The 68811-nt window shown below is 53.5% G+C and overlaps 3 protein-coding genes and 1 long non-coding RNA gene across 8 annotated transcripts in view; 3 read left to right on the top strand and 1 right to left on the bottom strand.

The window, feature by feature from the left end:
- Positions 1-20150: 20150 nt before the first annotated feature.
- On the top strand, positions 20151-41766 carry ITGA5 (integrin subunit alpha 5). Its single transcript, XM_027543103.1, has 30 exons — positions 20151-21242; positions 27403-27533; positions 29098-29210; positions 29337-29457; positions 29609-29670; positions 29761-29806; positions 30073-30198; positions 30421-30465; positions 30599-30642; positions 32524-32580; positions 32752-32804; positions 33089-33297; positions 33573-33764; positions 33989-34034; positions 34207-34308; positions 34505-34560; positions 34694-34848; positions 35163-35300; positions 35431-35498; positions 35848-35998; positions 36084-36176; positions 36294-36373; positions 36465-36545; positions 36658-36763; positions 37117-37269; positions 38392-38478; positions 38589-38702; positions 39324-39425; positions 39962-40084; positions 40672-41766. Exons 1-30 carry the CDS (start codon positions 20686-20688, stop codon positions 40753-40755), a joined length of 3495 nt encoding a protein of 1164 aa, XP_027398904.1. The 5' UTR covers positions 20151-20685; the 3' UTR covers positions 40756-41766.
- LOC113893251 lies at positions 22578-24460 on the bottom strand. The gene is made up of 2 exons (XR_003511260.1): positions 24052-24460; positions 22578-22708 (listed from the first exon to the last, which is right to left on the bottom strand). It is a non-coding gene; the product is annotated as an uncharacterized LOC113893251 (long non-coding RNA).
- Positions 41767-45353: 3587 nt separating the features above from the next.
- ZNF385A (zinc finger protein 385A) lies at positions 45354-66355 on the top strand. Of its 5 annotated transcripts, none has more exons than XM_027543105.1 (8): positions 45354-45457; positions 51846-51982; positions 59567-59677; positions 61744-61906; positions 63793-64035; positions 64397-64566; positions 64744-64839; positions 64996-66355. In XM_027543105.1, the coding sequence occupies exons 1-8, from the start codon at positions 45448-45450 to the stop codon at positions 65224-65226; spliced, it is 1161 nt and encodes a 386-aa protein (XP_027398906.1). In that variant the 5' UTR covers positions 45354-45447; the 3' UTR covers positions 65227-66355. The 5 variants fall into 5 exon arrangements, with proteins under 5 accessions (XP_027398906.1, XP_027398907.1, XP_027398905.1 ...); XM_027543106.1 differs by lacking the exon at positions 45354-45457 and adding an exon at positions 50664-50752; XM_027543104.1 differs by lacking the exon at positions 45354-45457 and adding an exon at positions 51154-51443.
- Positions 66356-67854: 1499 nt separating this feature from the next.
- Positions 67855-68811, top strand: part of GPR84 (G protein-coupled receptor 84) — a 2388-nt gene continuing 1431 nt past the window's right edge. The window contains exon 1 of the mRNA XM_027543102.1: positions 67855-68385. The gene's annotated coding sequence lies outside the window, so the exon portion shown is untranslated. The remainder of the gene's footprint in view (positions 68386-68811) is intronic.

The raw sequence follows: 68811 nt of genomic DNA, 5'->3' as shown, positions 1-68811 counted from the left end.
TTCAGTTTCTTGTCTGTAAAATGAGGATGTTGGGCTAGATGATATCTAGACTATCTTCCTCTTCCAACATGTGCTATTCAATTTCAAGAAGTTATTGACTTTCCCTTGTTGAGGGTGACCAATCTAGCATCAGAGACCCCCATGTGACCAGGCACAGTTATGTCTAAGCTAAGGGAAGCAAGTACTAGAGGAGGGGGAAGTGAAAGTTCTGGGTTCCCAGTGTCCCTCCCGACCCGCTGTGTACTCCCACCACTAGGCCACAGGGATTTCCCACCACCACAGAGACGTGAAGATCAGAGGTCCAGACCTCCCAATCTCCTGCATACTGAGAAGGCTGGAGACTCTTGTCAACTTTGTAACTAAGAGAGTCCAAAACTTGTGTGTCAAAAAGAAAGTGGTGCTCATCTGGGTGACATCCATTGTATTACTGTCTACGGAGTTTGGATCTAATGCAGATCTGTGTCTGACCTCTGCCCCACTGCCCCCAGAACGGCCCATCCTCACTCAGGTCCCTTCCTGCCCATTCACTGGGCTGACTGCTGGTTCTCTGGCTACTGGTGCAGGGTTCACCTGGTCCCTAGAAAAGGACCTGTGCCTGGATTTATTCTGTGAAGAGAGGTAGCCCTTTACTTTTACTTCCCCTCCAAACACTGTCTCAATCCCTTTGCCCAAGTGAGTTTCCATAGGATATTGGAAATTCCTCATTTACCAAAGGAGATATACTTTCCAGTATGCTGCTGCTAAGCTGCTGCTGCTAAGTCACTTCAGTCGTGTCTGACTCTGTGTGACCCCATAAAAGGCAGCCCACCAGGCTCCCCCGTCCCTGGGATTCTCCAGGCAAGAACACTGGAGTAGGTTGCCATTTCCTTCTCCAATGCAGGAAAGTGGAAAGTAAAAGTGAAGTCGCTCAGTCGTGTCCGACTCTTAGCGACCCCATGGACTGCAGACCACCAGGCTCCTCCGTCCATGAGATTTTCCAGTCAAGAGTACTGGAGTGGGGTGCCATTGCCCTCTCCTCCAGTATACCCAGACTTAAGAAAATATTCCTTTGCAGAATGGAGAACAGGGAGTCTGGGGAGATTGCAAAACAAAAATAGCAGTATTTACATGAGGCCTGAGACCTACTCTCTTGATTTCCCCTCTGCCTTGTCAGTGAGTGAGTGGTAGTCAATCAATCATGTCCGACTCTGCAACCCCTTGGACTATAGCCCACCAGGCTCTTCTGTCCATGAGATTCTCCAGGCAAGAATACTGGAGTGAGTTGCTGGGCCCTCCTCCAAAGGATCTTCCTGACCCAGGAATCGAACCCAAGTCCCATTATGTCTCTTGCTTTGCAGGTGGGTTCTTTACCACTAGCGCCACCTCAGAAGCCCTTCACAGCTCATACTCCATCACATATTTGAATATGCTATAATCTTTGGGGGAGGGGACAGGGAGATGCAATAACTTGAAGGAAAATAGGTATAAAACACAAATCCCTAAGAACAAATTTACCAAAAAAAAGAGTTTCACTTTCAAGGAATTGATAGCCTATAATAGTTATTTATTAACAATGGAAACAGTGACAGACTTTATTTTCTTGGGCTCCAAAATCACTGCAGATGGTGACTGCAGCCACAAAATTAAAAGACGCTTGCTCCTTAGAAGAAGAGATATGACAAGCCTAGGCAGCGTATTAAAAAGCAGAGACATTGCTTTGCTGACAAAGGTCTGTCTGGTGAAAGCTATAGTTTTCCCCGTAGTCATGTATGGATGTGAGAGTTGGACCATAAAGAAGGTTGAATGCCAAAGAATTGATGTTTTTGAACTGTGGTATTGGAGAAGACTCTTGAGAATCCCTTAAACTGCAAGGAGATCAAACTAGTCAATCCTAAAGGAAATCAATCCTGAATATTCATTGGAAGGGCTGATGCTGAACCTGAAGCTCCAAAACTTTGGCCACCTGATGTGAAGAGCTGACTTATTAGAAAAGACCCTGATGCTGGGAAAGACTGAAAGCAGGAAGAGAAGGGGATAAAAGAGGATGAGATGGTTGGATGGCATCACTGACTCAATGGACATGAGTTTGAGCAAACTCTGGGAGATGGTGAAGGACAGGGAAGCCTGGCATGCCGCAGTCCATGAGGTTGCAAAGAGCTGGACATGACTGAGCAACTGAACGACAACAATAGTTATCTATTGATACATAACAAATTACCTCAAAAGTGACTTAAAAGCAACAAGAAACATTCTCTCACATGGTTTCTGTGGGTCAGGAACTCAGAAGCCACTTAGCTGGGTGGCTCTGGCTTGATGTCTCTCATGTCACTTTAGTTAGCACATCAGCTGGGGCTGTAGTTATTTGAAAGTTGGATGGGGTTGGCCACTGCATACTGCAAGATAACTCACTCACTTCATGGGAGTGAACTCAAATTCTGGCAAGTTGGTGCTGGCTTTTGTTGAAAGACCTCAATTCCTTTCCACATGGATCTCTCCATAGGCCTGCTTAAGTGTCCTCCTGACATGGTGGCTGGCCTTCCTCACAGGAAATAACCCAAGAGAGAGACCAAGGTGGAAACGGCCATGTCTTTTATGACTTAGCCTCAGAAGTTACACATGTCAGTCCCAGAGTATTCTGCTGATCACACAGGCCAGCCATGATTCAGTGTAGAAAGAGAACATAGAAGGGCATGGATACCAGGAGATGAGGCTCTTTGGGCCATCTTGGAGTCTGGCTATCTAAACCACCTTGGATATCAAAATTACCATAAATAATATATTATGCTAAACAAATGAGGTAGACTATATAGAAACCTGCAAGAAATTTGAATATGTCGTGATGGGGCAAATTTCATAGTTTTTCACAAAATGCTGTTAAATAAACAACTTCAGGAGATTCTGTTTTCATTGAAACTCGGTTCTGCTTTACCCTTAAACTCCTTGAGAACATTCTTCAGAGTGGGCTAAGAGATTTCATGATTCCGTTGTGATCTCAATCTTCATTCAAAGAATGTAGGCCATGCTGCTATGTCACAGAGACCTGCAAAGAGAAGGGTTCAGATGAAGTAACAGGCCAGAAGCAGATGGGGTAGGTAGTCCTTGACTGGCGAAGAAGGCTTGCATCACTGATCCAAGGTGGCTGCTTAGTCTGTCCCCACATCCCAGCAAGCAGAGGAAGAAGTTGATGATCACCTTTCCTTTTTAAGAACATGACTGACAAGTGACACACATTGGTTTACTCACATTCCACTGAGCAGAGTTAGCTGTGTGTGCAACCCCTAACTGTTAAAAGGACGCTACCCAGCAACCATGAACCCTGTTAAGACTCATTGTGTGGGTGGCAGAGTGGAGGGGTCATATTATTAAAAGGAAAAGGAGTTTAGATTCTTGGAGACAGTGCTGCTACATCTACAAAATATAGTTCTCTGGGGACAGGTCAGGTGACTGAGGTTAACAAGTAATTGGATCACATCTTCAGATACATTTCAAGAACTGGATGTACATTAAAAGCAGGATCACAAGGAGTACTATCTTGCTACAAGACTATCTTGTTTTATTGTGTTTTGTTTTGCCGTACCTCATGTGGCATGGGGTCTCTTAGTTCTCTGACCAGGGATCAAACCTGTTCCCCCTACAGTGGAAGTGCAGAGTCTTAACCAGGGAAGTCCCTGGAAAAGTATCTTGTCCAAAAAAAAAAAAAAATTATGGGACTCCCTTGCTGCTCCAGTGGCTAAGGCTCCACGTTCCCAGTGCAGAGGGCCTGGGTTTGATCCCTGGTCAGGGAACTAGATCCCACATGCCACGACTAAAGATCCCTAATGCAGCAACTTAGACCCAATGCACCCAAATAAATAAATAGATTTTCTTTTTAATTTAAATTATTTGTCATAGAGTTCAGACACTGGTTTTATAATACCACTGTGTTGTTTACCATTCCTTTTTTTTTTTTAAGATTTAGTTTATTCACATAATGTTTACTGATCTAGGCAAAGTGTTAGGCAATGGGAAAACAAAAGTAAACAAGATCCCACAGAATTAAGTCCAGTGGGAGAGGCAATTAAACAATGGTATACCATACAGTAAGGTAAGGGCTATGACACAGAAATCTGGGGTACTGGGTTGGGGATTAAGGAAGGCTTCTTGGAGGAAGAAATATCTGTGTTGAGAACTGACCTGTAGAATACATTCCATTCCATTCAGAGAGCACATCAGACTTTGAATACATTTCAGATTCCTCAGACAAACTGAATCAGGCTTTAATATATGCAGTCAAGCACTATGGGAGGTAATTTTACGTATAGTATATTAGTTTAATTCTCCAATAAATCTATGAGGAAGTTGTTTTGTCCATTTACAGATGAAGATACTGAGACCCAGGAAAGTTAACTTCCTAAGGTCACACATCTATTAAGTGAGAGAGGAGGCATTCAAACCCAGGTCTTTCCAGTATAGAATGCACTTTGCCTTTGCAAATTTAAAGTACATTAACAAAAAGCAAGAGGCACGTGGAGAAGGAAGTGACAGAGGATGAGATGGTTGGATGGCATCACCAATTCAACAAAAAGCAAACATTAGCATTAGAAATTCTATATGGAATATGCATTCATAAAATATTTTTAATTGTTTCTACCATATGTGATGGGGAAATAGTGGAAACAGTGGCTGACTTTATTTTTCTGGGCTCCAAAATCACTGCAGGTGGTGATTGCAGCCATGAAATTAAAAAACACTTACTCCTTGGAAGGAAAGTTATGATCAACCTAGACAGCATGTTAAAAAGCAGAGACATTACTTTGTCAACAAAGGTCCGTCTAGTCAAGGCTATGGTTTTTCCAGTGGTCATGTATGGATGTGAGAGTTGGACTATAAAGAAAGCTGAGTGCCAAAGAATTGATGCTTTTGAACTGTGGTGTTGGAGAAGACTCTTGAGAGTCCCTTGGACTGCAAGGAGATCCAACCAGTCCATCCTAAAGGAGATCAGTTCTGGGTGTTCACTGGAAGGACTGATGTTGAGGCTGAAACTCCAATACTTTGGCCATCTCATGCGAAGAGCTGACTCATTGGAAAAGTCCCTGATGCTGGGAAAGATTGAGGGCAGGAGGAGAAGGGGACAACAGAGGATAAGATGGTTGGATGGCATCACCAACTCAATGGACATGGATTTGGGTGGACTCTGGGAGTTGGTGATGGACAGGGAGACCTGGTGTGCTGCAATTCATGGGGTCACGAAGAGTCGGACACGATTGAGCAACTGAACTGAACTGAACTGAACTGAACCATATGTGAAACAGGAGGAAAGGGAGCAGGGCACAACTTTTGAAAGAATGACATAACCCAAGGACACAACATAAACTGATTAGAATCAAATGGGTCCAAGGTGGCAGACAAGTCAACTTCCAATAACCTTTGATTGACCATGCAAATAAACCTTGCTCCTCAGTGTATGCTCATTGTAATACATCAGCAAGCTAAATGACACACCCAGAGGTTTCACAACAGTGAAAGAGGTTCACCAAGGATGACCATCAAAGATCAAAAAGTGGGCAGTGGCCCAGTTCCAGGAAATCTCCACCCCTTCCCCCAAATAATTGGAATAATCTTCCCATTCATTAGCCTATGAAATTACCCAGCCCATAAAAGCTAACCATGCCACATTTCGAGGCAGCAGTTGCCCTCTGCGATGGCCCACATTCTGTCTGTGAAGTGTCCACTTTTTACCTATCCCTTTGTCTCTCACTGAATTCTTTCTGTGATGAGACATCAAGAACCTGAGTTTCATTAGGTTCTGAAACCAGGTCTGTGATCTCAGTTGGAAGACTGTGGGCTTTGGCCAGGTTCGAGTCCTGGCCACATGGATTCAAGTCCCAATCTGAGATAAATGGTTTCACATGTACATCCAAATGTATTTTGTTTCTAAATTGCACAAAGATTTTGTAAATACCTTGTATAATTAAGTGCAAGACTATAGTCCAGACTGTGAGTGCAGGAATTCAGAACAGTGGGACATTACTGAGAATTAGTATGAACTGGGGACCTGTATTCAGGGCTTGGGTGGGCCCTGATGAATGACACAGAGCATTCCAGACATGGGAAGGAGCAAAGATAAAGACAAACTGGAGATAATAGTGAGACAATACAGAAAAACTGAGATTCAAGTGACAAACAGAGGTTGTGTTGGAAAGAGGCTTCTTCTGGGCCTCACAGGTACGGGAGGAGGGAGGCCTCGTGCCAGTTTACCCCCATTTAAGTGGCCTGGTAGCTCTGGCCCTAACCCCACCCCTTTTCTAGGAAAAAAACATATTCCAGCATTCCCGAGATCCCTCCTGCGCCACTATTACCATATTGCCACTTTGCCTACCAAGTATAGTATATTATTTTCTTAATGCTGGTCTGGGGCCTGTACCAACTGACAGACACACAGTCTTTGTTCCACTGAAGTTTCCAGACTAATGGGACTGCAACAGACAATTCAGAGAACGGAATGGGGCAAACTTATTCCAAAATAAGAGCATCGTGATTCCCCTTAAACGTCAAAGTGCTTACAGCTACCCCACGGAGGGGCCGTGACAAGCTTTACATGGGAGAGGAGACCAGGCAGGGCTGGGATGGCTTCAGGCTGGACAAGGTTACTTATTCCCCCAGATCCCGATCCCTGTCCTTAGTCCAGAACAGTCACTCGGAAAAGGGCTGACAGAAGGGCTACTTTTCTTCCAAAGGAAACCTGCCTCTCCTGTCTCTCCCCGCAAATAAGCACTGAGTAGGAAGCTGACCAAAGGAAAAGGTAGGAGGTGCTGTTAGGGTCAGACAGGACCCAGCAACCTGGACCCAAGCCAGCGGAAACCACCATTGTCTGAGTTGCCTTCTCAATTTCCTGCCCCCTCCCAACATGCATACCCCATCAGGCCTCCTGCTCCATCACTGTGATTCCCAAGTGCCACCCAAGTCTCTCCTAAAGTGAGAGGGAACACCCTCCAGACCTGTCCCCAGTGCGGAGGGACAACAGACACGACTCAGAAAGGCAGAGCACAAGGGAGGATGCTTCCAGATCTTAAAGGAGATCCCAGATACTCTTATCTCTTTCAACCCCCGCTCCTTTCTTCTAGTGCAGCTCACAGGAAGATCTGGGGTTTTCTGGCAAAAGTGAGCAACAGCTAGAAAGGGGAAGAGCTGGATGGGGACCATCGTCTACAGAGGTATGTGTGCCTCTAGGCACGTCAGAGTGGTTTTATTTGTGGGGGAGAATTCGGCAGACTAGGTGTGCAGTGGGTGTGTCCTGAGTGGAATGACGATCTACAACCCTCATAAGCATTTCTAATTATTATTACTCAGTTAAGATCTCTGGCCTGCAGGTCCTACCAGCCCTGACCCTGAGCGCATTTCATGACCCTGAGGAGACCAGATTCGAGGTCCCAACTGATTCCCATTCCCAACCACTGGCTCCCAGCTCCTTGGCTCCTCCCCCATCACCACACTCACTCCTCTGGCAGGAGAGCTGGGCTTTTGGCTGGGAACTTAGCTCAGAGAGGAAATGGGCAGTTGGGAGGCGTGATTTATGTCTCTGACTTCACCCCCGACTGGAGCCCAAACATACTGACCCTCCCCTCAAGTGCCCTTTTGGCAAATTTCCTCCTCCTCTTTAGAAATCGCAGGCTTTCTAGCTGGTCAGAGGTCAAGCAGGCCAACCATCCCGCGTCCACTACCATCTCCCTCTCCACCATCCCCCACTCTCTACCGCTGCAACCACTGTCCCTGCACCTCTGGCAGACTGGTCATGGAGGAATGCGTTGACTTTACAGTCACCACAGGAGGCAAGATTCCCCTATCAGCCCCAAACAATAGTGAAGTCCTTCTATATATCTCATGGCCTTCTCTCCTGCTGTCGGACCAGTAGTTGGTGGAAACAAAGAGCCATTATAGCTCACTGAGAATTCTCCCTCTGGCCTCCTCTCAAGCTCCTTTTACAGATTTAAGGTAATCCCCATAGTCGTTTCTATCTCTAAAGACTTCTAAGAAGCATTCTCCAAGATATCAGTGTCATTTTCTCCCTAATCAGTAACATGTCACATGACCTTGGCGCATATCTTCCTCTCCCTATTGTCGAGGGCTGGAAGGCACACCCCGCCCTCCCTCCTGCTAAACCCATCTAGAAACCCAAGCCAAAATCTTCCCGGGAAGTCAGAGTCCCCTAACTCCAGAGTCTCTCACCTTTACCCGTTAGAAAATCCCACTAGAAATCTAATTTCCCCCTTTTCAGCTTTTTCAGATTTCTCATCAACCAAATGGCCTTGTTAACTTTAGAGGGTTGTTAAGATGAAATAGGAACATCAATTTGAAAGATACGCTGCCTCAGGGTTGTTGGTTTTTTTTTAGGTTACATGAGGTAATACATGTAAAATGCTTAGATCTGTACCTGGTACTTGGTAACAGCTAATTTTTCCTGTAATACCTCAAAAATAGAGGAGAGACCCAAGAGTTTGCCCTTCCTAGCCATCTATAACTCCTACTCTCGTATAGCCTCCTCACATGGGAAGCTCAGCTTTCTAGGTTTTCAAAGGGACACAGTTGAATGAATGAATGAGTCCATCCTCCATTCACTGTTCTGGGGTCTGGCCTTTCCTGGCCTGGCTGCTTTCTCATCACCCCCTGCAGAGCCTTTCCCCTAGAGCCCTGAGCTCATCCTAGTTACCAGTGTTTGTTTAGTCCTGGCCCCACACAAGGACTCCAGCCCCCACACTGGTTTTCCCCACTGAGTTCCCATAGAGGAATCTGCATGGGTTGGAGATGGAACCTCAAGGATAATCTAGTTCAATCCTTTTGGCTTAGGAAAGACAAGATGGAGAGCCAGAAAAGAGGGCAGTCTTGCTTAAGCTGGTACTTCCAAGTCAAAGACCTGGATTTCTCCCAGGGGGTTCCTGTCTGCCCTCAAGGCTAGAATTCTCATCCCTTTCTTTCTCTCTCCCTCTCAATGGGGAGAGTAAGTCACTATTTTTAACTGCCTCGAACATAAGCAAAGGCTGGAGAAGGGCTCGAGGAAGTCCTTCCACACACATCCTATGGCTTCTTCATTCCCTAGCTCTTTCCTAACTCCTATTTCTCACTCCTTCTTTCATCCCCTGCCCTCCATTTCTTCCCTGCCCCTAGTCACATTTATTTAGTTTCTGTGCTAACCTATCACTCAACAATAGATTTTGGGTTCAGTTTGGTTTTGTTTTTTATTTTTAATGAATCAGTGGCTCTCTGGGAGTGAATAATCCGAATCCATGCAAACACTCCAGGGCCCATAGTCAGGCACACATGACCAGCAACTTCTGTGAGCATCACCACCCCATAAACCATTTGAGCATTCTTTATGCCTCCACCAGTGAGTCTCAACTATTCCATAGACAGCAAAAGTGGGCTGGTTTCTCCTAAGAGAAGCCTGATTGCTTGGGTTTGAATTCCAGCTCTTCTACTTACCCTAAGCAAGTTACTTAAACTGTCTGTGCCCGGGTTTCCTCATCTTACCAGAGAGGTCAATGGTACCTCCCTCATAGAGTGGCAGTGCCAATTAAATGAGTTAATACACATTAAGCTTTTAGAATACATAGTACGTGCTATGTTAATAATATTTATGTGTATGTGTGTGTGTGTTCAGTCGCTTCAGTCACGTCTGACTCTTTGCAACTCCATGGACTGTAACCTGCCAGTCTCCTCTATCCATGAGATTCTCCAAGCAAGGATACTGGAGTGGGTTGCCATTCCCTTCTCCAGGGGATCTTCCTGACCCAAGGTTTGAACCCACATCTCCTGCATCTCCTGAGTTGCAGGCAGATTCTTTACCTGCTGAGCCACCTGGGAAGCCCAATAATATATATATATATATATATATGTATATGTATATGTATATGTATATAGTATGTATAATAATAGCTTATGCTATTATTATCCATGTAGGAAAGACAATAACTCCAGGAAGCTGTGTCTCCACCCCCACCCCCATACATACCTGGATCATGCAGCCCAATTCCTCTCTCTCTCCCTGGGATCCCATTACCCTTCTTCAAACCTGCCCATCTGGCCCCTGTGCAGTCTTACCCTTAACCAGCCCCCTTCTCTCCCCTGAGGCCCAGACCGGGGTGTCGGGAAGGGAAGGAGGGAAAACGTGGCCATTTTAGGGCAGAGGAGCTGTTGGAGGGGAGAGGGAGAGGGGGCAGCAGGGGAGTGGACCCAGAGTCTGAGGCTCCTTATTGGGAAAGGCCCCTGTCTGATTCTGTGAGACAGAGGCCAGGCCTGGGCACACAGCCAAGTCCAAAGAGTGGGCCCCAGGCCCTGGTCCTGGCCCCAAAGGCAGCACCGGTGAGGGGACGAGATGCTCAGTTGCTCTGGGCCCTTCTCCACACAGTCACAGCACAGTCCCCTACCCCAACCCCACCCCTCTGCCTAAACCTCCATGGCCATTAAAGTGGCTGGATTCAGGAGTACCACCTCCCTAAGTATCAGTGTGAGGGGGAGGGAGGGGCTCCTGCTTGGGCTGTCTCTAGGACACTGCCCACCCCCCACAACCCTACCCCCGTATTGCTACCTCCCCGCCACGTCCAACCCTGTGAGCTCCTCCTACAGGAATTCAGCCAGTTCTGGGGAGACGACTGCCGTTAAGGGGGGGCCCAAGGGTGAGTAACGGTTCCCGTGGGGATCGGGGTGCCCATGACTAATCAATGAGAGAGTGAGAGAGGAAACTTACATTCCTTGACTTGTAGGGCAGTGAATGGAGGTGGGAGGTGGGGCAGGGGCAGACCGAAGCAAGGACAGCCAAGTAGGGACGCAGAGAGGGAAGCCAGGCTGGGGTGGGGGTGGGGTGTCTTTCCAGCCCGGCTCTCTCCACATCCCAGGCTGAAGGAGAGTCAGCCCCCAGGTAACCACACACCTGGGTCCCTGCTTTGTCTGAGCGCTTCCCATTCGCTGGCCAATGAGCCCCTCCCATGATCACTCTAGTCAGGTTACAGACCTGACTGGCATTGAATGAGCTGAGGGAGGGGCAGATGGGCATCTCATTTCCATTCCTCAGCCCCTATTCCCACTCATTGAGGGGTCCCCAGGCCCAGAAACCCAGCTTGGAAAAGCTCCACTGTGCCAAGTCGAGAGAGCTTGCGCTAGGGCATAAGGGAGGAAATGAGCTGGGAGCCAAGGTGCCGTGGGGAGGAAGGAAGCCCGTCTGCAGCCACAAAGGAGTCAGGAAAGAGAGAGAACAAACAGCCAAGGGCTTCCTGCCCACCCCAACCCCTGCCTCCCCACCTCACACTCCCCACCAACCTCCTTCAGCCTGTCCCAGCATCTTGGGGCTGGGGAGAAGAAGGAAAAGGGTACAGAGACCCACCCCAGACACCCTGCCTTCCAGCTCAGCAGCCTTCAGGGCAGGTGGCCAAGGGCCGCTCTCCCAGCACCTCTGCATCCACTGCCCAGTGATCACCCCCTCCTCGGCCAGCTCGGAAGCCCCTTGCCCCTGTTTCTTCCACTGGGGAAGAAGGGACCCATTCCTCTCCGTGTTCTCTGGCTTGCTTTCTCTCAGCCTCCCGTTATCTGTGGTTGAAAGAGAAGGCTATGGGTTAGGGAAAGGATGGAATGACAGCGAGGCAGGTAGCTGTCTAACCTCCCACTGCACTGTGGAGGGAGCAAGGCGATCACACACACTGTCACACACACACACACACACCAGTTTTGGCCTATTGACCACCCAGGACAGACACCCCCACCCTGCATAGAAACACACCAACCCAGACCCAGCACGTTCAGGTGTTCAGACCTCACACACACACACACACACACACGTTTTCACCTCACACAAGCATTCAATCACACTGCATCTTCCTTGTCTAACCAGTGCAAATGGTGAACATTCACATGTATGGATAAAGAAACCTGGGCCAACTTGGGCCCAAAATCTATCCCAGCTTTGGCTCTTCTCCAGGCCTCTCTCTCCTCTGCCCTTGCTTCTCCCCCAGGGCCTTCCCTGCTGAGCCCAGCAGAGGCAGGGTGAGAGGCACCTGAGGGTGGCCCGTCCGCAAGCCTGCTGTGAGACTCAGTCAGTGATGTCTGGGTTTCTGGAAGCCAGCACCCCTCCCTGAGGTGATCACATGGAAAACGTCCAGCTGTGGTTGCTTGGAGAGATGAGCTCAGCCAGTATGAGTGGGGCTGGGGGCCTGGACTCAGCGTCAGACTTTCCACCTCGGACCTTTCCCCTCCCCCCACCCCCAAATACCACCCCAGAGACTCAGGAGCAGGCAAGGGGCCAGAGGGACTCCTGACACACGCTCTCGGCCCTGCACAGGTTTGGAGAAGGAGGCGGGCCACTGACTGCTGAGCAGACCAGTCCTGGAAGCACCTCCACTCTGTTTCATCTCTGCCCACCCACTTCAAAAACAGAAACCCAGAGAAGAGGGCCACGCAGTGTGATGAGTGGGAAGGAAGCTGACTGCAGAAATCTGTGCCCAGGAGATGAGAGTGGGAGGGATGGGAACCAGAGAAGGAAGAGTCAATTCAAGGACCCCCAAAATGACAAAGGATATAGAAAGTCCTCAATGGGAAGGGAGTGGGGAGCAGACAAGCCTGTGGGTTCTCTGCCCATCCAAACTGCCGACCAGAGGCCAGCAGGAAGTGTTCCCCTTTTCTGCCCATCACTCACGCCCCACCCCGTGCTCTACACCCTGCCTCCCTCTCTCATGGTCCTCTCCCTCCATCCCCCCTCTCACTTCTTTCCTCTCCCCTTCCCTCCTTCCTACCCTCTTTCAGGGACCCTCTTCCCTACTTCCTCCACTCTCCACTCAGCACTCCTGGCTCACCCTCTGCCTGTCCTCTCTTGGGAAGCCTCTCCCTATCTCTTTGCTCTTATTTATGTCCTGCTGCTGCTGCTGCTAAGTCACTTAGACAGCAGCCCACAAGGCTCCCCTGTCCCTGGGATTCTCCAGGCAAGAACACTGGAGTGGGTTGCCATTTCCTTCTCCAGTGCATGAAAGTGAAAAGTGAAAGTGAAGTCGCTCAGTCGTGTCCGACTCTTTGCAACCCCGTGGACTGCAGCCCACCAGGGTCCTGCGTCCATGGGATTTCCCAGGCAAGAGTACTGGAGTGGGCTGCCATCGCCTTCTTCATATTTATGTCCTATCCCAGCCCAATCCCCCACCTCTTCTCCCTCTTCATTCCCCCCAGCACAACCACTGAGCTTTGTACATAGTTAGCGCCCAATCCCTTGGAGAAGGAAATGGCACCCCATTCCAGTATTCTTGCCTGGAGAATCCCATGAACAGAGGAGCCTGGTGGGCTACAGTCCATGGGGTCACAAAGAGACAGACACGACTGAGCGACTAACACACACACCGCACCCAAACATGTACACTGAACTGGATTACTGCACTTACTGTGTGCTTTGCACAGTTCTAGACACTTTGTGTGTTAGTTGCTCAGTCATGTCGAACTCTTTGTGACCCCTTGGAGCCTGCCAGGCTCCTCTGTCCAAGGCATTCTCCAGGCAAGAATACTGGAGTAGGTTGCCATTTCCTTCTCCAGAGGATCTTCCCAACCCAGAGATCAAACCCAGGTCTCCTGCATTGCAGGCAGATCCTTTACCAACTGAGTTACCAGAGAAGCCATTAAATAATATACCTAGAAATGTGTGTGTGTGTGTTAGTCGCTCAGTCATGTCACTTTAGAGTAGACAGATTTTTCTTAATTGAAAGGTTGAAGCCAGGCAAGGTTTTAAGTTGAGAAGGAACATCCTCTGAGCCTTGGTTTTAGAAGATGAATTTGCCTGCAGTGAGGAGGGTGAGGTGCACAGAGATGAGGGCCTTTCTCTCCAGCTGTTTCCCCCTGACTCCTCCTCATCTTCACAGGCTTCCCCACCTGACCACAGCCTCTCTCTCTCTCTCCTTCCATGAATTACCCCCTCCTGCCTTCAGTTTTCCTTCTCTGCACCCCCATTCTGCCCTCCCTTCTCTCAACCCCCCCTTTCCTAGAACATCTGTAAGCAATCGTCTTATGGAGGTGGGGGGAGAGCTCTTCCCAGCCAGCTGTGGGGGTGTGGCCAGCCTCGCAGGCTGGGTGTGAGGGTGTGGCCTGGAGGGAGGGCTGGTCTCCAGGAGGTAAAAGCTTAGAGCACCATTCCACCTTCCCTTCCCCCAGCCACTCGGCTCTTCACCCAAACCCCAAACTTTTCCTTCTTCCCCTGTCAATCTACCACACGTTCCTCCTCCAGCTTTGATCCTAAAGTCCCTAGCCATACCCCCGACCCCACAATTCTGTCATCTGGGACCAGATCTAGTCAAACCTAGACCAGAGAGGAGTCCAGGGCCCAGCCTCTGAGCAGCTGGACAGCTATTGAAAGGGATCTAAGGCAAAAGGTCAGGGAGCTCCTCCCTTTGGCTTCTGCTTTGAAGTCCAATCTAAGGTTGAAGCCAGAGATGAGAAGAGGTAGAGGCTGAAAGTGGGTAGTCCATTAGACCTTTGCTGCAGGTAATTTAGGAAGCCCCCTCCCCAAATATGACTGTTAGTTGCTCACTCATGTCCAATACTTTGTGACCCCATGGACTGTAGCCCACCAGGCTCCTCTGTTCATGGGATTCTCCAGGCAAGAATACTGGAGTGGGTAGTCATTCCCTTCTTCAGGGGATCTTTCAGACCCAAGGATGGAACCCAGGTCTCCTGCATTGCAGGCAGATTCTTTACCATATGAGCCACCAGGGAAGTCCCAAAATACATATTAAAAATATATAAATACATTTATATATACATATATAGTTTGGCTACGCCACACAGCAGGAACATGGGCTCTTAGTTCCCCAATCAGGGATCGACCTCGAATTCCCTGCACTGGAAGCACAGAGCCTCAACCACCGGACCACCAGGGAAGTCCATGAGAAGTCCGATATTTTTTTATATGTCAGACTAATAAATTGTATCCACCACCACCTCCTATTATATTGATATCTCAACTCAATAAGCCACAACCTTGAAGTCCAGAGGTTGTTTAAAAAAAAAAATCAGTGTTTTCTTTTTTTAATCTTCTAAGGCTTGGTTCCCCCTCCAGCTGTGGCTGTGACTGAGGGACTGTGCAGAGGAGCTCTTCCTATCACTGAGCTCCTGGATCTCAGCCCCAGAGACTTCTCACTGTCCCCTTGGGGCTGGCTTCTGGGAACACCTGGATGCCTTGCAGGGATCTCTGTATATCCCCACTTACCCCCTAATTCAGCACCCCAACATGTTACATGTCCCTGAAGAGAAAGGCCAGGGGATGACCTATTCTTAGCCCTGTACACGATCCCTGGCAAACAAATGTGCTCATTACAAGGTGACGATGGACAGGGAGGAATTTGCAGCCAAGGAAGGAGTGTGTTTGTGTTTGTTTGCGGGTGGAGGAGTGAGACATGCCAGAAGTCCAGAGAACTCATGGGAAGGACTTGGGCCTTTTCATGAAAAGCAAGGAGGAGGACATGCTGGCCCTCGTCCCCAGCCTGACACCAGTCAATGTACTGTGTGTTTAAGGACAGATGGCATACCTATGCTGTACACACACACTGATTCCAAATTGATCAGAGACGCCATCATTGCTATTATCCTTTTTTTTTTTTTTTGGCCTTGCTACAAGGCTTGTGGGTTCTTAGGTCCCCAGCCTGGCCTCTTGGCAGTGAAAGCACAGAGTCCAGCCACTGGACCACCAGGGAATTCCCACTGTCACTTTTATAGAGCCAAAAAGAACCAAAGCAGGTGAAATAGTATTTCTGCATCCTGGGTGCAATCTCTGGCCCTCTTGCCTTCCTCCCAGCCCTTCCATGCCCGAACTTCCTGTCTGAGATTGGTCATCCTTCCCAAGAGAGGGCTAGAAATGACAGGCAAATCGTGGGGGTGGGAGGGAACGCTGGCTCATCCTCAGCGCCTCACAGCCTCAGTCGGGTGTGCAGTGGGAATCCTGGTGTTCCAGGTCCCTCCCTGATGGGCTCCAGATGTGCTTACATCTGGGAAGGCCATCCCAGGAAGCTGACGCTCCCGCCCACTGCTCCCACCCCGGATGGCTCTCTCCTCCAGCTTCCAGGCCCTTGAGCCCAGAAGCTCCAGACACTCCTCTCTTCTTTAAAGGTAGGCAACACAGGGGAGAAAAAGGATGGAAAATAATGGGGGTGGGGTGGGTGAGCAAATAAAATGAGGCCACTCTTTAGGACACCCCAGAGAATCTTATTTCCCTTTTAACTTCCTATGTGAAGTTGCTACATTTTGCTGTTGCCTTTAAAAAAAAAAAAAGCCAAAAAGTAGAATAGAAAAACTGAAGGTTTGGAAAAGAAGACACTAGCTCGAATGATGGAAATTCCTTCCTGTTAATCTGCTTGTTCTGGACCCCTGGGTCTTGTACTTTTTTTACCCCAGTGTTCCCTTAGCCCTGCCCCTCTCCCATCAATGCCCTTCCCCTAATCCCTGTCCCGCTGTCCCTCCCAAACCTAGTCCAGCCTGGAAAAATCCCCAGTTTGGTCCCTAATGGAAATACCTGAGCGCAATCTCAAGCCCTAGGTTCAGAGCCCTAGGGCAAGAGAACTCGAGCATCCCAGGACTGGTCTTGTCCCCAGGATGTCTAGCAAACATCCTTCATCCACCCTTCCACCCTTTGCTCTCAGCAAAGTGGGGGTAGTAAGAGGAGGGGAGTCTGGGTTTATGTTAGGTCGGGACATGGGGGAGGTGTTGCTCTCTGGATCAGACAGGGAGTGGGGATGGTGGGCGGTGACTCACAGATGATGGAGCCATCAGTTCCCCTAAGCAGAGACCTGAGTCAGGGTGGTGACAGAGCCTGAGGGTTCATATAGTCAGATCCTGTACTTTCCGATTTCTCTCTTGGACACACATACAGTGCAATTTTTTTTTTGGTCTTGATGCAGGATCTTAGTTCCCCAACCAGGGATTGAACCCATGCCCCTCGAAGTGGAAGCCCAGAGTCCTAACCACTGGACCACCTGGGAATTCCCTCAGCACTCCATCATTAGCAGCATCCAGACCCAGACTCATGGGATAACCAGGATCCTACTCTGTTTCCCAAAATACCCTCCTCCCACTACAAGTCCATACGCTGTATATCTGTCCTTCCTTCCTTCTCTGAGAGAACAAACTCCCTCTCATCCCCCAACCATGGGACAGGAGGCAAGGGCCCCAGGAGACACAAACCCAATAAGCAACTCTGATCCTTTGGTCCTTTGAACTCTTCCCACTCTTTTTTTGCATCCTATCACACTGAGAACATTATTAGATTTGTAACATCCCCAGAGTAAGTGACAGAAGTTGCCCTGGCCAGAAGCCACCAGCCTGGGGTCTCTGGTGGTCCCAGGTCTTTCCAGGCTGCAAGGGCTAAGAAGGTTGATACCTGCCTCACACACACCGACAGCCTATCTGTGCTCAGTACCGGAAATATCTCATTCCATCCGTGCCACCCAACCAGGCTTCTTACAGGCTCCACGAGGCTCAAGATTATTCCCTGAAACCAGGATATCCAGCCTCCATGCACTCAGAATTTCCAGGCAATTTGAGAACCTAGAAGAAGCAACCCAAGTCTTGCCCCCAGAGAAATCACACACACACATACACACACACACACTCTTCCATCCAGTTTCAGAGGATTAATGAATTGTGTTATCTAATCTTCCCCAACCCTATCCTAGGAACAATGGTCCTATGTTAAAGGTCCCTGCTCCAAAATCTTCCCCCTATAGAAAATCAGCTCAGTTTAATTTTCCAGTCTTTTTTAAAAATTATTTCTTTATTTTTGGCTGGCTGGGTCTTCATTGCTGCATGCAGGCTTTTTCTAGTAGCAGCAAGTGGGGGAGCTACTCTCTAGTTGCAGGCTTCTCACTGTGGCGTCTCCCTTGTTGCAGAGCAGGGTCTAGGTGTTCAGGGCCTTCAGTAACTGAGGTGCCAGGGCTCAGTAGTTGTGGCTCCAGGGCTTAGTTGCCCTGAAGCATGTGGAATCGTCCCAGATCAGGGATCGAACCTGTGTCCCCTACATTAGCAGGCAGATTCTTAACCCCTGGACCACCAGGGAAGTCCCAGCCCAGTTTAGAGGACTACACTGACAGTGCTGTGGGGAAAGCAAGGACTTTGGGGTCAGTTGGGGTGAAATTTGGGCTCGGCCCCTTTCTTTCCGTTGCTCTTGTCTTAGTCGCTTCACTCTCTGAGCCTCAGTTTTGTAATAGTAAGGCGAGGATCCTAATACCTCCAGTGCTGGGTAGTTCAGAAGATGAAATGGGATAAAGGCAGTTTAAAGGTCAAACCCGAGGCCAGGCATATAGCATATGCTAAATAAACTGTTAATAGTCCTCACCCCTCTCCCACCCTATTGAAATTTAGCATGGCTCCTGGCTCTAAAACTTTCGCCTCTTTCCTAAACCCCTCTGTAGAAATGCAGTCTCCTGGGTCTAAGCTTCAGCCTTCAGGGCAGGCAGGCTGGTGACAGCGGGAGTCTGGTGAGCGTCCTGTCCTTGCCCTTCACCCTCTCTGCCCCTCTGTCAAGCAAACCGTGATTAATAATAATCAGTCATCACAGCAAATCATTCTTGTGGAGCAATGAAGGGACAGAGGGTACCAGGGAGGTCAGATTTGAGAGAGGAAACAGAGACATCTGGAGACTCACCGTCTGGTCAGACACAAGCTGAGAGACACGCAGAGAAAAAGTTGACATGAGCCAGAGCATTTAGCCGGCAGTGGGCTAAGAGAAGACAGCATTGGATTTAGAGTCGAAACACTTAGGTTCTAGACTCACAACTAACTCACTGGCTAGCCACATGACCTTGGACAAGTCTCTTCATTTCTCTACACCCATTTCCTCTTCTGAAGGAGAGGGTTGGGCTGATGACCCCTAGGAAACCCCTCTTGGCTGAACTTTCTAAGCAAGCTACCAGACCTGGAGGGCTACGCTGAAGCAGCTCCAACTAGGAGGGGACCCCAAGTGCAGGCCTGACCTGGGGCAGAGGAAGGGAGGGCCAGGCAGAGACAGGCATGGTTCGAGGAAAGGCAGGAGGTGTTGGGGCCACTGGGAGAGGACTTATAAGGGCAGAGAGAGCCAAGAGAGGAGGGATATTGGGGAGAGGAGAAAAGCCAGCCAGAGAATGACTAAGGGGCTCCCGGCATAAACAGGAGCAGTGAATGGACAGGGAGGGGGCCTGTTTGACTTGGCCAAGCTGGGGGTGTGGAGTGGGGAGGAGGACTGGGGCAGGACGCTATGTCCCCTGTCCCTCACCAAGACTCCTGGGAGGAGCTGAGTCACACACCTCCCTCCCTGTACCCCTCCCCACCCCCATCCCAAGCTCCCAGACCCTGGGAAAATCTAGAGAGCTTGTGCCTGGGCTGAAAAAGGAATGAGTTGTGTTCACACACGTGCTCTGCTGGGTTATACAGGAGTCGGGCTTCATCGTGTCTCCTCCCAGAAAGGGTCTCAGCCCTCGGCTTGAGTAATTTTCACCTAGAGGTTACCTTCGCGGTAGTGCTGTGCTTTAAGATCCTGACCCAGAGATTCTTTGGGTTCCTCGCCTAAGAGAGGGTCAGGACCTGCAGATGTGAGAGTGGGACCAGAGCCAGCATCACCCCACGGTCTGACCAGCTGGCCTCTCCCTTGGGCTGCAGCTGACTCTGGAGAGGGGCTTTTAAAAAAACAGCTGGGTGCTCTGGGATAGGAAGTAGTTTGAGGAGGAGACTCCTAGCAAAGGAAAAAGTATTGAGTCTCGGCACTTGTATTCTGAGTTCCCCAAGCCAGAGTGGGGCAAGGGACTGGAGAAAAGAAGGGTCAGAGTTCAGAGGGAGGGGTGCATATTATTCTGGAAGGGGTGGAGTCCTGCAGGAAAAAGACAGGAAGAGGGCTGGAAAGGAGAGGAGGTTAGGAGAGAATCTAGGCCCCTTGGTCCCCCTCCCCCAGACTGAGATAAAGCCTAGAATTCTGAAAGGTGATCTCATCACACAGAGCCAGGACTGGGGGAAGGGGTGGGCAGGGGGGTCACTGCCTTCTCCTGCTACAGTCGCTTCCTCTACATTCATAGGGAATCTTGGGAGAATGGGGTCCTGGGTTCCAGCTCCCAGGGCATAAGGGCAATAGAAGCCAAATGTTGGGCCCCTTTGCAAAACACTACCCCCACTGCCACCCCGACCCCGACCCCATCCCTTCCTACAATTCTCCAGGTTTGTAGCAATCAGGCCAGTTTAATCAAGAAGACACAAAAGAGCCAAAGCAACCCCTCTCCACCACCACCAGGCTCTTGGTCAACCTCCAGATTCTAGGAAGGGACATTTACAACCAAAAAGGGGTAGGCTTGGACCAGAAATCTGGTGAATAACCGCAAACTCCTGGACCCCTGGGTTTTCAATTCTAGCAACTTGGGGGTGGGGCGCCGGGAGCGGAGAGCAGTGTAGGTCCTCCATCAGATCAGGCTGACTGGGAGCACTCTGTACCTCAACTCCTGAGTCCCAAATCCAGCTGGCTGGGACCCAGGCACCCCGTGGCCCCGGAAGGCAAGGGGGAATCCCAGTTGGCCAGCTGCCAGAGGTGTCTCCTCTCTCTTTAGACCCCGGAGTCTCCTCCCTGAATTAGTGGGGGAGACCCCACACACATATTTCACACTCCCTCCGCCCTCCAGAGGTGATTCCTTTCCTCATTAGGAAATTCTCCACTCCCTTTTTCCGACTCCTTTTCCGAGCGTTTACGTTGTACATCTGGAAAGGATGCGAGAGGAAGGAGGGGGAAGCAGAGAGAAGGAGGGGGAGAGCCCAAACCCGCCCAGTCTGACCCAGTCCAGACAACCGGCCTCCAGCTGGGGCTGGGGCGAGGGAAGTGGAGAGGTGCGGCCCCCCCACGCCCCTTCGGGGTGGGGGGCGCGGGCTCAGCGTTCCAGGGACCCAGGAATGCCCCCCCGCCCGCCCCCCTGGCAGGCGGGGGGAGGGCTCAGCCGGGAGTTTGGCAAACTCCTCCCCGCGTTGAGTCATTCGCCTCTGGGAGGTTTAGGAAGCGGCTCCGGGTCGGTGGCCCCAGGACAGGGAAGAGCGGGCGCTATGGGGAGCCGGACGCCAGGGTCCCCTCTCCACGCCGTGCAGCTGCGCCGGGGCGCCCGGCGCAGACCCCGGCTGCTGCCGTTGTTGCCGCCGCTGCTGCTGCTGCTGCTGCCGCCGCCGCCCCGGGTCGGGGGCTTCAATTTAGACGCGGAGGCCCCGGCAGTGCTCTCCGGGCCCCCGGGCTCCTTCTTCGGCTTCTCGGTGGAGTTTTACCGGCCGGGGACGGACGGGTGAGTTGAGGAGGGTTGGCGGCAGGCTGGCGGAGGGCGGGGGTGCGCGCCTGGAGACTGGGGGCGCGGCTGGAGTCTGGAGGGGACCGAGGCTTGAGTTTGGGAGGCGGAGTTTGGAGGAACTGGGGCTGGAGTTGGGGGCCCGCGCTAAAGTTGGGGGCCCGCGCTGGAGTAGGGAGGGGACAGTGGCCGGCGTGGTGGGGGGGCAAGAGTTTGAGAGCGATCAGCGGAGAGACATGTGTGGGGTGGAGAGAGGACACGAAGCTGCAAGCTGGAGAAGTCTGGGCAGGGGTCTTGCGGCCAAGAGAGAAGAGGGCGCGGGAAAGGAGAGCAGAGGGTCTCTGGTTGAGACTGGAGAACTGCGGGGACCGGAGGCGGATGGGGACGGAGAGGGCGCGGAGGCCAGGAGGCTTTTGGGAGCACTGGGGAACCCCGGGACCCCTGAGGGCCATTGTACTCAGAGAGGACGAGACGAAGCAGAATGAGCTGTATGGTGTGTGTGTGTAGTAAGAAGGAAGTGGGAGGCTGAAGGGGTCCCGGAGGTTAAATGGGGGCCAGCCTCACCCTCCCCTCCCCCCTCAGCTCAGACTGGGAAAGACCCGGGAGGGGGATGGCGGCTCCCTCCCCTTCCTCCTCGGTCTCCTACTCCGCCCGCCACCCCCCACCCCATCTCTGTTCAGACGCGGGGATCCGGGAAGTTGGGAGAGACCCGGGACTCTGGTCCTGGGGGGCGCTGGGGCTGGGGGCTGGCTCAGCCAAGGGCGGGTACTGGGATGTGTCGGGAGGGGTGTGTGTGCGCGCGTGAAGTGGGGTGGGCGGTTTCCCTCTTCCTCTAGCTCTTGGGAGGAAGAGAAAAGCTGATTTCCTGTAGCTAGTCGGCTGGAGCTGAACTGAGACCGGGACTTCTGGGGCTGGGGTCGGAAGCTGGGGAGACGCGGGCTCCGAGGGCCCTAGAGCGTCAGAACACAGGACCTCAGAGACCGGGAAGTCTCCAAGGAAGATCCCAGTTCCCAACTCAGCAGGGTAACAAGCAGCCTGGATCCTGTGTGCCAGGAAAACGGGGAGCCCACAGGCTTGGGGAGACAAGCTAGGCAACATAAAAACAAGGGTGTTTGCTTAAATGTGGAGAGTGAGGGGTAGTAAGAGCGGAAGGAAGCTGCTCCGGGGCTGGGACAGGGACTCCCTCCCGGGTGCCAGGTGACTGATCCTCGACCTCTGGAGGAGTCCTCTGTCTACATCTCTGGGCCCTGAGCCCGCCACTGCTCCTCACCATCGCCCCTCACCACTGCCCTTCACCACCACAACCACCCCTGTATCCAGGTTTGATAGGCTCTCTGTCAGAGGTGAGCGGTTTTTACACATACAGTTAGCTGGTATCTACTCATTCCTTTCCTTTTGGAGAAAAGGGGTTAATCTAGGTAATTCCACTTGGGTACAGGGACAAATTTCTCCTTTGTCTGGAGGACCTGAGGATGGGGAAAAAAGAAAGATGGTTAGGCTCCAGCTGTTGGTTCTGGACTATTCAAGGTCCCCACCCAACCCCCACCCCACCCCCCTGGCCTCTTGCCCAAACCCCATTGCATCACCCTGGCCTGGAGTCTCTGCCAGGCCTGGCCTCCCCCAGGCCCCCTCAAACTGCTTACCACAACCCTAATGGAGTAGAGAAGAGGGAGGGAGGGGATGGGATCCTTCCCCACATCAGGGCACCAGGGCTGGGGTCAGTTATCTGGCTCTTTACCTTCCTCTTACCCAACCCCCACCTAACAAGAGTGTCATCTCTCTTTTAAAACACGCCTCTGAAACATCTGGACTGTCACACATTCCAGGTTCCCTAGGTGTCTGTTTGGCCCCTGGCCTGATCCTGCAGTCCCCAAAGCCCTTTTCTAGAGCAGGACCCAGCATTCTCAACCCCTCCCCCTCCCCTTCTGCTCATCTCTCCTCCCAAGAGAACCCAGGTGTCCAGTTTGCACACCTCCCCCTCTCGTTTTCTCTGTATGTACAAAGCAGTCTTAGAATAGGACTTGGAACATTCCACCTCCCCAGTGACCTCCCTCCCCACCACAGCTGGGCCTCCAAGCCCTCCTCCCTGCAGGGGACAAACATAGCCCCTCACCTGGGGCCATCGCTCTCCCTCACCTCTCATGGTGGAAACTGAAACAACATCAGAAGAGAAGTTCCATGGTAGGAAAGGGCCAGGCTTTAAGTCAGGTCGAGCTGCGTGTGCGTCCAGGCCCCACCTCTTACTTGTTTTTTGTGTGACCTGGGGTGAGCTACTTAAGACTTAAATCTTGGAACCTGATCTGCTCCTGAAAATCAGACACCTACCTTATGAGGCTGTTCTAAGGACTAATTGAGACAATATATATAAAGGGACCTGGTCCACAGAGGGTGATCAGTATACATGGGAGGCCTGACTTTTATGAGGTACCTAATTTCTGTTTCTGGTTCCCTCCTCCCTGGCCACCACCTAGTTCTTTGTCTAAGTTTTTCACCATTTCTTCCTGGCTTTTAGTATTTGCTTATAGTTATAAGCACATTTCTTTGCATTTTCATACCAATTTTTCTGTTGGATCGTTACAAAAATCCTTGCCTTAGACAGATGAAGCTTATTGTCCCCATTGTGTGTATATATGTGTGTGTGTGTATACTGAAGCTTCAGGAGTCATAGAAGGTTAGAACTAGAAGTTTGTTTAGAGACCATCCAAGGGCAACCCATCATCTTACAGGTAGAGAATTCAAGTCTTGGAAAGAGGAAATCAGTAACTTGGCCCAAGAGGTGCGCTTAAAAGGTGCACCAGCCTTAGCCTACCTCCTTAGCCCTTTGTAGTACTGCCACAAGTAGAGGCAACTCTTCCTCCTCAGCCAGCCAGGCATCTCCCTGGAGAGTACACTGGGGGATCCAGAACCAGGTGTTTCCTCTGGCCTGGCCAGGGCTGCTGTAGGACCTGCAGGAGCTGAGTCCGGTGTCAGTTTGCTACTCTCCACCCCCGACCTTGTTAGGCCATCAGAGTCAAACAGTAACCATGTATTGAACAGGAACTTGGTTAATCAGAAGCCTGACTGGCGAGATAGTGGAGAGGAGGGGACAAATTGGCAACAGGGTAGACAAGGTAACAGGACTCCCGGCTTCTGGCTCTTCCATTGGAAAAGATTCTGAGTGATCCTGGACATGTGACTTAACTTCTCTGGGACTTAGTTTCCCCCTCTGTACAGTGAGGACAGGGGACTGGATAAGCTGTATTTTTTGTTAAAGTTTTCTTTCTTCTTTTCCATCTTCCTTCCTTCTTTTCTTTTTTCTTTTCTTCCTTCCTTCCTTTCTTTTTCTTTCTAATTCAAATGACATCTTACCAGGGCATTCTACAGAAAACAGAGACAAGAGATTGCTCTGAAAGAAGAAGGGAAGTAGTGTCAGGACCAAACTGGCTTCCGCTTACTCCATGTGGCAGCCCTGAGGCTTCTCCAAGAAAGTCTTCAATCCCAGAGATGCCCTCCTCAGCGCCTTCCAGCTGGGCAGCCTGTGTCTCCAAGAACCAACTCTAGTATACCAGGGTTCTGAGGCTTCAGAATAAATTATGTCAATTACTTTTTCCCTTGGTCTCTATAGTTTGGAAGAATTTATCTGCCAAGCTGCACTGAGGAAGGAATAATTAATTCCTTTTTCCTGTTTTTTATCAACTAGAAGTTAGAACAAGAAGACATCCATAGCTGCCAATCAGAGCTTCTGACCAATATGAGATAACCAGGTTCCCCACAGGAGTTGATATAATTACAGCCCAAAGCAAATACACTTGAGGTTTTAATTAGCCTGGGCTGCCTTATCAGGTAAATGCATGATTTCCGTTAGGCTTTCTGAAATAATGAAAATAGCCCAAGGACCCTGCGTTGTTACCTTCTTGGACCCCTAGTAGGATCCATCTGCTGTAGGATTTAGGAAGCAAGAACTAGGAGTGGGAGAATAAGGATAAGCTACGTGAGGTGCCACGCCGGACACCGGGTGCCTTACTCGGCAGTGGGGGAGGGCACTATTGACTGGACTTGGAGGAGATGCGAAGGAAGGGCCACGCATCCTCAGTTGTAAGCCACAGGCAGGTCTGGGTTGGGATCTGTGTCCATCGCCTGCGTGCCAGACCTCTTGAGCCTTCACTGAGCCACAGCCTAGGCCCCTGTCCCACAAGCCTGTGGGATTTATAAACCGTGTAAGGCCCCTCTCACACCTTCCCGCCCGGCCACAAACTCCAGGCTTCTTCCTCAGGCTTTGCTTCCCCCACCCAGGGAAGTGGTGGGAGACTCGAGGGTGGGAGTAGGGTCCTTGGCCAAGGCCTGGAAGAGTATCAGAGCTCCGGAAGACTTTGAGGTAACCATTGCAACCTCTTCACCCAGAGGAAGCAGGAAAGGGTATTCCCAAGTCTCCACTGAGCTAGTGCCCGACCCAGAACTCCTGTACCACTGCTGTTTTCTGGAGCTGCCTCTGCTATGGGGGGTTGCACCCCTCTCTCCCCCAGCCCTGGGGCAAGGCAATCTCTCCCCAACACCAACCTCACCTACTAGGCCTGGCAGCCAACCAGGTCACTGTGCCTCTGAGTAGCCAGCTCCCACCCACCCCCAGCTGGCTGTACCGCCTGAGTGAGAGGGGTGGGGCCCAGCAGGCGGGTGGGAGACAAACGGCGAAGTGAGAGGTTGGAAACAGACAGGAAGCCACAGGCAGTAAACATTTCCTGTCCCCAGGGTAACCGAGGCTGGCACCCCACCCCCCATCACTCCAGGAACTCTCACTCGGGGCCTCCCCTCCTGTTGCTCTGGACCCTTTCTTCTCCGTCCTCCGTCCCCATCCTCTGGTCCAGCCACCCTCACTTCAGTCCCTTGGAGCCGCTCCCTCTGGTGTTCCTCTTGGACACCATCGCCCCTCCCCTCCTCAGTGTGTCTGCCTTTGTCACCCATCCTGTCTCCCATCCCATCCCCGTGTCTCACACACCCCTGATTTTGTGATCTCTATCATAATCTCAGACTTGGGGACTCCTGGTAAGAAAGGCTGATGAAGGGAAGCAAATATCAAGAAAAGGGTGGGTGTTGGGGGTGCTGAGAGCTGAAAGGGGCCAGGATGCAACAGAGATAGAGAAGCCCAAGACAGAAAAACAAAGGGGGGCAGACCTAAAACCAGAACCAAGAGAACAAGCAGTCACAGGGCAGAGGAGCAGATTGAGAAGCAGTGCCAGAGGCAGATACGGAAGGAGAGCAGAGGCCAAGGCTGGCGGGGACACCGGGTCAGTTGCCCCGGCTGCCAGATGCAGTCCTCATGGGAGACTCTGGAGGAGAAAGCCCAGAGGGCTGCCAGCTGCACTGAGGCCTTGGAGGCAAAGGACCCAGAAGTGATAGAGGCAGAGCCAGAGGCAGGAAGATTACCCAGGACCTGCGCTGACACCACCCCATTACAGAGGACCCCCAGCAAAGGCAACCTTCTCCTCGTCATCTCAGGGGGAATGAGGCACCGTGTCCAGAACTAAGAGCCAGCAGAGCAAGATCTGAATTCAGATTTGAGGGATGGTGTATGGGAAAGGTGTTAAGAGGCTGAGACAAAGATCCAGCCAGGATGGGGAGGTCCCACCAGAGCCCAGGGTGAGGGCAGGCCCAGGCCCCGGGGAACAATCTGTTCTCACCATCCTCCAGGGCCTCTCTCCACTTCTATTGCCTGATTTCCAAGCCTCACATTTTCCTCCTACACACCCCAGGGCTGGGCAGCCGGACGCCTGGGTCTTGCCCAGAGAAGGGCCTTGGCTTGGGAGCAGAGGGTAGGTAAAAGGACTCTGGGGTTCCAGGGGCTGCACCTCCAGTCTTCACAGGTCCATAGGGGAGATGGGGAAGTTGGGGTCCAGACCATCTGGCCCCAACCCCTTCCCAGAATTGCCTCTGTCTCCTCCTTCTAATGACAAGGGAAGGTAGGAAAGGAGAGGGTGGGGGGAGGGGGAGGAGGGGCTGTGTTAGTGACAGCGGCACATGGGGACCGCCTGACTCCAGCCTGTGCCTCTGGCATCCGTGGCATCTTCTGAGATATAAATACAACTCGGGGGGCATCTATCCCACCCCCAGCCAGCCCCTCCCCGCCTGGGGAGACTGTAGAAGAGTTAGGAGCCCCCCTGAAATGCCTCTCCTTTCCCCTCCGCAGGGTCAGCGTGCTGGTGGGGGCGCCCAAGGCTAACACCAGCCAGCCGGGAGTGCTGCAGGGCGGTGCCGTCTACCTCTGCCCCTGGGGCACCAGCCCGGCACAGTGCACCCCCATTGAATTTGACAGCAAAGGTAACCCGCTTCGCAGGTCGGGAAGGGACTAAAGGGCGGGACTGAGGCTGGGGGGCGGGGCCCAGGCGGGATCGGGAGCGCCGGGCGGAGCCTAACCAGCTCCAGGGCCACGTGCTCCCGGGCTCTGGGACTCCAGCTCAGCGCAGCAGCGGTGCAGCGGCTCCCCGTGGCACTCACACCACGTTCCCAGTCCAGCCCAGCCCAAGGAGGGCGGGCATGATTCAGAAACATGTGGCTCTCATTTTCCCTGAATCACCCACACTCTGGGAGGCCAGGGCAGTAACACAGACAAAGACAGGGAGAGTCACAGAACCTATTCCAATTCTTTTAACTAAGCACTGACTAAGTGATAATGCATACCAGGCTCTGTGCTGTGTGCTGCAGGGGATTGAAACATGATTAAGCCACCGACCTCAAGGAGCTTAAGGTCCCAAGTAGATGCAGAGATGGACTAAGGGAGACAGGCTGAGAAATAGTAATAACGGCTAACACTTGAAGAACACTTGCTATGCACTGGGCACTGTTGTTGGCACTTTACACGTATTAACACGCTTCATCCTTTGAATGAGGGCATGAGGGATTATTATCCCCATTTTATAGGAAATGGGTTAAGTAACTTGTCTAAGGTCACACAGCTAGTAAAAGGTGGAGCATGGACATGAACTTGAGCAGTCTGGCTCCATAGATCAACTGGAGTGAGGGGACAAAAGAGGAGAGCATCAAAAGACAGAGACAGTAGGGGAGGGGTGGTGTAAGAGCACAAAACCAATTGATCTTTTTTTAAGTATATATTTATTTATGTGGCTGCATCCAGTCTTCATTGTGGCATTCGGGTAGATCTTTCATCGAGGCACACGGACACTCTAGTTGTGGTGCACAGGCTTAGTTGCTCTGAAGTGTGTGAGATCATAGTTCCCTGACCAGGGATGGAACCCATGTCCCCTGCATTGTAAAGTGGATTCTTCACCACTGGACCACCAGGGAAGTCCCTGATTATTATTATTATTTTAATCTGAAAGACAGATGAGAAGCAAAGGAATAAGAAAGGCTGTCTTAAGAAAGGCAGAGAGGGCTTGGAAGGATATAGACAGACAGACAGATGTATGAACACGTACACACACATAGACATAGGGCAGAGATCCAGAGCTGTAAGAAAGGTCAAGGTCATAGAACAGATGCTAAGACATAAGCCCAGGTGTAGACAGAAGTGTACCCAGAGGGTTGCCCTCTCAGGAAATAGGCATTCTTCCCCACCTTATCACAAGCATCCTTGTCCCAGCTGGGTGAGGAGGCAAGCACATCAGGGGACTGCAACTCTAGAAACCCCAGGTTCTGTGTGTGTGCACGTGTGCATATGTGCACACATGGGTGTATGTGCACACGTGCAGCACAAGATGAGTCAGGACACAACAAGCAGATTGTAAAGACCCTTCCTCACTTTCCCTCCCGTGAGTCATGGGCTCAGGGCTTGCAAATGCCGAGGTACCCCCAGGCTGAGGGCAGGGGCTGCTCTAAGGCTCGGCTGCCCACAGCTGGCATGACCCCACTTTCTCACTTCCCCAAGGCTCTCGGATCTTCGAGTCCTCAACGTCCAGCTCAGAGGGAGAGGAGCCTGTGGAGTACAAGTCCCTGCAGTGGTTTGGAGCAACAGTGCGAGCCCATGGCTCCTCCATCCTGGTGAGCGCCCAGCGGGCTGAGTGCTGTGATGGGCAGGAGGGGTAGTGGTTGGGGATAACAGCACAGTGAGGAGGGAGGGAAGAGAGGCCCTGGTGGACTAAACCTGGCGCCGCCTCCTCCTCCCAGGCCTGTGCTCCCCTCTACAGCTGGCGCACCGAGAAGGAGCCGCAGAGTGATCCTGTGGGCACCTGCTACCTCTCCACAGGCAACTTCACCCAGATTCTGGAGTATGCACCCTGCCGCTCAGGTAGTGCAGGGGTGGCGTGAGTCCCCACAGTCCCGCACCCCAACAGCCTTGATAGCCCACTGTCTGGCCCAGGGAGGTCCCTCTCCCCCTGCCTTCCCCAAACTCTCTGCTCTTTGCTGCCTGACCCTTCCCACACCTTCTCCTCTTGCAGATTTCAGCCAAGAAGCAGGACAGGGTTACTGCCAAGGGGGCTTCAGTGCTGAGTTCACCAAGGTGAGAGGGGATCTGGGAGGAACCTGGCTGTGGGTGGTGGATGCAGGGGAATCAGGACCAAATGCAGACTCACCTTCTTCCTCTGCACAGACGGGGCGTGTGGTCCTGGGTGGACCAGGGAGCTATTTCTGGCAAGGTAAGTCCTTCCTCCATTGTCCCTGTGTCCGTCTCCCGCACCCGGCCTCTCATCCCTCTCTCAGCCCAAGATCACCATCCTTCCTTCCTCTGCCCCTGTCCCAGTACTCCTCTTCCTGTCCTCTGAGACTTACCCGTCCTCTCCCACCACCCTCCAAAAGCTTCCCCCGGGGGAACCAGACTCCTGAATATCTCCCCGTCAGCCCCCAGTGCCCCACTCCCTGCCACCTCCTCCTCTAGCCATCCCCTCCTTATCCCCTTCTCCAGGCCAGATCCTGTCCGCCACCCAGGAGCAGATTGCAGAATCCTATTATCCCGGGTACCTGATCAACCCAGTTCGGGGGCAGCTGCAGACTCGCCAGGCCAGTTCCATCTACGATGACAGCTACCTGGGTGAGTGAGCAAGTGGATGGGAGCTGCAGGGGGAGAACCTCGGGGGGCCCCTGTCCTCACTCACCCCTCGCCTCCCTTCTCCCACCCAGGCATCCCCAGCCCCCCGCCCCATGTGTCATGGGTCATGGCTGACTATGAAGGCTCAGTAGGGGTGGGGAAGGAAGGCCAGGACAGAGTGGTCCCCAAAGCAAGAAACCTAATATCCATCCACCTGTCCCCCAGGATACTCTGTGGCTGTGGGTGAATTCAGTGGTGATGATAGAGAAGGTGAGTGTGTCCCGGCTGGGGCCAAGGGAGGGGGCAGATGGAGACCCCAGATCTGGAGCCCCAAGGACTGAGACATTTTTGTCTGACTCCCCTTCCCCTACCCTTAGCCTGCAACCTTCTCTTCCCTTTCCAGACTTCGTTGCTGGTGTGCCCAAAGGGAACCTCACCTACGGCTATGTAAGGCCCAGCCTGACCCTCCCTCCCCTCACCCCCCTCCCCTGCCTAATCACAAAGAACCATGCATGATGATTTGGGAGGGCTCAAAAGGTGGACCAGAACACAGGCTCTTGGGTAAGACCAGGGTTCAAGTTCTGGCACTTACTCTGGATGAATCTGTGATTTATTCCTCTCCCACTTCATTCCGTAAAAATCTGAGTCTGCTTAACCTCTCTGAGCCTCACTCTTCTCTGAATAATGGGATAATAATAGTTCTGACCTCACAAGGCTCTTGTAAGGATGAAGTGAGATAAGGCACGTGAAAGTACTTAGTGAACTCTTAGGCAGGGTACAACTGTAGTTGTTATTATTAGACCATGGCGAGTGCTTTAAAAAGGATATAGATAAGAATGCCATAGGAGTCCATTCAATTACCAACATTTATTAGGGCAAGGTATGAGACAAGAAGATGAATAAGACATCACACCCCATCTTGTACGGCTTCTAATCAAGTATGTAAGATAAGACATACATATGATGGTAATCTAGCGTGCAGCTCCTATGCATAAGCCCCTCAGTGCATCGGGCACTGTCCACTCATGATTTCTATTCTTCCCAACAAGCTTATCGGGGGAGATATTACCAGTCACATTTTACACATGAGAAAGCTGAGACTCGAAGAGACCAAGTAAGTTGTTTAAGATCACCCAGTTAGTAAGTGGCTAGAGATTTAAAACCAGACCTGTCTTATTCCAAAGTCAGCATTCTTTCTGCACTAACATAAATTTCAGGAAAGTGGTTAAGATGATACAGCAGTTTAGGGGGAGTAAGATCCTCCTTTCTAGGGTGGGGATGAGTCAGAAAAGGTTCTATGAAAGACCAGAGGAGATGAGGAAAGACAGCATCCTAGACAGGAGCATGAGAAAGGTGTGGAAGGAAAGGGAAACAGTTCAGGCCAGTTCAGCATGGGCTGACTGACAGTAGAGAGACTAAAGAGAGATTAGGGGATTCCTTGGTGCTCCAGTCATTATGAATCCATGCTTTCAGTGCAAGGGGTCTGGGTTCAGTCCCTGAACGTAAGGGAACTAGATCCCTTAGGTCACAACTAAAGATCCTGCATGCCACAACTAAGACCCAGAACAGCCAAATAAACAAAAAGAGAGGCTGGGCAAAAACAGATAGGTTGGGTCCAGATTCTCCAGGGCCTCAGAGGACCAGCCAGTAAGCCGAGATTGGGCCGTGGCTGCGGGGAACCACCACAATTTTCCAAGCCAGCAGTGTCCCTCCTAGACCAGCTCTAGGGTGATCCGTCTCGGTGCCGTGGGGAAGGGCACTGGGGGGAAGGGAATGTCCAAGGGAGGGGGAGACCAGGGCTTTCTCCAGCATTCCTTGGGGAGGGCGCACAGCAGAGGAACAACAGCAAGACTGGGGAAGAGAATGAGGAGTCAAGAGACCCGTAGAGCCCATCACTAAGGGGTGACATGGGGGAGACGTGAGTGTATGTGGTTTGGGAGGGCTGGGGCATGAGGTTTCAATCATTCAGCTAATAATTAGTGAGTGTCTGCTCTCACCAAGCATGACTTTAAGCTCTGGGGAGAAAGCAAAGAACAAAACAGCTCCTGCCTTCACTGATCTCACATTCTAGTAGCTAGATCAGATGCACAACAGACAGATAAGTATGGAATGTCAGGAGTGGTTGATAGGTGACATGGAGGAAAATAATGAAGTCCACCTGAGATGGCGCTACCAGTATAGAGATAAGACTATGGCGAAGGCAAAGCAAAGAAGGGAATTACCAGACATGTGGTCTGTGTCTCCAAGGAATGACTGCCCCTGGGTATCCTGCACTCATTTGTCCTTCATCCGAGTCTGGGACCAATGGGTGTATCTCCTCATCCCCAGGTCACCATCCTTAATGGCTCAGACATCCGGTCCCTCTACAACTTTTCAGGGGAACAGGTGAGGACACCCCCTCTACAACCCAGCTTGGCCCTCTGCCAACCAAGCCCTGGCCCTGAGTCATAAGCTCAGCCCAACTTCTCAGGCTCCCTGGAGTCCATGACTTCCCCCCACAGCCCTTGTTGATTGACTCCCCTGTACTGACCTGCTGCTGCTCTGTTCCCCCGCCAGATGGCCTCCTACTTTGGCTACGCAGTGGCCGCCACAGACATCAACGGGGATGGGTGAGTAGTGAAGAAGGCACAGTGGTGCCCTCCCCAGGGGCGAGGAGTGGGGGTGGGACAGAAAAATGCAAGGAGAGTTCCTCCCTGGATTCTCCTCCTGCCTGCATACCCTCGGCCCAGGGGCGAGGAGAGAGCTGAGTGCCAAAGGCCAGAAGATCTCAGGTCTCTCCTTTGGGTGGGAAAGAGCCGGGAATCCAGGGTGCTTGGGCTTTTCTGGCACTGGGACTGAGGAGGGGACGGGGAAGGGCAGGGTCTCAGGATGCCAGTGTTTCCCCCATCCTCAGGCTGGACGACTTGCTGGTAGGGGCGCCCCTGCTCATGGAGCGGACAGCCGACGGGCGGCCGCAGGAGGTGGGCAGGGTCTATATCTACCTGCAGCGCCTGGCTGGCATGGAGCCCACGCCCACCCTGACCCTCACTGGCCAGGATGAGTTTGGCCGGTTCGGCAGCTCCCTGACCCCCCTGGGGGACCTAGACCAGGATGGCTACAATGGTAAGCACTGTATGGGCTCGAGTGGCTGAGGAGGAGCCAGGGGCCTGAGTCAGAAGGGATCTGGGGAGAGGTGACTGTCAGATAAGATAACCAAGACCTCCCAGCGTCTCCTGGAGGATTTTAATCCCAATGTCTAGACCTTGGGGCTTGAAGAGTTTAGCATACTGGGAATGACAGATGGGAAAAATAGGATCCTGGGTCCTGGGGTCTGGTGGTAGAGATTTGAACTCCTGGACTCCTGGCCTGCTGACTGGTATGTGTTGTGTGTTTTGCAGATGTAGCCATTGGGGCTGCCTTTGGTGGGGAGAACCGGCAGGGAGTGGTGTTTATATTCCCTGGGGGCCCAGGGGGTCTGGCGTCTAAGCCTTCCCAGGTTCTGCTGCCCCTGTGGGCAGCTGGCCACACACCGGACTTCTTTGGCTCTGCCCTTCGAGGAGGCCGAGACCTAGATGGCAATGGATACCCTGGTGAGTGGTGCCCGAGGCCCCTTTAACCTGAGAATTCCCTGGTCACAAACCCCGTAGCCTCTCTAACGTATTTGCCTAAGCTCCTGGGTGCAGTTCTAGGATGATGCCACCAGATGGCAATGCCCCCTCACTTCAGCCTCCTTGAACAATGCAGCTAGAAGGGGTTGGGAAGAATTCTGTTTGGGGGCCTGCTGTAAGGGGTAGTTTCTTTTGATTTCTTGCAGATCTGATTGTGGGGTCCTTTGGTGTAGACAAGGCTGTGGTATACAGGTATGAACTCGGGCAGGGGGCAGCCTGGGAGACATGGGAACTGGAGGACTTCTCAACAGGGCTGAGTTTGGGGAAGTGTACAAACTGGGATCCTGGGGCTTGGACATCGGCTTCCTGTGCCCAGGTTCCTGAGGAGCCTTAGTTCTCTGACCCCCACGTTTACTCTTGGCAGGGGTCGCCCCATCGTGTCTGCCAGTGCCTCCCTCACCATCTTTCCTGCCATGTTCAACCCAGAGGAGCACAGCTGCAGCTTGGAGGGAAACCCTGTGACTTGGTGAGTAGGGGCTGGGGGCGGGAGATTGCAGGATTGGGTCTGGGGGTCCTTCATCTGTGCCTGGAAGTGGGGAGGGAGAGCAGGCCTTTGGAAGGGGACACATGGGACTGTCCCAGTCCGGGTCTGTCTGGGAGGCAGGCAGAGAACGCGCTGCCTCTTTCAGGTGAACACACCAGCTTTCCTTTTCGTCCTCTAGCATCAACCTTAGCTTCTGCCTCAATGCTTCCGGAAAACATGTTCCTGACTCCATTGGTGAGGGAGACTGCCTGAGCCTTTCAGGCACTGGGGCAGGGGTGGACGGGCTGGGGACTTGGGGACCTCTTTTCTCTCTGGATAAATTAGGAGGGAGGGGAAGATGCTCTTTAATGTACATGCACGGCCACAGGCTTCACAGTGGAGCTCCAGTTGGACTGGCAGAAGCAGAAGGGCGGGGTGCGGCGGGCGCTGTTCCTGGCCTCCCGACAGGCCACCCTGACCCAGACCCTGCTCATCCAGAACGGGGCTCGGGAGGACTGCAGAGAGATGAAGATCTACCTCAGGGTAGGGGCAGGAGGGCGGGGCATGGACTGGCTTGGGGAGGGTGGCCACATAGAACTGGGGACCCCTCCCAAAGGGAAGAGGCCTGGGAGATTCCAGTGAAGGTCGTGGGGCTTTGGGGGGCTGGGGAAGGGTGCCTTTCTGTCCTAGGAGCTGGGAACCAGGCTGCCTCAGAAGCAATGAGCACGGTTGTTTGGACACCTAAATTCTTGAGGGTCTTGCGTGGACAAAGGGAGATGTGAGAGGATGAGGAGCAGGGCCGCCAAGTCCCCTGTGTCCCCTGACTCTGTGAACCCTCCCCCCCACCGCCGCCCCAGAACGAGTCAGAGTTTCGAGATAAACTCTCCCCGATTCACATCGCCCTCAATTTCTCCCTGGACCCTCAAGCCCCAGTGGACAGCCACGGCCTCCGGCCAGTCCTACACTACCAGAGCAAGAGCCGCATAGAGGACAAGGTGAGGCAGGGTGGGGAGACAGGCCAGGAGGAGAGGGACCTGGGCCCCTGGGGACGGGGCCCTGGAGCGGGGAGCCGACAGCTTGGGAGGCAGTCAAAACTCCGCCTCTCAAGGCTGCCCCACTCCCCAGGCTCAGATCTTGCTGGACTGTGGAGAAGACAATATCTGTGTGCCAGACCTACAGCTGGAAGTGTTTGGGTGAGTGAAGGCTGATGTCAGGCTGGGGGGTTCCAGATGCTGAAGTTGCCTAGCAGGACACATGGAACTTGGAACCACCTGGGAAAAGAAGAGGAACATATCAGCTGGCTGTGTGACCTTGGGAAATGACGCAACTTCTTTGTATAATGGGAATAATAGCATCTATTTCTCTAGCTTTTTGGAAGGATTAAATGAAATAATCTACATAAAGCATCTAGCCTAGTGCCTCCCATAAAGCTAGAAGTCAGTGAGCGGTGTCTATTATTATTAATATTATTATCGTTATGGCCCATTGTCTGGCTCAGGGATTAATTCTCCAGTGTCCCTGACCCCCGTGTGTCCCCTCCAGGGAGCAGAACCACGTATACCTGGGCGACAAGAATTCTCTGAACCTCACCTTCCACGCCCAGAATGTGGGTGAGGGTGGCGCCTACGAGGCAGAGCTTCGGGTCACAGCCCCTCCGGAGGCTGAGTACTCGGGACTCGTCAGACACCCAGGGGTGAGTGAGGACCTGCAGGAGGGGCTTGGGAGGAGACCCTGCCAGAGGGACACCGAAGTCTTACCTGCACCCACCCCACCTCCAGAACTTCTCCAGCCTGAGCTGCGACTACTTTGCTGTGAACCAGAGTCGTCTGCTGGTGTGTGACCTGGGCAACCCCATGAAGGCTGGGGCCAGTGTAAGTCTGGGACCATCTCACGCCAAGCTGAGCTGGGGGAAGGGAAGGAGGGCTGCAGTCGGTGTGTGGCAGACGCCCGGTCTAACAGCCCGCTTGTCCATCCTCCCTGTCCCGCAGCTCTGGGGTGGCCTTCGGTTCACAGTCCCTCACCTCAGGGACACGAAGAAAACCATCCAGTTTGACTTCCAGATCCTCAGGTAGGGAGGGGGCGGGGCAGGGGCGGCGTCTGGCGCAGGTGGCCTTCTGGCTGGGCTCTAGCACCATCAGAGTCTCTCCTCCGTCCCACAGCAAGAATCTCAACAACTCGCAAAGCGACGTGGTTTCCTTCCGGCTCTCGGTGGAGGCTCAGGCCCAGGTCTCTCTTAACGGGTCAGTGCCCGGGCAAAACGGGGCGTCTCTGGGAGGGGAGACGGACTTCTAGCAAAGGAGGCATATGAAATGGGGTCCCTTCCACTGTCCTCTAAACCACCCTGCTCTGCAGTGTCTCCAAGCCCGAGGCAGTGCTATTTCCGATGAGCGACTGGCATCCCCAAGACCAGCCGCAGGAGGAGGGTGACGTGGGCCCTGCTGTCCACCATGTCTATGAGGTGAGCGGGCTGCTGGAAATGGAGGGCGGGGCTAGAATGAATGACAGGGAAAGAGGAGTCAGTATGAGTGACAGATGGCTGGGGCCAGCCTGAGGGGCCGAGGGGAAGAGGGGCAAGGGAGAGCTAAAGGCCTGGACGGGATCAGTGAGAGACCAGCCAGCTGAGTGACTTAGAAGGGGAGGATGGAGCCACCTCCAGGAGAGTTGGCTGGAAAGGATTTCTTCTCTGCCCATCGATTTCCTGCCTCACTCCTGAGACTCAGAGCAGGGAAGAGTGGGCCACTGGGACTCGGGTCTCAACAGGGCAGAATTGTTCCCTCCCTTCCCATGATGACTGTGCCTTCCTCTCCTCAGCTCATCAACCTGGGCCCCAGCTCTATTAGCCAGGGCGTGTTGGAGCTCAGCTGTCCCCATGCTCTGGATGGCCAGCAGCTCCTCTACGTGACCAGGGTCACAGGACTCAGCAACTGCACCACCAGTCACCCCCCCAACCCAGAGGGCCTGGAGGTGAGGGGCCTAGGGACTGGCCGGGAGGTGGGGGGCACCAGGTCAATGGTAGTTGGGGAAGGTCGCAGGGACCTGGAAGAGCTAATGAGGATGTGCCTGGAGCTAGGACTTAGGCCACTGGAAGGCAGTCAGAAGTCCCACAGACACCTTGAGGCCCTGAGAGGGGAAAAGATTGTTTTAAGCACTGCACTTCTGTCTTTCTGCCTAAAGTATCCCTCCCTGACTCCATGTCCTGGCATACTCCTAGGGCCCAGCTCAGCACCACCCCCTCTGGAAAGCCTTCTTCAGACCCACTCCCCAAAGTTCATTTTATTCATAGACAACATTTAAATTAAATGAATGACTGTACAGAACCATGTTACCGGCTCAGGAAATATCACAGTAACGAAAATTCACAAGGTCCCTACTCTCGTGGAGTTAGAGGAAGGTAATAAACAATAAGGCTTCCCGGGTGGTACAGTGGTAAAGAATCTTCCTGTCAATGCAGGAGATGCAAGAGATGAGAGTTCTATCCGTGGATCGGGAAGATCCCCTGGAGTAGGAAATGGCAACCCCCTCCAGTTTTCTTGCCTGGGAAATCCCATAGTTAGAGGAGCCTGGTGGGCCACAGTCCATGGGGTCACAAAAAGTCAGACATGACTGAGCAACTGAACGTGTGCACACAATGAACAATAAAAATTGAAAAGAGGAACAGATATTGAAAAGTGATGAAAGTACAGTGCTCACATGCTGGGGTGGGGTGGAGCTGGGAGCCTGTTTGAGCTGAATCATCAGGGAAAACCTTGAGGAGGGAACAGGTGGATTGAGTATGAAAGATAAGGATGAAACTGCTTGTGAAGACTCAAGAAAGAGTATTCCAAGCAGAGGGAACAGCCAGTGCAAAGGCCTCAAGGCAGAGACAGTGCCCTAATTATTTATTGACACATCACCTCCTCCTAAACTCCAGGGACCAAATCTTACTCGTTTCCATATTTCAACAATGAGTTTGCTGCCTTGCCATAGGAGGTGGTCAGTTGCATGGATGGAAGACCAGGTCAAAGCTGCTGCAGACCCCAGATGCAGGCTGACTCAGATGCTGTAATGAGGTGGGAGAGGCAGCTAACGGTCTCTTTCCTCTTCCAGTTGGATCCTGAGGGTTCCCAGCACCACCGGCTGCAAAGACGGGATGTTCCAGGTCGGAGCCCTGCCTCCTCAGGGCCTCAGATTCTGGTAAGTTGTCCTGGGAATGAGGTCTGGGCCCAAGTGTTGAGTACCTCTGTGGGTCCTCAGAGCCACCAGAAGGGCAGAACTCACAGTTCAAGCCTCCTATTTCTTCCCAGAAATGCCCAGAGGCAGAGTGTTTCAAGCTGCGCTGTGAGCTGGGGCCACTGCACCGGCAAGAGAGCCGAAGTCTGCAACTGCATTTCCGCGTCTGGGCCAAGACCTTCCTACAGGTGAGTGAGCCTCACCTCAGTCCTGACCCCTGACCCCTGACCTGCAGGTCTGCTGGACTGACCCCCACTTTCCCCACTGCCCTAGCCACCCCTTTGGTGACTGGGACCCAGGCAGCCCCGCTCCCCTCCCTCACCGTTGTTTGGACAGGGCTGTGTGTACTTGGCGACACCTAGTGGCCGCACTGGGAGCGACAGCTTCCCTTTTCTGGCCCATTCAGAGGAGGGGAGGGCTGGAGGGAGACCAGCCGGCAAATAAGGACAGAAAAACAGAGACAGAGACGGAGGATGAATCCATCGTGGAGAGGCAAGCAGATGTATACACAGGAAATAGTAGTCATTTGTTGAGTGCACACTATGGGCTAAACATTGTCCTAGGTGCTGAGCCCATTATTAATGACTCAAGGAATTTTTTTTCTATTGAACATGCCATTATCTAATTATCCACTATTCAGTTATAACTATTTAGATACATATTTATTTTCTCTTATAAGGAATGTAGAGAGAGATTCAGAGAATGAGTTCAAAATAGTGAAAGATTATAACCAGAGCCAGAATCTGGGGAGCCCTATGTCCTCCAGATGCCAAGAGGGGCCACCCTGAACACCTTTCCCCCACCCACAGCGGGAGCACCAGCCATTTAGCCTGCAGTGTGAAGCCGTGTATGAAGCCCTGAAGATGCCCTATAAAATCCTGCCTCGGCAGCTTCCCCAGAAGGCGCTGCAGGTAAGTCTAAGGCTGGCAGGCTGGGCCATGGAAGACAGAGTTCTGGGCCTGGCACAAGGACTACATGACGGGGGCTGGCCCGATTATGGTGAGAAACATTGACTGAGCGCCTACTATGTGCCAGGCACTCTGCTAAGTCCTGGGAATACAATGATAAGCAAGATGGACAGGGCAGTGAGAAGACTGTGACAAGGGTCAGCATGTTTATGGGACCACATCATAGACACACTTGGACACGGACTTGCAGAATTGGGAAAGGCTGTCTGGAAGAAGTGATGTTTAAGCAAGACCTGAAGAATCCATGGGATCTACCAGGCTAACCGGTCAGGAAAGGAGTCTTTTCTGGGGAGAGGAAATGAGCAGATGTGAAGGCCCGAAAGAAACAATAACGCACATTTTAGAAATTTGAAGTTCAGAATTCTGTTAGCCTAAAATGGGAGAGGAGAGAGGGTCTAAGTCCAGTGGCAAGTAGGAGCCAAGTTTAGGGTGGGAAGAACCAATGGCTTTTCAGTGGCCTCTCCCGGCTTGCTCCCCAGGTGGCCACAGCTGTGCAGTGGATCAAGGCAGAAGGCAGCCACGGAGTCCCTCTCTGGATCATTATCTTAGCCATCCTCATTGGCCTCCTGCTCCTCGGTCTGCTCATCTATATCCTCTACAAGGTCAGCCACATCCTACTCAATTTGGGCTTCTCTCACCAGGTTCTGCCCTTGACCCAGCACACTCCCTAGTATCTGCCTCCAGACCAGTTCTCCAGCCACATGCATCCCCTCTGGACACTGCCTATACCATCCCTTCTTTCATTCTACAGCCCCTAGCTTAGAAAGAGTTCTCTTGACTCAAGCTGATACATTTACCAATACTTTGAAAATCAAGGTGATTCACAAGTGGCCAGTGTGCGGCATATGTGTGTGTCACCTCCAACCAGAAACCCATGGTAGCCGTCACTAACTGATCATACTCTAGCAATAGCCTCCGAATCCTTCTCAAGAGGCAGCCACTTCTAGGCAGCGAGACTTCACATCTGTTTGCCATCCCTGGCTTAACTGGGGGCATTTTTACAACACCAAAGCAGCCCAGCCTAAGCCCTCCTGGCCCATTAGACCTCTTGGAGAGGTAGTCTTCATAGCCTGAATTTGGGCCACTTTTGCAAGATGGGGAGATTGGAAGCACTGAAGTCATCTTCGTCCCCTCCTGGGATAAGATCTGCAGAGAACTAACTCAGTTCTCCCTCCTTTCTTCTCATTAGCTCGGATTCTTCAAACGCTCCCTCCCGTACGGCACCGCCATGGAAAAAGCTCAGCTCAAGCCTCCAGCCACCTCCGATGCCTGATTCCTCCCAGTCTTGAAGGCCCAGTCCCCCCACCCTCAGTCTACTGACAGGGAGGGGGCTGGGCGCTTCCTGAAGGTGCTGAGGGCCAGGGAGAAGCTCCTCTCCCCAGCCCAGAGACATACTTGAAGGGCCAGAGCCGGGAGGTGAGGAGCTGGAGATCCCCTCCCCCCATGCACTGTGAAGGACCCTCGTTTACACATGCCCTCCTCATGGATGAGGGAACTCAGATCCAGGGACAGAGGCCCCAGCCTCCCTGCCACCTTTGCATTTTGGAGAATTTCCTGAAAACACCTTGGAACCAGAACTAGGGGATCCAATCCCAGTTCTCCAGCTCAGATGTGGCACCAGGACTTCCTGTCCAGCTCCAATCCCGCAGAGATCTGTCGCCGGCCTTGCCAGAGATCCACAGGAAGCCCCCAGCTAAGAGCCTGGAACCTGGGGAGCGAGACATGGCAGCTCTGGACAGCCCCTACCCCGGTGGGCCAACAAAGAACACTAACCATGGACGGCACCCCAGGCCCAGCTCAGGACAGATCCCACACCAGGATCCATGCTGGCCCAGAAGCAGCTCCAAGGGGAACCAGAACTTTCACAGGGCCAGATCGAACCTGGGGCCTCTGGGGCCTGAAGTTCATCTGGGACCCAGACTCAGACATTGGTAACCTAACTAGGCAGATCCAGGACATTTGAGCCTGCTCCAGACCTGGGCCTGGAGACCAAATCCACCTCTGACTCAGGAGAAGTCAGGAATTGCCCAGGACCCTGAAGGGGCCATGATGGTAACAGATCTGGAACCTTAACCCTGGCTCGACATAGGCCCTCTCAGTCCTCCACAGAAAAGGGAGCCTGCTGTCCCGGGCCTGCGGGTTTGGGTTCTGCCCACCAGCTGCACTGACGCTGCCCCTCCTCTCCCTACCCAACCCTCCCCTCACCTCGGCTCCGGACACCCGGGACTTATTTAAACTCTGTTGCAAGTGCAATAAACCCGGCCCGGTGGCCCCACTGATCAGAGCTGGAATCTGTCCTCTCCCTACTCTTTCCAGATCTTTCCTGGAACCAGACCTCTTGGTGGATAGGAAATGTTTCTTGGAGTTTCTTTTCACTGGGAGCCAGGAGTATGACCCCCAGGAACTGTGGAACTAGTTTTGGGGTTACCTTTTCTTACATGGAAGGGGTGGGCTTGACTCCTGCCCATCCTCCAGCCCCACCAGATCTGATCCCAACACCTCTAAGAGAACAGGGAAAGGAATTCCTTCTCTTTGGATTTGAGAGTTAGGGAAGAATACAAAAGGAGAGGTCAGAGCCGAAGGTGGAGGAAGATGGCCCAGAAGATTCACTTGGGCTTCCAGAAATTAGAATAAGGAAAAGGGTTGAGAAAAAAGGCCACAGAACTAAATCAGAAGAAAGCCAGTTGGGTTTGTGTTTTTTTTTCATTACCCATTGTATTCCAATGGGTAGAGGGAATGTTAAATAGTTTACATACATTATCTCATTTAATTTCTATCAAATTAAATGTGCAAGGCAGGCACAATTAACCCCATTTACACAAGGGGAAATTGAGGTCCAGAGAAGTTATGTAACTTGCCCAAGGTCAGAGTCTAATTCAGCCTTGCCTGACTGTGAAAGCCCATATTCTTAACCGACATGACAGACGGTTCAGGTCTTTGAAGATAAATTAAAGTGAGGGAACCCCTCAGCATCCTCTGTCTCCTCGAGGCCTATCTTAAACTAATGTCCAGCAAGAGCATGGGGAAGGGTGCTGAAATTCAAATGGACTGTTAGAGACAAAGTTGTCTATGTCCTGCTAGACTGAGGTCAGCCACCAGAGGGCAGCACACTCACAAATTTATGGGAATTTGGGGAAGGGAGGCTATGTATGAGGTCCTCCTCACCCTCTTCCCCCATCAAGACAATAGTTATTAACTTAGGCTCCTGCCTCTCAGTTCCAGCATGATCTCAAAATATCTCTCCTTGGAGTTCAAAGCTGCTCTACACTCCAGTCTTCCAACTTCTTTATAATTCTGTAACTCAGAAACTTCTTCCCAGAACCCATAAATGAAGGACTATTAGGGAGGGCAAGACCTGATGAGGCAAAGAGCTACCCAGTATTTCCAAGGATGACAGCTGTGGCATAGCAAGGCACTGAGACTTCTCCAAGAATGAAATCCCATACTTGCCTTCTTGGGAGATGGGTGGGAATGGCAACAGCCACACTCCAGGGGCCAAATCTGAGATTTCTTACACTATGATGAGGAGGAAATGAGGAGGGGAAGTGGGCTGTATTGGGCTGGTATCATGGGTGTGTCTGTGTAGTTAGTGCCTGTACCTTTGAGTCTCTGAGAGTGACAAGGTCTCTCTCAAGGAGGCACAATACAATGTTGGAATTCCTTGGGTTCGGAAGTGCTGCAGATGTAACCCAGCACCAGTCTCTGTCGCTGAACTGTAATTCTCAGGCTCCGGTCTGTTTCCCCTTCCGAATCTCCCAGCCCCTCCAAAGCATGTCTGCCTCTCATCTTGAGACTTGAGTGATGCAGAGAGACAAGAGAGCAGGGGGAAGGCCAGAGTCCTAGCCCTGTCTGTGTCAGTGGAGATGGAAAGGAGGCCTGGGACGGGAACAGCAGCTGGGGGTGCATAAGGGGGAGGGGGCTTAGGAGAGGCAGCTGGCAGGCGGGAAGCTGATCTGGGGGTCTCAAGTTTCTTGACATCAATTAGAGCAGCCGGCCTGGGCTCATTAGTAGCCCGGGGTGCAGGGCTCATCAATAATGAATTCACCCCTCACACTGCCCCCTCCAGCTGCCTGCAAGGTCACCCCGCCCTCCAGCCAGCTGCCTCCCCTTGGCGAGCTAAGCAACCCCTCTTCTGAGACCCCTCTAACTCAGGGTCCTGGGGGATAGAGTGGGAGGGTGGACAAAGCTGAGGGCAAAGGGGTCTTTATCACTAATCAACTATGTCTGATGCTGACTCTGGTTTGTTCTCGGGAGTCCGCCCAGGAGGAGAAAGAATAACAAGAGGCAAGGAGGGAGTATATGTGTGTGGTGGGGGGTGGATAACAAGAACTGGGAAGAGCAAGCTTGGTGATACAAGGCTAGAACAGCATGGTGGTAGGTCGGATCTGGACCACAAGGACAAACTCTGATGGGCAAGGAGACCCTACCTTCTCCCCCAAGGTCAGATTTAGGCACAAAGCCACAGTCTGCCTAGATCTCTGGGCCTCTGGATCAGAACAAGACCAAGGCATTAGGACCCTGAGAATTAACTTGCCTTTAAGCTGGAGCATCTCGGCAGGTACAGAAACAGATATTTTTTTCAAACCAGATCAGTGGGGTGAGGACAAGAAACTGCTGAGGCCCAGAAACAGGAACTTAAACTTCCTGTACCTTAATTAGCCATATAGTCCTAAATTTCCTGCAGAACCCAGGAATGCCACGCTCCAGTCCCCTTCCTCTTTTCTAGACTATTCCAAGACGCCAGTCCCCCCACCTTCCTCCCGACTTCTGCCTCCCTGCCTCCACTCTCCCTAAATCCCAAGTGTTCTAGCTCCTAGTCACACCTACTTTCCCTCTGGCTGGGGCTGGCCTGAAGCTGGCTGCTTGGCATTCTGGGAAATCCTCCTGCCCTCCCTCCTGGGGCAGGTACAGACAGGTCCAGGCTGCAGCAGCTGCATCTTCTCCAGACACCTCGCAGACTCCCAGACTCCAGGCTCGTGCTGCGGTCCCAGTTGCCTGCCTTAGAATACATCCTGTTGGTGCTTAGAATACATCCAGTGTCCTGTCCTCTGCCCTGCCACCCCATTCTCCCCAGCACATACAGTCTGTTCTATCCTCCATCCTCTCCTCCACCTTATCAAAGACCCCCCACCAGGCCTCTCTAGCCCAGGCTCACCGTAGTGGGGAATGCCCTGGATAGACGCTCCCATCCCCACACCAATCCAGGCCATATCTACAAGGTTGAGCCTCAGTTCTGGATCTCCTGTCAACTCTGGTTGCCCTAATGATTTCAGGTGCAAGCATCTATTTCCACCTCTTTGGGTTCATTGATTGCAGTCTCTTCCCTCAGACCTTCTCTAGGACCTAGGCATTCAGATCCCAGCCAGAGATCAACCAGGATCCGTCTTCAACCCCATATTCCACTTCTGAGACCCAGCCCCCAGGCGTCCTGCTGCAGAGCCAGAGAAACAAACATTCTCTGCCCCCACCCTCCACTTCTGCCCAGTCCATCACTCTGGAGAGGACTCAGGTGTCCCATCCACCCTGGCCCCATCCCTCCCCACAGTATTTAGGCACCCCACCCCCACCGCGTATCAACCCATGGCCAGACTTCCCGCCCTCAGACTCAGCCCTTCCCGGGATCCCAGGCATCTTAGTTTCCAGCTTCCTGTGTCAGCACACACCGTCCTCTAGATGTCTTGTTCCCCAAGCCCTGGCTGCAGTGTCACCGTAAATCCAGGAGACTCAGGGGCGGCAAGTAGAAGAGAACGCGGGAGAGGGCGAGGAGCCGCCGGGACGCCCCTTCCTGGAGCCCTGGGTACCCGGGTCCCCCCTCCTCCCGTCTTCACCTGCTGCGGGCTCCGCCCCCGCTCCGCCTCGGCCGGCCTCTGCTCCTCCCCCGACTCCACCCCCCGTACCCCCAGCCCGGCCAGAACGGCCCCCGGGACAGAGCGACGCGGAACCCCCAGGCGCCTGGGTCCCCAGCATGATCCTCGGTGAGTGGGCTCTGCGGCTCCAGGCTCCTGGGTCCCTCTCAGTAGGTCACCCCCCAACCTCCCGCACCGCGGTGACTGCGGCCGCCCGTCAGCGACCGGTTCCCCCCTCCCCCTTCATCTGGCTCCACATCTGGGGCCCCCTCCTTCCCCAAACTACCGCTTCTTCTCCCGGTAATCCCGGGAATGGTAAAGGGGGAGGCAGAGCCGAGTGAGACCCCAGCCCCACAATGAGCACATTGCTTATTCATGAGCCTCATGAATATTATATGACTGTCTACGAGCGGCTGGGGGAGGGGGCTGGCCTTGGCCTGGTGGAGTTGAGCGAAAGGTTCTGACCCGCCCCCCCTCCGCACTCCCACCCTTAGCTCAAACACTCCGACCCGCTTCTGGGCCCAGGATAAGAGGGAAAGGAGGAAGTGGGGGGCGGGCGGGGGTAGAAGATGGTGGGTGTAGCTTCGAGGTGTGTGTGGTGGGAGGTGGGAACCTGAGGGCTGAAGATAAGGAGTCTGGGGAGAAGCACGGGTGGAAACTGTCCATCCCAGGGCCCCTGCGGCTTGGATCCTGCCTCCGCAGGATCCTGCCCCAACACGCCGGGACCTGCCCCTCTCTCTCCCAGCTCTGGCGGCCCGGGCCCTTCCTTCCCGGCTTCCTTCTTCTTCCTTCCTCCCCCACCCTACCTCCACCCCTGCCTTGGGCCGAGGGGCACCTTCAGAGGAAGGGGCGACGGAGAGCATCAGGATGGGGGAGGGAGACTCCCGCGGGGCTCCGCCATCCCTTCAACCACAGCCACCCCAGCCTCATGACCTACATGGGAAGGGAGCCCCGAGTGGGGGAGGAGAGGACTCTCAAGATCCGGGCTCCAGGCCCCTGCCTCCACGATAGTCTACCGGTGGACTGCTGTGCTTTGTCCTCTAACCTCTGATCTCTGCCCTGGCTAGGCCGGTTCCTGGGCCCTGTTTGTGATGGGAGACTGCCCACCAGGTCAGGCACCTGTGGGCTCCCCGCCCCCACCGGGACACCTGGCTCCATGCTGGCGCTCCAGGGCTTGCCTGGCTCCCGCCTCAGCCCTCTGCTGGTGCCTCCTTGGCTCTTTTGCTTTTCTGCTTTGGCTTGACCCCTATTGACTCCCACTAGGGGTCTCTCTCCTCTCCTGCCCTCCTCCTTCCATCTCTTTCTCTCCCTCTCCTGTATCTCCTCACTCACCACTCCACATCTGCCTCCCTCCACCTGGCACTCCATCAAATCCATTAAATGAATGAGCGAACGGAGGCACAAATGACTGGTTGCTTGCCTTCCTTCCCAAGAGGATCTCTAGCAGGGAAGAGACTCCCCTCCCATCTAGACAATCCCTACCCTTGTGTGACCCCCACCAACATACTTGGACTCAGGTCCCCAGAGCACAGACTCCACATTCCTCCAACCTGTGCAATCCCCCACACCCTGGCCCCACCCTGGGCACGAACCCCAGAGGCAGCGTCGCGCTTGTCTGGGACAGACCAGTTGGAGCTGTGCTTCTCCTAGTCAATAGGCCCTGGAGAGGACCTCTGCTAGCACCAGACCAAGACCCCACCACAGGAGGAATGCCCGGGGCCACCAATTGGACCCCCAGCACATCTCCCTGAGGACAGACACTGTAATTAACTCCCTCCTTGTGCCAAGCCCATAGAGCGGTGTGAAGCCTGGTGGGCCACACACCTAGCTCTCTTAGACAAGGAAAGAAAGAGAGAGGAAGCTGCCAGCTGGACCTCAGGCCCATTCTAAGGTTTTCAGGTTCTAAATGCTGAGGTCCACTGAAGCTGCGTGTGGGTGTCCTGCCCAGCAGGCGAGGCCCAGCCTGCTTGCTCAAGAACTAGACTGTGGGCCCAGGTTTAAGGTGGTGATTCTGGGCTCAGGTTCCCTATTCTGAGCTTTTCTTACGCTCCTCTGCAACTGGGCCCTTAGTGTGGTGTTGTGGGGGTTGGGGGCATTGGAGGAGGCCTCTCCAGTCAGGCTGGGGAAAATTTTCCAGGGGTCTTCCTTCTTCCTTTCCTGGCCACCTCCTCCCTTTAGGCCCTGCCCCCACCCACATCCACCCCAGGGTTATTAGGGATGATGTTTTGAGTAGTTGTTCATAATCATCCCCTTGTTGCTTTCATCTCTGACTTCAAAGCCTTCCCAGCACTCAGCCTGCCTCCTGCCAAGATGGGGGAAACCGAAGCAGGAGATAGATACCTGAGAGCTGGTCAAGAAAGCAAGATCCAGGGGTTCCAGGCTCTCCCCCCAAAACCCCCAGTTTTAAAAATGTCTGGGGTTTAGAAGAGACCAAAAGGCCTAAAGAGAAAAAAATGGGTTAGAGATGAGATTCAAGTCCAGATGCCAATCTCATTTCTCCTTTGGCCCCGGAGCATAATTCCCACTTTAACACAGTGCTGACCCCTTGTTTTTCACAGCCATGGGCCCTAACACATTTGCCACCCTCACCCCAAATCCTCTCTCTGATTTGAATCTCATCCCAGTCTAATCTCCAGACCAACACTAACCTGCAGCCCTACCCTAGCACCCTTCCTGGATCCTGTTCCTAGCAGACGCCGCCACTCCCAGAGCCAGCTCACGGCAGACACTCCCATTCTTTGCCACAGGAGCTTCAGGCCCCAGGCCCACCTAAGAGAGTCCAGGGCTGGGACTCCCACCTGGTCAGAGTTTCTGGGGAAGAGAGGAAGGAAAGGACCAGCCCTGAGTGGGATGGAAGGAGTCTGACCTGGCTTGGTTGTGGCTTGGTGCTGGAGGGGAAACCTGAACAAGATCAAAGTGCCTAGGGCCAGGTAGGGCGCAGAAGTGGACAGATGGACATGCATCCAAGGGACTGAGACCTCACCCCCCTAAAATGGTTGGGAACAGTCTTTAATAAAGCATTCGGCTTCTCCCAGCAGAGTTGGGTGGGGCTCTATCTGCTGGAGGTAATTACTCTAATGAGTTTCCCTCTGGAGTGGCCTGTCCCAGCCAGGCCCCAGCTCCTCCCTGCCCTGCTTGACAGGGTGTGCACGCCCACAGGCCTGTGCACTAGCGCACACATACACACTCCAATTTGCTGTCTACCTCCTCTTCCTCCAAACCCCCCTGAAGCCCTCACCTAACCAGCCATCAGGAGCCCCAGATTTCCTGCTTCATTTCCTCCTGCGAAGCCCTCTATATTCTTGCCTTTCCCTCTTCCATCCCTAGTAAAGTGTGGTGCCTGAAAGCCCTGTCTGGAGCCAGCCAGCTAGATTCAAATGCCTTACTAGCTGTGTGACCTTGGTCAAGTAACTCCCCCTCTCTGATCTGATGGCCGTCATCTAAAAGATGAGGATTTGTTTATTTAGCAAACATTTCTTGAGCTTTCTTTGTGGCAGGCCAGCACTGTACATAGATTTGTTCCATCTTTTCAACAACTCCACTACGCAAGATACCATTGCTCTCTTTTGATAAAGGAGAAGTGAGACAGAGAGAGTTCAGGAAACAAGCTAGTCACCCAGCTAGTGAGCAGCGGAGCCATCCACAAGGAGGCGTGTGTGTACAGTGCCTGGCATACAGCGGACCCTCAGAAAGTGGCAAGTTATTAATAAAGTTATTAATTATTCCTCTCCAAGAAGGAGAGGAAAGGACTGAGGCTTGGGCTACCAGACCAAGGGCCCTGTTTCTGCTCACTGGGTCCATAAAAGCTGCCGTCTGCCGCCCTTCCACCCCAGATCTCAGTGGAGTGGACCCAGGACTCTGGGAAAGAGACACACGAATCTCTAGCTGCCCATTTGGGTTCCTCACTTCACTGCATCCTTAGCTCCTTCCTCCCACTTCCCCTTCCCTCCCCCCACCCTTGGGCTCATGTTGCTGGCCAGAGGGAACCAAGTGGTGGCTACCCCTTTTCCTCCAGCCCCAGGAGGTGCATGGAACTTGTTCTCCGTTTCCTGTCCTTGGACAAGATGGAAGCCTTGCTCATATCTTTGCTGAATTCAGAGTTAGACTGGAGCACTTCGGGGTTATTAGCAAAGGAAGAATTTGCTACAGAGGGTGACAGATCTTCATTGAAATCTCAGCCCTGATACTTACAGGCTGTGTAATATCAACCAAGTCTTTGTAACTCTTCCGAGCCTCAGTTTCTTCATATGTCAAATGGTTAAAACCTAGTATTAGCTACCGCATAGAATGGTTCCCTCAGAGATGAAATGTGCGAATACTCAGAATGCCTGGATATATTTGTTTTTCTGTCGCCTTTTGCGGAACTCACCTCTCTCCTCTAAGATGGGTGTTTGAGGGGCGAGGACCTGGAGAGTCCTGAGCCAGGGAAAGGGTCAGGGAGCTGAGCTGCTGCCCTCCCTGGGGCCGGGGCAAGTGCCAGCCCCGAACCAGCTGCTCGGGGTGGGTGCTGGGTGCCGGGGACTCTGGGAGTGCTCAGGTTTCTCTCACCATTCCTGATGCCGCCCGGGGCTCGTTAAGGCTGCCCTGGCCTTGTGTGCCAGGCAGGAGGGGGTGGGCACAGAAGGGAGAAGCCACGGGGGGAACAGAGGGGAAGGGGAGATGGTCACCCTACCCCATCAGTCTGTCCATCCCTCTTTCTCCTCTCTCGTTCTCTGTTTTCTGGTCTTTCTGCCCTTATCCCTAGCTCTGTGTCCAGCTTCTCTGCGGTGTTCTGTTTCTCCCTCATTTTACTCTCTTCACCTCTCCATTGTCCCCTATCCTCTTCTCTCTCAGCGTTTATGTCCCTTTTCTCAGTCACCTATTCCTGCTTCTGTCAGTCTTTCTCCTTCTCTCTCACTCACTTTTGTCTGCTTGTCTGTCTGTCTCTCTCCTGCCCCACTATCCCCTCTCAACCTCAAGGTGAGGAGGGAATGGACATGACTTACAGACCCCCAGCTGCCCAAGGGCCAAGGCTAAGCATCCCACCCTTCTCCTTCAGCCCTTAGATGTCTGCCGCCCAAGCTCCCAGCAGCCTTGACCCCTCTCAGCCTCAGGCCCCTTGGCCACGCAGTCATAGCAGTGGGTGAAAAAGGCAGACCCCTCCAACCTTCCTGGACCAGCTCCCTGCCCCCAGCTGTGCCTGAGCCCTCCCCACCCCCTCCCTCTTGCCTCTGATTCCCCTAATCCCTGCTCCCCCGCCCTCCCCTCTGCCCCACTTTTCCAGGACTCTGATTGGCTGGTTCTACTGACTGGACTGGGGTGGGGGGGGCTGGCAAGGGAGGGGGCAGGGGGCAGAACCAAGGGAAGGGGACGCTGTCAGGCCCAGGCCCCTGGGGGGCCAGGGCCAGGCCACTGCCTGGGGGCAGAGGGCACCAGACACTGAAGGTATGAAAGGGGGCCGTCTCTGAAGGGAGCAGGAAAAGGATCTGGGTGAGGGGGGACCCTCTGCCCCAGTGAGGTCAAGGGAGGACGGGGCTAAGCTTGCAGCCTCCTGGGTTTGCCTTTGTTCCTGGGAACCCCTGGTGCTGGCAGGGGTTGCTGGAGCCGTGAAGGGCAGCCAGAGTTCCCTGACCGGTGGACAGTGAGATCGCAGAAGGGAGCTGGGCCAGCGGAAGCCCAGAGGGGTCCTTAGGGCCTTGGGGACCATTCCGTGGAGCCTGGCCGGGCTCCTCCCATGGCTCTGGGGGAGGAGAAGGTTTCAGGGAGGGTAGTGGCGTGGCTGGCCTGGACTTTCATTTCCCCTTGGGGTCAGACCCAGGCATTCCCCTCCCAGAGGCCAGTCACAGTTCCTCCTGCAGAGCCGGAGCGAACATTCCGGCAGCGACCAACAGAGGTGCCTGGGGAAGACAGACCAGTTGGGAGAAAGGGCTCTGAGAATGGTCCCAGGCAGCCCGCCTCCCAGAGCAGATGCCACTCGCTGACCCCAGACGTCGACAGTTCGTTAAGAATTACAGTTGGGACAAAATCATAACTCTATGGGGAGCCTGAAAGATTCAGCAGCCCTCCTTCAAATCCAGGTCTCAATAGTCCCCTCTAAGCAGTGGGATGAATCACTCACCTGACTGCTCTCCCTGGGGTAAGCCTTTGGGATTCCCTGGGGGACAGCAAAACCGGAAGAAGGGAGTGGCCAGGGGTCTGGGACTCCCAGTCCTGCTGGTCTGTCAGGCAGCCTGCAGATAAGGCCTGTGATCTTCCTGGGTTTGTAAAATGCCTGAAGGTCTTGGCTGAGGGAGGCTGGAGAAGGGGGAAGTGAAAATCACCCCGAAGGGAAGAACCACAGATCTGCACCCTCCCCCAGGCCCACAGGGCACCTTGCTCCATTGCTCCGGAGTCAGTCAGCAGGAGGAAGTGTGTGTAATGGGGGTCGGTGGCACTTCTGAGTTTGGGGGCCCCAGCTGGGGATTGGGACTGCCAGTCTTGGGTGGGGCTCCCAAGTGTCAATCTTCCTGCCCGACATAATGTTTTCTCTGCCCTTTAGGCAGCTTGAGCCGGGCAGGGCCCCTCCCTCTGCTACGGCAGCCCCCGATCATGCAGCCCCCACTGGACCTCAAGCAGATCCTGCCCTTCCCACTGGAGCCAGCACCCACCCTGGGCCTCTTCAGCAATTACAGCGCTGTAAGTAGCGACCTGCCTGTCTGCCTTTGCCACCCTCTCGCCACCTGAGTCCTTCTCTCCCTCGGATCCATCCCTGCCTTCTTCTCCTATTCTGTCTAATTCCTTATCTCAGGGCCCCATCCCTCACTTCTAGTCAGTTACAAGCATCGTTGACTTTCTGGTATACTATTGACAACAATATCCATAATAGCTAATAATCGCTGAAGTTCGGCTACGGGCCAGACACGGTGGTGGGTGTTTGATGTGAATCATCTCATTCAGTCCAGCTTCGAGAGAAGTCATGAGACCTAGATTGGGGGCAGTGACAAGGAGATGGAAAGAGAGACTCCACAAGGGCATAGGCAGCCTGTTTGTAAGCTCCATCTCTCTGGAGCCCACTGTTGGGGAGGGGAGGGTTAGTGCGGTAGGGCTTGAAGGGCCAGCTAAGTTGTCTAGATTTAATACAATATGAAATAGGGAGACATTATCCATTCTTGAGCAAGAGAGTGAGCTGGAGAAGCAGTGTTTGAGGCAGGTGAGTGGGGCAGGAGGGAAGAGAGCAAAGGCTGGAGGATGGTGGCCAGTCAGGAGGCTGGCCCTGCAATACCAACATTTGCATTGCACTTTGAGGTTTGCAAAGCATTTTGCATATCTCAGTCTTTATAGCAACCCTATGGGGTAGCTGCCATTTTACGTCAGTTTTACAGATAAGAAAACGGGAATACTGACTATAAACAAGGTGCTGTCCAGAGCCTGCAGGGGAGCCTGGAGAGCCAGACTGGGCCCATGACAGCAGCAGAGTGAGCAGAGGAAGGGGGAGAGGTGAGGTGTTTCCAAGGAAATGTTGACAGGCTACGGTGACCAACCAGGGTTTGGGAATCTGGGGAGAAGAGAGAGGATGAGTCAAGGATGACTGCCGGTTTCAGGCCTCAGTGACTGAGACAAAGAAGTTACCTTGCCAGGGGCAGGGGATCAGAGGAGGAGGCTGGCCTGGGGTGAGGCTGCTGAACTCACTTGAAGACATGGTGAGTTGGTGGACCAGTGGGACACTGAGCCAAAAATGTCCAACAGACAGTTGGAACTTGGGGCCTGGAGAGTTGGCTGGAGCTAAAGGTTTGGGGAAAGTTCAGCTTTACTCAACTCAGATAACCCACCATCAAACCATATCCAGTTATAAGCATATTGAGCATCAACTATGCATCAGGCACTGCAGTAAATGGTTCTGTCATGGCCGTCATTGTTGTTTTGGCCACACTGGGTGACTTATGGAATCTTAGTTCCCTAACCAGGAATTGAACCTGGGCCCTCAGCAGTGAAAAAGCGAGTCCTAACCAGTAGATGTTTCTTTATATGTGATCTCATTTAATCTTCATCACTACCCAACAAAGTAGACACTATTATTCCAGTTTGATATATAGGAAGACAGAAACTAAGGCCCTGAAGGAATGTATCTAAGTTGACACAGTACGTGCCTAAGGTATGATTTGAACCCAGAGCATCTAACTCCAAAAGAGTTCTCTTTATACCTGCTGTTCCTTCCAACCTCTTCTCAGAGAATCCAAACCAACATTTGCATTGCACTTTGAAGTTTACAAAGCATTTTTCATATCTCAATCTTTATAGCAACCCTATGGGTTAGCTGCCATTTTATCCATGTTTTACAGACAAGAAAACTGAATACTGACTATAAGCAGGGTGCTGTCCTAGATATGATGGAGATGTGAGGGTAAATATAACATGCTCCAGTCCTAAAGATGCTTATATTCAGGGAAGAAGTATAGATGTGCATGAAATGATCTACAGTGCAAAACAGAGGAAGGGTTAGAAATATGGCAAAAAAGACAGTCACAAAAATTCAACTGAATGAAAAAAATTTTTGAGCACCTACTATGTGCCAGGCACTACACCGGGTGTCAGGGACACAGGACTCAGTCTGCTTGGAGAGCTCACAGTGTAGTAGGAAAGATAACAAGTTAGCATTTACCCTATAGTGTGAGAAGAGCTGTGCTGGAGGCATGCAGCTTGTAGGGCAGCCCAAAAGAGTATCAGAAAAGACTGGCTGGATGTAGTGAGGGACCAACTGGAGCTGAGCAGGGAAAAAAAAAAAAACAGTGGAGGAAAAAGGGATTGAAGCTGGAGCGGGTGACGCTATGATTTGGGCTTTGAAGAATTATTAGTAGGATTTAGAAAGGGACCTCAGAGAATATTCCAGACTGAAACAAGGACTACAAAAGAGCATTTGAGAAACTGCAATTGATTGGATGTGACTGGAGCAAAAGGTGCTGAGAATACTTTCCCCCCAATTTGCATACCTGATTGACACTTAACCTCAGGTCTCCCATCATTGTCCCCATTTATTTTTTATTTTTTGCCACATCATGCAGCATGTAGGATCTTAGTTCCCCAACCAGGGATCAAACCCATGTCCCCTGCACTGGGTGCATAGAGTCTTCACCTTTGGACAGCCAGGGAAGTCCCCTTTGTCCCCATTTTATAGGCGAGGAAACACAGACCCAGAGAGTTTGAGTGACTTGCTCAAGGTCACAAAGCTACTTCGTCTATTCACTTGGATAATCCCAGGTTTCTGACTCCCTGGGTTCATGGTTCCACGGCCTCTGGTGGAGACGAGCCATGTAAAGCCAGGACCGTGGATAAGCTTGGAGAGAATGTGACCAGATTTTGAGCAACACCAACTCTGGCATCAGACTGGCAGGCTTTGAACTGATGTTCTGAAAGTACTGGCTGTGTGACTTAGGCCAATTACTTAACCACTCTGAATCTCAATTTTACCAGCTGTAAAATAAGACAGCAATAGTACCAACTCAAAAGTTATTGTGAGAATTGTATTACATAATCATAATGCCTAGCATAAAGTAAGTTTTCAAGGTAAGCTGCTATGATTATTATGTTATTTCTATTGTTTTTATTTTATAGATGATCAGAGAGAGAAAGGTAGTTTGGCCAAGGCCCAAGCCTTGGGGAATATGCAGAACTAGGCAGTCATAACAGGAGGAGGCTCCAGCAAAGGAAATGGAGGAGCCACAGGAGGGGGTGGGGACAGAATTGGGTTTTTGTTGAGTTGGAGAAGCCAAGTGAGAGTGTGTGGCAGGCTGCATCAATAGTGTCAAATTCTGCAGGGGAACAAGGACTGCAGAAAAGCTGCAGACAGGCCTTGGCAGTGGTGTGCAGCAGTTAAGTACAGGGCTTTGGAGTCAGGCTGCCCAGGTTTAAATTCAAATCCCAGTTCAGCCACTTACTAGCTTATGACCTTGGGCAAATTATTTAGCCTCTCTAAACCTCAGTTCCCTCATCTATAAAATGAAGATAATAATAGTACTTACTTCCAATAGTGGTTGTGAAGATTAAATTAGATAATCCATGCAAAGAGCTCAGTCCACAGGCTGGCACATTCCAAGGGCTCAATCAACATTAGATGGAGGTGGTGATATTATTATTCATGGCAGAGTCTCTCCTTCGCTGCTCTAATACTTCCAGATCTCTCCTACTCTGGTAGTTCTTACTCTTTAGACCCCTCCCTGCATTACTCATCCCTCTGCCCTTGAATATCCCTCACTGTCTCCCAAAGACAGCCTCTCTCTCTCCGCATCCTAGCCCCTGCTTCGCTCATCTCTCGGCCTTAGGTGGAACGGAGGGGAAGAGATCCAGAGATGAGAGAGCCGGAATCTCCTAGGATTTATCCAGAAAAGGATGAGGAAATGTTTGGGGGAGTGGGCTGCTCTGCCCTCCTGGCCCTCGTCCCGCAGTGCTGTCCCCACTGGACCGCCAGAGGGCAGCAAGTGCACGAAGCATAAGCTCTTCGGGACGCTGGTTCTCCAGCAGGTGGCGGGCGAGCGGAGCAGGTGGGAAGAGGTTAGGGATGATGTCCCCAGCCTGAGGTCGCTTCTGCCCTGGGCGACCCCAGCTCCACCATCCAGAGGAGTCACTAGGAGAGCAGTGCCTGGCACCTGGGTACCTGGGCTCCGTCTCCCATCCTTAGCAGGGGAAGTGACATGTAAAAGGGGCACCGGGGCGGTGTGCAGAGGGAGCAGAAGGGTCGTCTGGGGACTCGAAAGAGAAGCTGTTAGAAGAGCGAGGGTGGAAGGGGTGACAGAAAGGAGAAAGGTCCAAGCTAAAGAAACAGGGTCGGCCATGGGATTGGTAGGGATATAAGCCCCAGCAAGGTCCCCAGTGGAGGAAGCCCAATGGGGCGTCTGGCCCATGCCGCTCACCAGGACCAGGTCTTCCTGGAACGAGTGTCTGGACATGGACACCCCGTCCTCTTTTCGCCCTAGCGCCCCTTTATCCCTCCCGAGATCCCTATCCCCGCCCCCGTGTTCGGCCCTCCCACGGCCCCGCCTCTGGGGCGGGCTCCGGGCAGGGCCGGCGCCGCCTCCCCTTCTCCCGGCCGGCCCGGCCGCACAGCCCCGAGCCACCCGGGCAACGAGCGCCGCGTCCCCGGCCTGCCCGGCCCGGCCCGGCTCGGCCTCCCCGCCCGGGTCCACCAACCCGGGCCATGGAGCCGCGTCCCCCGGGGTCCCGCAGGGTAAGCCACCCGGCCCCTCCTCTCTCCCTGGCTCCCGCCGCTGCCGCAGCGGCCCCCCCCCAACCCCCGCCCCAATCCCCGCCCGCAAGCCCCTGCCCGACTCCCTACCTCTCCGCCTGGTCCTCGGGTTATCCGGCCCATCCCCCACGACCGGCGCGGCCCTAACCAATCTCCGGATCCCATCTGGCGCCCCGCAGCCTGCTGCCACCATACTGGATACCCTGGCCTCTGTTTCTCAGATCCTCGAAGTCCCCCAAATCTTAAGATTTCCCATCAGGTCCTACACCTACCCCCTGATTGCCACGCCGCTGCTCAGATCCCTAATGCAGCCCTGACCCCATCTCAGCCTTAGTCCTCTTCTTAGCATCCCTCCGCCAGCTTCCACCTGCTCTTTGGACATCCTCTAGCCCCCTCTCTTTCCTATTTCATTCTTCCTGCCCCTCAGGTCTCTCCATCCCCGAAATTCCACCCCCTTCCCTTTTTCGCCTTTATTTGGGGGGGATGGGGAAGTGGGGTGGTCAAACAGGGGCAGCGGTGCCATCAGATAAAGGGCAATGGAAGGAAATATAATCAGAGCCCCCCCCTCGTGTTCCTGATCTGGTTTCCCCCTTCCCTCCCCCTTGCCCTTCCTGATTCATTTTGCCCCAGCTTAGAGGAGCGATTCCCTTTCATGTCTGCTGTTGGAGGGCAGGTGGGAGGGGACTGTTCTGTGGACTTTTCCAGACAGCGTCTAGGCCAAAATCCTAGGGAAGGGGCTCTGGAGTGGGATGGGGTCTGGGAGACGCTGGCCTCCACCCTCCCCAGAGATCCCTCATCTAGGTCACCAGGGCCTCTTGACCTTGGCCCGGAGCAGCACTTCAGTGGTTCACATTCCACCTGCGCAGGGATTGGGCCTAGGAGCCTTCACCTTCAGCCCGGTGTCTCCTCACTTCCTGGAGGACAGGGTGGGAAGGACCTACCTGGCTGGGTTGCTGCCCTCTTCTCTGCTTACCCCTACCCCTAGCTGGTGTTCATGGACTTAAACCTGAGGAGTGGGGTGTGCAAAGGAAAAGGCTCTTGCCCTGCAGGAAGGACCTAAGCGGGGGAGGGACTGTTGGCAGGGGATGGATGTTGGGACAGTCAACTCCCAGGTCATCCTCAGGGCACTGGTCCTCAGCCACTCTGGGGAGCAGGCTGAGGTGCTGGGTGGGGCACAGACAGAACCCAGAGCCTCTGTGTCCCCCTCTCCTTCCCACTTCTCTCTCACTACAGTTTTCTTTGACTTAGGTTTCCTGGCCCAGATTGGGTTTCTGTTTGGGCTGAATTCCATTCCCCACCCAGCATGTGAGGACGTCCAGGAGCTGAGGGGATCCCTGGGGCAGGGTTGGGGGTCCCTGATTAGGGAGGACTGTCGGCTAGGGGCTGAGAGTCGAGTGCAGTCATGTGTCTCCTCTTTGTGATTAAAGCCTGTCTCCAACTTGGTCTGTCTATCTTTCTGCCAAACACATCGTACATTCACACCGATAAACACACAGCTGAAGATTGCACAACCTGACCATTCATGGCTTCAGCAGATCCCCCGACACAGAAATGTTGATCCATAAATGATGTACACACAGCACGTGACACGCCTTCACACTCCACCCCTGCACAGATTGATCATAGCCTGCCTAGACACACACAGACACACCCAGTCTTCCCCTGTTTGGCTTTTCCCCAAAAAGGACCCAGGCTTCCAGGAGGTGAAGAGTAAGCCACTGAGAGGGACTGCTTCCAGCCATGGGCAAGCCAGGCAATGGACATTTGTCTGTCAGCCTGGTTATCTGAACCTGGCTCCTGCCTCTGCTACTGCCAAGTGGGGTGGCCTATTTCACAGGGATGCTGAAGCCCCTTTCTTGACATTAACCCCAAGCAGCCAGTGAGACAACTGAGGGGAGCAAAGAGGAGCCAGGATGTGTGGGCTCTCCAGACCGCCTTCTTCACCCTGCTCCGTGTTCCTGTCTCTCACCACTGCCTCCTTGGGAATCATGAAGACCTGGGCACAGGGAGGGCCTCGCCTAAGGAGCTATGGACACCCCCAGTCTCCAGCAACATTTTTTTCCACTTAATCCTAGGAGATAAGGTTTCAGCTCTCATTTGGTTCTAAGCTTATGAGAGATCACCCAGTCCTGCACAACCTCAGCTGCATTCCAGGCTCGCCTCTCCCCAGCCACTGAGGGGCCAGAAGGGAGGAGGAAGAGCAGGGAGGCAGTTATCATGCCTCTGGGCCCCTGGCTTCATCCCCTGATAGCAGAAAGCCTCAGAGAGAAACTCCCATCCTCTTCCCTCCTCATGTGAACTCTTGGCAGGACACTGCAAAGACATCTGCTGATCCAGGGTTGGGGCAGAGGCCGTTCCTAATCCCGCCCAGCCCCACAGCCCTGCCCTAGAAGCCCTGTGACCAGAGAGAGGGAGTTCAGAAGATGCCTGGGCTTCCTCAGGCCAGCCCGGCTTCTTAGCTTCCCCTTATTCCCCGTTATTCACTGGATCCACCTACTCTCACCTGAGTTCTTTTACTCCCTCTAGAAACTGCTACTCTTAAGAGGTCCAGGGAGTGAGCATGTTAGGGCAACCTGGGGCTCAGAGATGGGAAGCTAGGAACATCTGTCTCCTTGGCTTGGCTTGGTTGAAAGGCCGGAAAAGGCTTTAGCTGAAGGCCCTAGGATCTGGGATGCTTTGGGGACTTCCTAAGTGGGCCTCTGGTGGATTAGCTCAGGAAAAAGGTCATGGTGACAGGATTCGATCTTCATGGTATAACAGATGGATGCAGGAGTCCAGGTTCAAATTCCAACTCTGCTACTGAAGCATGCTGTGACCTTGGGCAAGCCACTTCTACTTTCTGTCAAATGGGAGCGTTGAGCCAGTGGCTTTTTCAGGGCCCTTCCAGTGCTATGAAGATTGGGCTGGGAGAGAATCAGGGAACCGAAGCTCGGGGCCTTCTGGCCCACTGAGGAGTGGGGAGGAAGCTCTGGGCACTTTGTTTCAGCCCAGCTGCTGCCACTGCTTGTGCTGGGTCCCTGGCTTACCCCAGCCTGCCTCCACAGATGGACCCTGTGCAGAAGGCTGTACTCTCCCACACTTTTGGGGGACCCTTGCTCAAGACCAAGCGGCCCATCATCTCCTGCAATGTCTGTCAGATCCGCTTCAACTCTCAGGTAAGATACCCAGCCACTCATGCATCCAGTGGGTGGGGCAGGTGGAACAGGGGCTGTGTGGCATCTTGTGGGAGGGTCAGGGCTGGGAGCTCTGGGTGAGGGGTGGGGATTAAGGGGGTCTCAAAGGATACTGCAGGAGGGGCGGGAATGATGGAAGCCCTCCGGAGGGACCAGAGATCTTTCTTGGGGGACTCAATTCAACTCCTAATGTTTCCAGATACTTTTCCCTCACCCTGTAACTCAGGGACTGAGGCATTCCTGCCTCAGAACTTCTTAGAACGCAGGTGGCCGTCTGTGTCCGGGTGGGAGCGTGGCCTCTGGCCCGCTGGTCTCGGGTGTGGGGCTAATTTGTGTCACCGGCCCCCCTGCAGAGTCTGTGTTCCTTCCTTGTTGTTGTTCAGTCCCTCAGTCGTGTCCGACTCTGCAACCCCAAGGACTGAAGCCTACCAGGCTCCTCTTGCCTGGAATTTTCCAGGCAAGAATACTGGAGTGGGTTGCCATTTCCTCCTCCAGGGGATCTTCCCGACCCAGGGATCAAACCTGAGGCTCCTGTGCTGGCAGGCAGGTTCTTTACCACTGAGCCACCAGGGAAGCCCAGTGCCCTCCTTGGCCTCTGCTGAACTCCTCCCAGCACCCCCCACTTCCCTCTAACCTCCTGGTTTCCTCCTCTCTCCAAATCACACCCAAGGCCTGGCCCCTACTGCTCTCCTGTGGGAAAGTCTTTCCCATGGGAGAAGCCATCCAAACCTAGGTGTCAGAACTGATGTATCTGGCCTCCCAGATTATCCCCCTCTGAGCCTCCCTTTTCTATGGGTCTGTAGGGGACTCTGTGGGGTGCAGGTTCTGAGAGCTTTTGGAGAAAAACAGCACAGCCTCATTCTGCTGAGTAGGGGAAAAGAAAGCATGTTCTATTTCTCTCCCCAGTACACACACACACACCCACACACACGCACACACCATGCTGCCAGACTCTGCACACCACTGCCCCACCCTGGGCTGTCAGTCTTTTCCTGCCTATCCACACCTTTTATTTCTGCTTTACCCTGTCTGGATGTTTTTGTGGTTCCAGGATTGTGTATTCTTAGCAGAGGAGGCACGCAGGGTTGGGGTGGAGCCAGGACCAACTCAGATTTAGACTTCACCTTGACCTTGACCCCAAGAACCCCCTCTCTCAACCCTGGCTCCACTCACTGTGAGACTGGAGGGGCCAGGGCCCAATGGTGGGCAGCCCTCCCCTCTCTCTGCCCTCTCACTCCCCCCACCCCCACCCCCAACCAAGCAGCTCTGTTTTGACAGCTGTCTCTGTTGCTGTCTCTGTCTCCAGAGCTGGGCTTGGGGCCAGGGTCCTCCAGGGTGTCCACAGAGGCCTCAGGGAAAATGAGACCGGGGGGAGTATTCAGGGTAGAGCCCAGACTTCAGTGCTCCTGGGACTCCCAGCTTGAGCATGGAAGCAGCAAAGCTGGATGCTGGGGCCAGGGGACACAGGCGCAGAGAGGAGATGCAGACTGGCTGGATTGCTCGGCCCCTCCCATTTCCCCTGTTGGAGCAAGTGGGCTTCCCAGGTGGTGCTAGTGGTAAAGAACCCACCTGCCAATGCAGGAGACATAAGAGACTCGGGTTATGTCTCTTCCCTGGGTTGGGAAGATCGCCTGGAAAAGGGCATGACAAACACTCCAGTATTCTTGCCTGGAGAATCCCACGGACAAAGGACCCTGGCTGGCTACAGTCTACGGGGTCACAAAGAGTCGGACACGACTAAAGCGACTTAGCATGCATAGACGTGAGTTCCCTTTCCCTCAGCCCTGGACAAGGTGGGAAGCCGGAGTCAGCAGCCAGGAGCTGGGTGAGGTGGTGGGGTAGAGCCCGGGCTAGATGGGGACTGAGGTTCCCCACAACTGAGCCCAGGAATAATCAGGGCTCCTCAGTGTGGGGCTTTACATATCCCTGGTGTGGGGAGAGCTTTTACTGTAGCCCGCTGAGACCACCCCAGGATCTGATACATCCGTGGGAAGAACATTCAGATGAAAGGTGATCTCAGATTGCCTTCTCTTCCTCCATCTCTAAAGAGCCAGGCTGAGGCACACTACAAGGGTAATCGCCATGCCCGAAGAGTCAAAGGCATCGAGGCTGCCAAGACCCGAGGCAGGGAGCCCAGCGTCCGGGAACCAGGAGACCCAGCTCCCCCAGGCAGCACCCCCCCAAATGGAGATGGTGTAGCCCCCCGTCCAGGTAAGTCCAACACCCCTACACCCTTCAACGGATCTTGTCTCCTCCATTCTGTCCCCACTCCCAGAACTCTCCTTTGCTTTCATCTCTCTTCCTCAGCCCCCACCCCACCCCCACCCAAGGTGAGTCCTGCAGCCAAACACAGTGATGCAAAATTTCCATCCTGTCACCCCGACTCCCGCCCCAGCTCCTCAGCAGAGTCCCCACTCTCTGTCTTCCCCACTGCCCAGTGACTCAGAGAGGGGCTAGGGTGAGGCCACCTGGCAGACTTCCTCAAGAAAAAGAGAACCATCAGATGCAGGGAAAGGCCCCTTCATGGGGCAGAGGAACAGGGGAAAGAATCAAGATATCTGAGGGCCTGCCCACGGAGGCTCCCCGCTCCACCAGGGAGGACTGAGCCCAGGAAACCCAGGCAACTCCCTGGGTAATCTTGGGTAGATCTTTTGACCTCTCTAGGCCAGAATTTTCTTTCTGGGGACATGAGGGCCTGAGACTTGAAGATCTGTGAGATTCTTTCTCCCTCATGGCTGATGGCCATCCTCAACCATATTCCCAGCCAAGAAACCAGAAAGAAGGAATATCAAGACAGGAAGATCTGAGCCACCCCCATCCCCAGGATTACCACATCAGATGTCAGTCAGGGTCAACTTCGGGGAGACTCAGCAAACCCGTGTTCTTGTCCTTGCCTGTCCTTCCTGCCCCACCCTAAGAATGAGAACCAGGAAACAGGTCCCCACTCTCACCATACACACACACACACACACACACTCACACCGTCCTCAGGGATGCACGGATAGGGCAAGCAGGTGAGCTGAGTTCTACTTGTGTTCTAGCTGCTTCTTAGCCTGAACATCTTGTGTTTATTTGGTAATGTCTCTGTCAAAGGGGCTGACGATGGTGGTGATGTAGCTAACACTGCCTGTCTAGCACCATTCTCAATGCTTAATGTATACTACCTCACTGAGTTCCTGGGGTACCTCTCTAAAGAGATAAGGAAACCTGTCCTGCTTTTGAAAGCCAGGAGGCCTGTCCAGATTGAGATATGAGTGTGCTGTCTGGATTGGGACGGACATAAAGGATGGCAGAAATGAGGAAGAGAGGGGAAAAAAAAACAAGAAAGATCCCAGGATGGACCAACAAATGGACATCTGCATGGCTTAGGGGGGTCCCCTCCCACCAGCCCCCCATCCCCACCCCTACTCCCACCCCCGGCCTCTCCCTGACCCGGAAACTGGATCAGCCACTGGAGCAAGAATGGGAGCGCTTGAGTTTCCCCTGTGCAGAGGCCAGAACCCAGCGCTGAGGACTGGGGCCTGTGCATCTTTAATCGAGCCATGAATTATAGAGCAGCCCACATCCCTGTTTCTTCCCTCTCCGGTTCTGCTGTTTCTGTTTCCCTTTCGCCATGTCTGTGTGTGTCTCTCCCAGGCTCTCCTCACCTCGCTTCGGCCCCTTCCTAGAGTTCTTTGGCATGCCTCCCCAGGGACTGGGCAGGCCTCTGAGAGGGGGCTGGCCGGGCGGAAAGCCCAGGCTGGCTGGCAGGCCTTGGAGGGGAGATTCTTTGCTCCATGCCCCTCTCCCCCTGGCTAGACTGGCTGCCAGCTTCACCCTGGCTGAACGGGAGGCTGGTGGGTCTGGACCCATCAGCCTCCCAGCTTACAAAGAGCGAGCCAGGCGCCGGAGTCTCACACCCAGCCTGCGGCAGCTGGACCACACGTGGCTCTGAACCACATGTGGCTCTGGTCCAGGACATGAGTGCATGCATGTTGTCACAGGGTGGGGACTCCTGGGCCCCTGCCCTCCAGGAAATGGGGGTAGGTCTCCTCCACATAAAGAATCTTCTCCGAAAGCTATCTGGGATGATCCCTATGTTTCTCCCCCAATGACAGTTTCCATGGAGAATGGAGTGGGTCCAGCTCCAGGATCCCCAAAGAAACAGCCTGGCTCCCCATCCCCTCCCAGCGTTCCGGAGACTGGTCAGGGTGCAACCAAGGGTGAAGGGGGGACTCCAGCCCCAGCTTCCCTGCCTGGGGGTAGCAAGGAAGAGGAGGAAAAGGCCAAGCGACTGCTCTACTGTGCTCTGTGCAAGGTGGCAGTGAACTCCCTGTCCCAGCTCGAGGCACATAACAAAGGTACGGACTCCCCTCCCATCCCTGCAAGGCCCTGTCCTCACCCTGCTACTGCCCCCTACCTCCCAGTTCTGCGGTTTCCCCCATGCCTGACCCTCTAAGACCAGCCTGTCTCCCTCCCTAAGCATCTCCCTCATTCCTTAGCCCCTTGCCTCCTCAGTTTCCTCTCCACCCCCTCCCTACCTTATTTCTTGTAATTATGACCCTCCCCTGACCCACCTTTGAAAGGGCTGCAAGGGGCTTGGCAAATCCCCACACTTGATGCAGCCCCTCAATATTGTAATTGGAAATGTGGGTATTTGAGGCCTAGTAGGCCTGGAGAATTTTTCTCCATCCCTAACCCCCTGCCCTCTGTGGGCTCCAGGTACTAAGCACAAGACAATTCTGGAGGCCCGAAGTGGACTGGGCCCCATCAAAGCTTATCCTCGGCTGGGGCCTCCCACTCCTGGGGAACCAGAGGCCCCTGCCCAGGACCGAACCTTCCACTGTGAGATCTGCAATGTCAAGGTCAACTCGGAGGTCCAACTGAAACAGGTGGGTCTGAGGCCCTTCCCGAGAATTCTCGGGAGTACACCTGCTAAGGGGGAGCTTGGGGGAAGACATTTCCTCAGGGTCCCCCTTTAGTGCCACAGAAGGGGCAGGCCCAGGTGCTGAGGTGTGAGCTCCCTGTTTCCCCGTGGCTCACGGTCCCGTACCCACTGGTCCTTACAGCACATTTCCAGCCGGCGGCACCGAGACGGCGTGGCCGGGAAGCCCAACCCACTACTGAGCCGTCACAAGAAGCCTAGGGGCGCTGGAGAACTAGCGGTGAGGCCTGGACGATGGAAAATTTGGCCAAAGCAGGGGGGACCCGAGCGGGGGGGCGGGGAGGAGACGGAATGCCGGCCGCCCTGGGAGAGGTGGAGTTGGCCAGGCCACAGAATGACTATTCCCTCTCCCCTCCCCGCCCTCTTCCCCCTGCAGGGCACGCTGACTTTCTCCAAGGAACTGCCCAAGTCCCTGGCCGGCGGCCTGCTCCCCAGCCCCCTGGCGGTGGCTGCAGTGATGGCAGCGGCAGCAGGCTCCCCGCTGTCTCTGCGCCCGGCTCCAGCCGCACCTCTTCTCCAGGGACCGCCGATCACCCATCCCCTGCTCCACCCTGCTCCCGGGCCCATCCGAACTGCGCACGGACCCATTCTCTTCTCCCCCTACTGACCTGAAACCTGAACCCTGAACCCCCTCCCATTCAACACCCCCCCCCCCACCTCCAGCCGGGACCCAGGCCTCCGGGCGCCCAGCCCGCCCCTCCTCCCGGCACTCCTTGAATGATCTCTCTCCCTCCCCCCCACCCCGAGGTACGGGGTTCCAGGAAAGGGGAGGGGTAGCGGGGGAGGGGGGCTTCAGAAGGGGGGGAACACCCCAGATCTCAGGGAACCCCGCCCCCTGCCCTTCCCTCTCCCCTAGAAAAGGGGGGGCCGTCTCACCCCCGAGCCCCCTTGGAGACACCCCCCCTCCCAAAAGCCATGTCCATCCAGCCCTTCCCCCCCAACCTAGCACAAAACGGGGTTCACAAGCCATGGTCGGGGTCCAGGGGCAGAAATGGATTTTCTTGGCAATAAGCGGACTCTGGGACTCCGGCGCCCCCTACCCCAAACTGAAGCGCTTCCGTGAACACCCCTGTCCTCCGCAGGGGGAGGGGAGCAGGCGGGATCCTGGGTCCCTCATAAGCACTTTGGTTTTACCGCCTGCAACCTCACTGTGCCCGCCCCGCATCATGCCCCAGCCCAGGTCTAGCCGGGCCCACGGGCAGCACTTAGGGGCATCTCTGGCATTTGGGTGGGACCAAGTAGATGCCCCTATAGACCCATTCCTTCACCTTCTTCCTTCCCAGTCCGGATTCCATTCTTTTCACCAGCACCCATCGCCCAAGGGGTACCAAGGGGGGCAAGGGGTGTCCAGTCCAAGCCCACCCCCGCCTCGCCTTCCGCAAAACTGTGAGCAAAAAGCAATAGAAGCCTCGCCCCCGCCCCGCCCCTTTCCGCAGGATTTGCAGTCTGTAGCCTCCTCCATCCCAGCTCCTAGACCTCACGGCTGTCCGCTCCCCCCAGACACCTCCACTGCACAATTCGGGCGGGGTCGTGACCTTCCCTCCCTCCACCCCCTGTGCTCTCCGTATCGTCAGCCCTCCCAGCACCGACCCGGGAGAGGGACGGGCCCCACTGGCCTTTCCCTCCACATCAACTCTTTCTGCTTGACGATGTAGCAACCCCGGCCCCCCACCCACGTCTTCCCCTTTTCCCAGTCCCTGACAATAAAATCTGGATTCGTTGCCCTCCGTCCCCCAGACTCAGACTCTCAATCTTTGCCCGCTGTTTTGGGGAGCAATTCCATCAGAAGGGGTGTGTGTGTGTAAGATGGGGGGTGGGGGGCGGGGAACGGCACACAGGAAAGAGAGCCAGGAGGAGGAGGGGGACGGGAAAACCCAGCTGGGAGGAGGCAAGATTCGAGGCTTGCGCAAAGCGAGCAATACCCATCCCGCTCAGCCCCACTCCGGCCCAGCTCAAGTGTCAACTTGGCCCTGGGGAATCATTTCGAGTCCAGGTCTCGGATTGCAGCCACGGCTGTTGAGAATTCGTCGCAACTCCACCAGGCGGCGACAACGACATGGAAAAGAAAACCGCGGGGCTAAGACGCTCCAGTGCAGTGTCAGCGTCTCGAGGTCCTAGGGAGACAGGTGTCAGACCTGGTCTCAGACAAAGAAAAGATCCAGACTTTTGTGTCTCTAGTGGGAAACCCACGCCAGGGACACTCAAAGCACGGGGAGATGGGAGGAGGGACCTGGGAATCTGAGCTCTAGGCTCTACTCGGCTCCATAAAATAGTGACCTTGCGGTTAGTCCTCAACTTCCCCATCCGCAAAATGAGCAAGTTTGGGTCTCTTAAAAGTTCGTTTGATTTCATGGATCAACGACTAAAGAGCTGGGACCGTGCTGTTTACAATGATACTAGAATGCCTTCTCATCTGGTTCCCTAAGCGGTCTGTAGGACAGGAAGGCGCACTTCACTAACTGCCTCTCACATGATGCTGGGGGGAGGGGTCTCTCCATCTTCAGAATTCGGCTCAACCACACACTCCCAAGAGCAGCCAGTGCTTCTGTGACCCATCTCCCTCTAGCCCTGCAGGGCAGCAAGAAGGTCAACAAAAAAGGCCAGACCGGAATCCAGCCTCTATGTGGGCTCATCCTGAGTTGCATCTTCTTTGCTCACTTCCACCTCTCTACCCACTTCCCAGTCTTGCGGAAGAAAGGGGGAGGGAAAGTGGGATGAGGACTGTTAAAGAGGAAGATGAGGGAAAGCAGGCCTCCTGAGTTAGTTACCAAGTGGGGGGTGGGAGTTTGCTATAGGTTCAGAAATAGAATCCAACAAGGAGTTTGAGGGGTTTTGTGTGTGTGTGTGTGTGTGTGTGTATTTGTTTTGTTTTCAGGTTGATCTAGCTCAAAAAAGAGCCTGCTGCTGCTGCTAAGTCGCTTCAGTGGTGTCCGACTCTGTGCGACCCCATAGACGGCAGCCCACCAGGCTCCCCCATCCCTGGGATTCTCCAGGCAAGAACACTGAAGTGGGTTGCCATTTCCTTCTCCAATGCATGAAAGTGAAAAGTGAAAGGGAAGTCGCTCAGTCGCATCCGACTCTTAGCGACCCCATGGAGCCTAGAGATCTAGAAATCTGAGGGGCAGAAGTGGCCAGACAGGAAAGTGGGTGGAGAAAAGTAGGGCTGGATCACATGTGGAGAGAGGGGGGTGGGGGCTGGAAGAAATCTGGGTTAGAGGAGCTAGGATATTAGCATATCCCACAGGTACCTCAAATCTGGTATAAAACTGAATTCATTATTTACCCCCTTCCTAAGCCTGCTATGCTTCCCACATTCCCTATCTCATTGATTAAGAGAACCACTTCCACCTGGAAAAGTGGGCATCCTCCTCGTCTTCCCTCCTTCTAACCCTTTTTCCTATGAGTCATTAAATAAATCCTATCTGCCTCTCAATAACCTATGGATCCTGATCATTGTTCTCAATTCCCACAACCACTGTCCTAACCAGGACTGGCTACATCATTTGTGGTGTCCAGTGTGGTAAGTAGTACGGAAATTTCAGCAAAGAAGCCCATATTTCACTAGTTAAAGCCAAATGAGTAGGACCGGAGGCAAGGGAGGAAGTGGCTGAGGTTGGGTAACTGGGGAGTTTCTTGTTCTTTCAGGCCAGTATAATAGGAGCAGAGCACCTCCTGTTTGAAGCCTGACTGCCCACCAGAAAGGACTGTGCTTTGAGTGAGTTGAACGTCTTCCGCTGAAGAGAGATTTGAAGGCTAGGAGACTCAGGTGAGTACTTTTGCGGTGGATATACTTTTATATTCTCTGTCTCATCTCCCAGGTGGTAAAAACAAACAAACAAACAATAAAAAAACTGAGGCCTGTTATGTGTGTGTGGCAGAAGGGACTATAGACAGATAGGACTGTTATGAATACAGAGGAGAGGGGACTCCTGGGTGGTCTTAAAGGACAGGGGAGAGTATCTGGATGGATATTGAAAAGGCTTGGAGATGGGAGTAGACAGAAACTTCATAGATAAAATAGATAAACATTTGGGAAAATCTTTGAGAATGGGAAAGAGGAGGTTGGGGATCTTGGGATGAAAAGGCTTGGGAATGGCTCTGGAGCTCCTGGCACAAACAGTTCAGGTGCCTGGAAGCCCAGAGTTATTCGAGAGATCTGAGTTCAAGGTCACGTTGTGACTGCCTCTTCTCC

The sequence above is a fragment of the Bos indicus x Bos taurus genome, chromosome 5 (genome assembly GCF_003369695.1).
Source record: "Bos indicus x Bos taurus breed Angus x Brahman F1 hybrid chromosome 5, Bos_hybrid_MaternalHap_v2.0, whole genome shotgun sequence".
NCBI lineage: Eukaryota > Metazoa > Chordata > Mammalia > Artiodactyla > Bovidae > Bos > Bos indicus x Bos taurus.
This window is presented reverse-complemented; position numbering and strand designations above follow the sequence as displayed.

Excerpts from the sequence above, each read along its gene's own strand:
- ITGA5 (XM_027543103.1), top strand. The coding sequence starts at position 20,686 with ATGCGAGAGGAAGGAGGGGGAAGCAGAGAGAAGGAGGGGGAGAGCCCA. Across the intron at positions 35,999-36,083 it reads GACTCGTCAGACACCCAGGG|AACTTCTCCAGCCTGAGCTG; the intron begins GTGAGTGAGGAC and ends CCCCACCTCCAG. Across the intron at positions 40,085-40,671 it reads TCATCTATATCCTCTACAAG|CTCGGATTCTTCAAACGCTC; the intron begins GTCAGCCACATC and ends TCTTCTCATTAG.
- ZNF385A (XM_027543104.1), top strand. The coding sequence starts at position 51,413 with ATGAATCACTCACCTGACTGCTCTCCCTGGG. Across the intron at positions 59,678-61,743 it reads AGATCCGCTTCAACTCTCAG|AGCCAGGCTGAGGCACACTA; the intron begins GTAAGATACCCA and ends CCATCTCTAAAG. Across the intron at positions 64,840-64,995 it reads GGGGCGCTGGAGAACTAGCG|GGCACGCTGACTTTCTCCAA; the intron begins GTGAGGCCTGGA and ends TTCCCCCTGCAG.